General features: G+C 31.1%; 6 protein-coding genes across 6 annotated transcripts in view; 4 read left to right on the forward strand and 2 right to left on the reverse strand.

Moving 5' to 3' along the window:
• The first annotated feature begins 4,889 nt into the window (after nt 1-4,889).
• LOC114190980 (transmembrane protein, putative (DUF288)) lies at nt 4,890-8,628 on the forward strand. The gene is made up of 3 exons (XM_028080086.2): nt 4,890-6,877; nt 7,251-7,377; nt 7,843-8,628. Exons 1-3 carry the CDS (start codon nt 5,193-5,195, stop codon nt 8,311-8,313), a joined length of 2,283 nt encoding a protein of 760 aa, XP_027935887.2. The 5' UTR covers nt 4,890-5,192; the 3' UTR covers nt 8,314-8,628.
• A 12,769-nt stretch (nt 8,629-21,397) lies between these two features.
• Nucleotides 21,398-26,639, reverse strand: LOC114192511 (amino-terminal glutamine amidohydrolase). The gene is made up of 6 exons (XM_028082257.2): nt 26,427-26,639; nt 26,013-26,118; nt 25,400-25,477; nt 25,136-25,263; nt 22,304-22,428; nt 21,398-21,789 (listed from the first exon to the last, which is right to left on the reverse strand). The coding sequence occupies exons 1-6, from the start codon at nt 26,477-26,479 to the stop codon at nt 21,620-21,622; spliced, it is 660 nt and encodes a 219-aa protein (XP_027938058.1). The 5' UTR covers nt 26,480-26,639; the 3' UTR covers nt 21,398-21,619.
• A 4,113-nt stretch (nt 26,640-30,752) lies between these two features.
• LOC114192510 (LEAF RUST 10 DISEASE-RESISTANCE LOCUS RECEPTOR-LIKE PROTEIN KINASE-like 2.1) lies at nt 30,753-33,891 on the forward strand. Its single transcript, XM_028082256.2, has 3 exons — nt 30,753-31,665; nt 31,969-32,004; nt 32,322-33,891. The coding sequence occupies exons 1-3, from the start codon at nt 30,927-30,929 to the stop codon at nt 33,407-33,409; spliced, it is 1,863 nt and encodes a 620-aa protein (XP_027938057.2). The 5' UTR covers nt 30,753-30,926; the 3' UTR covers nt 33,410-33,891.
• An 8,119-nt stretch (nt 33,892-42,010) lies between these two features.
• Nucleotides 42,011-55,439, forward strand: LOC114189847 (villin-2-like). Its single transcript, XM_028078563.2, has 24 exons — nt 42,011-42,315; nt 44,852-44,958; nt 45,482-45,581; nt 45,893-45,961; nt 46,291-46,527; nt 46,599-46,776; nt 46,873-47,005; nt 48,516-48,675; nt 48,760-48,910; nt 49,001-49,101; nt 49,185-49,343; nt 50,049-50,117; nt 50,191-50,259; nt 50,352-50,489; nt 50,590-50,718; nt 51,719-51,866; nt 51,980-51,990; nt 52,111-52,251; nt 52,338-52,463; nt 52,770-52,832; nt 53,170-53,274; nt 53,599-53,860; nt 54,405-54,628; nt 54,832-55,439. The coding sequence occupies exons 2-24, from the start codon at nt 44,903-44,905 to the stop codon at nt 54,943-54,945; spliced, it is 2,943 nt and encodes a 980-aa protein (XP_027934364.1). The 5' UTR covers nt 42,011-42,315; nt 44,852-44,902; the 3' UTR covers nt 54,946-55,439.
• A 2,987-nt stretch (nt 55,440-58,426) lies between these two features.
• On the reverse strand, nt 58,427-60,192 carry LOC114190109 (uncharacterized). The gene has a single exon (XM_028078878.2). It carries the CDS (start codon nt 60,009-60,011, stop codon nt 58,650-58,652), a length of 1,362 nt encoding a protein of 453 aa, XP_027934679.2. The 5' UTR covers nt 60,012-60,192; the 3' UTR covers nt 58,427-58,649.
• Nucleotides 60,193-69,162: 8,970 nt separating this feature from the next.
• LOC114190649 (ARM repeat superfamily protein) overlaps nt 69,163-72,089 on the forward strand; it is a 13,059-nt gene continuing 10,132 nt past the window's right edge. Inside the window, exons 1-3 of the mRNA XM_028079610.2 lie at nt 69,163-69,788; nt 70,207-70,753; nt 71,386-71,637. Of these exons, the coding sequence (XP_027935411.2) occupies nt 69,303-69,788; nt 70,207-70,753; nt 71,386-71,637 (1,285 nt within the window). The 5' untranslated portion in view covers nt 69,163-69,302. The remainder of the gene's footprint in view (nt 69,789-70,206; nt 70,754-71,385; nt 71,638-72,089) is intronic.

Here is a 72,089-nt window from a genome sequence, read left to right on the forward strand (position 1 = left end):
CGGTAAGGTGTGCTCCGCCAGGCGGTGACTGTAAAATAGTGGGCCTGGGAGAGCGCTGGCGCCTGGCAGCGAGGAGGTTCCGCCAGGCGGTCTGGACTGGTTTCGCCTGGCAGCGCTTGGGGCTGCGCCATGCGATAATCCTGCAAACTGTGACTTGTGTGTTTGTTGCGTTTAAGCAATGATGTTATACTTGGATCAGGAGATGTTGTGCCATGAGCGGGTAGGTTAATGGATGGTGGTTAACATGTGATGATATGAGCGGGGAGGTTCATATCCATTTACTCTCGTGTGGGGATACGAGCGAGGTAGGTTCATATGTTCCGTGCTCACGCTTGAGAGATGTTGCGTGCGGGGAGGTACGTGGCTGGTGGATCACATGTGTTGAACTACGGACGGGTAGGTCCGTAGAGCAGGACTACCAGCGGGGAGGTTCGTAGAGCAGGACTACAAGCGGGAAGGTTCGTAGAGATAGGACAATGAGCGGGTAGGTTCGTGTGAGCATCATATTCCCGAGTCCAAGACTAACCATTTGTGTGATTTGAAGGCTGAAAAGCCTTGGGGTTAAGGTCTTGGCCAAGAACTAAGTAGATTGAATAAGATGGGTGTATGACTTATCTTGTGTTATTATATATATGTTTTTTTTTTCAGCTCACCCTTTCTGTTTGTGTTTGGCGATGATCGTGTGATTCGTTACACGGGAGCAGCTGTTGATACAGGTGATGCTGAGGATGCTCAGGCGATGGAGTGAGGGCTAGCGGGGAATTTGAACTAGGGATTTACTATGTTTTCATGGTTTATTTGGAACATTGGAATTTGTAATAACTTTTGGTTTAATTCCATTTGAATATTGTCGCATTGAATATTAAATTTTAATTTTTCCCGCGTTTGGGATTAATAATATTGTGACGTTTGAACTTCTTTTTATATATTTAATTATTTAATTAAGTAATATTCATTAGGGATGTTACAGTGTTTTTCTTGGTGATTCACTTATATCATGAAAAAGTAAGAAACGATATGTTACATCTCGATCGTCCACAAAAACTGAGTATCGCGCCATGACTTTGACTACCTGTAGGGTTATTTGGTTATGTTGGTTACTTACAAATATGAGTGTCTATTTGAAAGATCTTACACATCTTCATTGTGACAATAAAAATGCTATTTATATTGTTCGCAACTCTGTTTTTCATGATTGAACTAAATATATTGAAACAACTTGTCATTTTACTCGTCACCATCTTCAACTTGACACTATATTTTTACCATTTGTTCCTTCGGCTCTACAAATTATGAATATATTTACTAAGTCGCACTTTGTTTCACGCTTTCGATTTTTATTGGATAAACTTTCAATGTATTTAGTCGTAGTATTGTGAGTTTGACTCTTAGAATTAGCTTTGTGTGTATATATAACATATCTCTCATAATATTTTATAAACACTCAATAATATACAATTCCCTTCTTATATAAACACTCAATAATATACAATTCCCTTCTTGTATTTCTTTGTTTTCTATAAAAATATATTCTTAATACAACATATACTCCAATTTTTTTAGTAACAGTACAAAATATAAATGATATTCATAAATAACTATACTTTTATTTGAATTTTAATTGCATTTATTAATTATGCCATTAAATATTAATGTTAACATGATCTAAAGAAAAATATTAATGGCATATTAATTTATTGTATATTTTTATACAAAAGAAACTAGATCTTCATGTTAGTACAATTTAAAAAAAAAAAAACAGTTTAGTCTTAGTATAATAAATATAACTTCATTTGAGTTTTAATGGTATTTTTTAGTTTGACAGTTAGATGTTTACTACATGGTTAGTGTCCTGTTACTTAGTTACTTGTATATTTAGTTGGATGATTGGATATATAGTATTTTTAAGGGTAACGACTTTTAAAATACCAAATTATTATTATTATATTCAATTAATTTCCAAAAAATTCTTCTTTCAGAACTTAAAACTGTCAAATCTTCCTTTGTTATACCATGTTTCAATTATCTTAGTAAAATGAAGTTGAAGAGAGAAACAACATTGGAAGATAATGTCAACTCAAAATCCTTTTTTTCTTTTTCTAAAATTCTTTTCAATCAGGAAAAAAATTGTATTTAATTCTCATTTTTATTAAAAATTGAAATTAATCTGTTAATATTAAAATAAAAATATGTTAAATTATATAAAAAAATTGTGTTAAATTATATAAACAACTTAAATATTATTATGAATTTTGTTTAAAATATCAAATATACTTAATTAAATTTGATTAAAAATGATTAAATTCATATATTTTTAAAATTAACGATTAAATTTGACCAATATTTTAAATTTAATTTTTATTATAAAAAGTTAAAAAACAAAAACATTTTTAATCCATTTATTTAATCCATTTGTATTTAATCAAACATTTATTTGACTTTTATTGGTTGAATTCTTTAAAGTAATTCTATAAATATTTTTATATTTCTCTTTTATTTTTAATTTCTTTTATCATACTAATTTATATACTTTCTAACATAAAAATGTATCATATTAATATTATTATAGGTAATATAATGAGAAAGATCACATATAAAATATATAAAAAAATAGGAACTAAAAATTAAAAAAAATTAATAACCAAATATAAAATTTGTAAACGTTTTAGGAATAAAACCATTTTTTTGTTTTTTTTCATTAAGGTAACATTTTTAGCTTAAGTAACTCCCTTTCGGTCAGTCAATAAATATATTTAACCAACGTATTTTGAGTGGACATTTGAATCAGTGCTATTAAAATTGATCTTGAATGGAATTCATTATGGGAAATAATGTTAATTATTATTTTAACATATTATAAAGAGTTGAATGGTGAAACTAAATAATACATGTGCATGTATGTTCGTAATAACAAAAAAATAATACATTTTAATTTAATTATAAAGTAAATTTAGATTATTTTTACAATATTATATGTAATTTTTATTTATTTTATGAATAACTTGTTTTTTTATAGATAATTATTTTAGTTAAAAAATATGAAATTTAAAGAAACAATTAAATTAAAAAATAAAATTAATAAAATAATTATTTTAGTTTAAAAAAGTTACTTATTATAGTATAAAATTAAAAGTAAATATAAATGACGAATTCTCTTTACTATAGAATAACATAATTTTTAAGTTAAAAATTATATATATATATATATATAATTTATTTAAATAAAAACAATTAAATTTCATCTACTCATTATTTTATTTTTTTTCGGTTTACATTTCACTTTTATTCTTTCCAAACAAATAGAAGCTTACCTACCGAGTTTCTTAGAATGAGGCCGACTCACTTGCACCGCAAGCATCTAGGCCCAATCATCCAACTCTGTAACAGGCTTTATCCAAAATTAGTCCGTCCAATAGTAAAATTAATACGATCCACTTTTCATACTATTCAAAAAAGTTATTTACACACTTCTTGACTATTTCGTCACCCTCTTATCATTAAATAATAATTATTCAATAAAAAGATGTAAAAAATATATGTGCTGTTATCTTAAATAACTTATTCACAACTTACTGGTAAAGTTTTCTAAGAATCCACATTTTCATAACTTTTTATTTACATCTATTTCAAGGATCCCATCAAATCACTCTTGTCTCAATAAAATCATTTGGTAAGATCTAACTTTTCTTAGCATTCACAAAATAATAACTCATTTTTAAATATCACTTATCACTTCTTCTCATCAATACACATGACTCACACAACAAAAAATAAAAAATATAAAGGGTTAAATGTGTTTTTTATCCCTTAACTTTTAGTGAATTTTGGAATTAGTTCATTTTGAAATTTTGGACCAATTTAGTCATTCATCTTTGGAAATATGTGGGTTTAATCCTTTTAATCAAATTTTGTTAGATTTATTTGATCTTTCATACGTATTTCAGGTTTGTATTTAAATTTTTTACACTATTTGACACATATTTATTTTATTGTTAAGTCAAATATTATTATGAAATGTGTTTAAAATATTTTTAACCCAAAATAATAAGGGAAAAAAATATATTTAATTCAAAAATAAATTAAAAGCATATGTTTAATGGAGTGTGTTGATAGCATTTTAGTCCTCTCCAAACTAAACATCTAAGATCAAAGGTTTTTGGTTTTGTCATAGACATATACCACTTGTTTGGAAACTTGTTAGTGCACATTGCAAAGCATTGATTGGTTAGAAATAGACTTGCTAACTAGGTTGCGCACCACACCCACTTTAACTCTCTTCCCAACTCACCTACACTTTGAAAACAAACTAGTGTCGATTTAATAACACAAGTCAAACACAGAACCAAGCAAACCCACAAAACAAAACTCCTCACTCATGTTCCTTTTGTCTCCGATAAATCAAGATAATTGCTAACAACACATTTTTCATTTTTGGGTGAACACAAACTAGTTTTTCAAGCCAATAAAAATCTATGAATCATATCATATTACAACTGTGGTTGATAATCTATGTCCATCCCTATTAAAAGTAATAGTTTGATGAGAAATCTAAACATGTGCTAAATTGGTATAAGAAAAAGAACCCATTATCTAATCTAAGGTAATATATCTTTTGAAATATATTATTTATTATTAACTAAAACTTTACTAAAAGTCATGATAGTACGTGAGTATGGTTCCAATTTGTTGGGTTTTGGTTATGATAAATGTTAAAATGTGAACTAATAATATAAAAATTTTAACTGAGTGAAAATTTTGAAAGATATATCTGGAAAAGGTATTGACATGGCAGCTCATAAATCAAAAGCATTATAATAGCAAGTTCCAAATCCAATTAATACCCTAACGTGAAGTATTACCTAATGAGTCCATTTTCCAACAACAAACCACAAAAAAAATGGATTAAAAATAATAAAATAAAAAGAAGATGTTACAACTGAACCAGAAGAAGATTCCACTCTACCAAACTACCTGCACTTGCATTGAAGCTTAAGGAACCGACACACACACACACACATACCTGTCGGCAACCACAACCTTAACCAAAACTTCAACTCCCAAACCCCTGAAGAAACTACTTACCGGCTATGTTTCAATTGGGAGGAAAAAGAAAGAGTTGAAAGGTGTTCAGCTCAAGTCAATCGGAAGGCACATTTGGGGGAAGATTCAATTGAATTCAACACCCAAACTCAATGATGGTCCAAGAGCAGCATTCACTTCCAAAATCAGTGAATCAGAAGCCCAAAACGCGGACGGCGGCGCTGGCAGCCACCAAGAGCCTCGATTTCTCCGCGTGGGTCTCTGACAACCTCATCAGGATCGTGGCCGTGGTGCTCCTCGTCGTGACCGTCGCCGCCGTGTTTTTTCTCCGGAACGCCGGCGACACCGCGGCGCTGCTCTGCTTCGAGAAGCAGGCGCAGGAGCTCGAGCGGATCGCGTACCCGCGCGTGGAGTGGGGCGCGATCGCGCCGATTGCGGACAAGACCTCGAAGTTCGCGAACTTCCGGACGGAGAAGTGGATCGTGGTGTCGGTGTTGGGGTACCCGAGCGACACGCTTAGGCGGCTTGTGAAGATAAAGGGGTGGCAGGTGGTGGCGGTAGGTGGGTCGAAAACGCCGTCGGATTGGAGTCTGAAAGGTGCGATCTTTTTGTCCCTGGAGGAGCAGGCCAATTTGGGGTTTAGGGTTGTGGATTACCTTCCTTACGATTCGTATGTTAGAAAGAGTGTGGGTTATTTGTTTGCGATTCAGCACGGTGCCAAGAAGATTTTTGACGCTGATGATAGAGGGGAAGTGATAGACGATGATTTGGGCAAGCATTTTGATGTGGAGTTAGTAGGGGAAGGTGCGAGGCAAGAGGTTTTGTTGCAGTATAGTCACGATAACCCGAATCGAACCGTTGTGAACCCTTATGTGCATTTTGGGCAGCGTTCGGTTTGGCCCAGAGGGTTGCCTCTGGAGAAGGTAGGGGAAATTGGGCATGAAGAGTTTTACACTCAGGTTTTCGGAGGAAAGCAGTTTATTCAGCAGGGGATTTCCAATGGCCTGCCGGATGTAGATTCAGTGTTTTACTTCACCCGGAAATCCACTCTGGAGGCGTTTGATGTGAGGTTCGACGAGCATGCGCCGAAGGTGGCGCTGCCGCAGGGTGTGATGGTGCCGGTGAATTCCTTTAACACGATGTACCATTCGCCGGCGTTCTGGGCCTTGATGCTGCCGGTGTCGGTGAGCACGATGGCGTCTGATGTGTTGAGGGGTTACTGGGGGCAGAGGCTGCTTTGGGAGGTTGGTGGGTATGTTGCGGTTTATCCACCTACGGTCCATAGGTATGACAGGATTGAGGCGTACCCCTTTTCAGAAGAGAAGGATCTTCATGTGAATGTTGGAAGGTTGATTGATTATTTGGTTTTGTGGCGGTCTGATAAACATAGGTTGTTTGAGAAGGTTCTGGATTTGAGCTTTGCAATGGCAGAGGAGGGGTTTTGGACTGAGACGGATGTGAAGCTTACTGCTGCATGGCTGCAGGATTTGTTGGCTGTTGGCTATCAGCAGCCGAGGTTGATGTCGTTGGAGTTGGGAAGGCCAAGGCCAAATATTGGTCATGGTGATCGAAAAGAGTTTGTACCACAAAAGTTGCCATCGGTGCATCTTGGCGTTGAAGAAACAGGAACGGTGAATTATGAGATTGCTAATTTGATCCGGTGGAGGAAAACTTTCGGGAATGTTGTGCTTATAATGCACTGCAATGGGCCGGTGGAACGAACCGCTCTTGAATGGAGGTTGCTTTATGGAAGGATATTCAGATCTGTAGCTATTTTGTCAGAAAAGAAGGATGTAGATCTTGTTGTAGAGGAGGGTCATTTGGACTATGCATACAGGTAAGTCTGGTTGTGTTTTACATTTCTTTCTATTGCTAAATTATAATTGTTATCTTGTAAATTTTGCTATTGTTTCTGAATCTGAATACTGGCCTTTCTTAGATGGTTCTGTTTTATCAGTAAGAGTAAAGATTGCTTTGCATTATTGGCTGTTTGGTGAAGTAAAATACAATTAAATTGCTTATGTCGCAGCAGAAACAGAACTTTCCTTCACTTTAAGCATGTTAGTATTAGTGTGAGAGATGTTTTGTAGCCTGTGTAGGCAATGGAAGCTTTTGGAAGTGGAAAGTTAGAAATATCTCTTATTGAAGAGGTTTTGTAGCCTGTTTTGTTCTTCGTGTGATTCTAATTTTATCCATCGCCTGATTTTCAGGTACCTGCCCAAAATTTTTGATCAATTTAGCAGTGCAGAAGGATTTTTGTTCGTACAGGATAATACCATTCTTAATTACTGGAACTTACTGCAAGCAGATAAAACTAAACTGTGGATCACTAATAAGGTATTGTTGTTTTGTTCCTCTCACCCAAAGTGTGAACTCTTACTTCTGCATGATTGAATTGAAACTCCTACCAAATTGATATTTTAAGGGCTTATTGGCCCCTGTTACGAATGCATCCACTAATATTGTAAGAAAACAGTTTTCATCTAGAGTAGCAAACCTCATTCCAATCTGTGAAACAGTAGTAAGCATTGGTCTGATTCGATGAACTTTTTCAATGAACACTTGTAGGATAAGAAAAGGGAAAGAAAAAACAAAATAAAATTGTCCATAACCTAATGTATTAGCTAATCCGTAGAAACTTTTTCATTACCTTCTTGGAAGTTAGATTTGTCCATAACAAATCTTTTTGTTTATGCTGTTTATCCTACTCTTAGTCAATTTACTTTGAAACATAGCTTTAACTCATAAAAAATGGTGTAAGCCCTTTTCTCTCTGACCATTAACAAAGTTACTGGGATTCAGGTGTCGGAATCTTGGTCTTCTGTAATAACCAATGGTGACAGCTCGGACTGGTTATCACAACAAGCAAGCATGGTACAAAAGGTTGTGAGCACGATGCCAGCACACTTTCAAGTGAGCTACAAAGAAACAAGTGACAATGACAAGAACCTCTTACTATGCAGTTCTGAGGTGTTTTATGTTCCTCAGCGATTGGTCAGTGATTTTGTTGAGCTTGTTAGCCTTGTGGGCAATCTAGAGATACATCAGAAGGTTGCAATTCCTATGTTGTTTGTGTCCCTGGATTCTCCTCAAAATTTTGACCCTGTTCTTGATTCAATGATCTACAAGCAAAATCCTCCTGCTAATTCCACCACTCTTTATTCGGCCAAAGTTCCTGCTGTTCATCCATGGAGCGTATCGAGTGAGCAAGACTTCATAAAGCTTATCAGAATAATGGCAGAAGGGGATCCACTTCTGATGGAGTTAGTTTGAAAGTAGAAAACTCTTTCTTCTTCATACCACATGATCAGAGAGCACGCAAGAAACATGTAACACTTAAAATAGCACTCCTACACGGTCTCTTTTTAATTGAAAACAGTGTTACACAGTAATTTTGTTTCTAGGGTGGGTTTTCTTTAACCCTTCTCTTTTCCCCCCTCCCCTTTATTGTGTAGATTTCTTCCACAGAAAAATGTATCATTCCTTATTTTTTCTTCCTTCTTTTTTTGTGAAAAATGAAATGAAAATGTACTTGTATTCAATATTGCAATGCAATCTCTCCATTAAGAGATTCTTTTTTTATACCGACTTGAAGCGTGTCTGATATGCAGTGCTTTCTGGGAATTTGCATGTCTATGCAAAAAGAACGATTAATACTACATTCAGATAATAACTCTGCAAGAAGATGGCTTAGCATGCATATGCAATTTCGTGAATCTGTTCTTCTGTCAATGTTTGTTGTCCTGTAAGATACATATATCATTGAAACATGTTTGAAAATGGAAATTTTTAATGTCACGAGATTTACAGAATTCAAATTGTTTCTGTCTATACTTTGAATCCATATATAACATTGTTTCTTTCATGTAAGCAACAGATTATACGAAGATTGTTTCATTTCGTGCTTAAAGATGATACAAATTTAACAGCTTTTGCAAAAGTGACGATATTTTGGTGTATCAGTCAACAATACCCTTCAATCAAATTTTAATGTTTATGGAACTGTTCGAAAGAAACGAAGCATGTAGATTTTAAGGATGTTCAAAAAAAAAAAGAATTGTTATTTTTGTAAGATCCTAAAAAATAACGTTTTAAAAAATAACGTTTTAGAAGTGATAATGAGTTCAAATAAGTGATATTTGATTATTTTAATATTAAAATATTTTAGTATAAATAAAATTGTTATAAAATTGTTATTATTTTAAAAAACATCATTTATCTAGAAATTACTCTTCTAGAGTTCTTTTATCGTTTTCTAAGGGTTATTTTTTCTCTATTCGTCTGATTGAATATTTGAGGTTATATGAGTGATTCTCACGGAGAGCTTTTCAAATTGAACCGATCAGTTTTCCCGTTTGCATATAGATAGAGCATCCTGTGGGGTTAGAGGTGTTAAGTTGTCTTATGGTTGTTTATACAGTTTGGTCAAGTAAGGAAAGTTAGTTTTCTATTGAATTGATCATCTTGATAGTTAATTATGATGTGGTTTGTTGAATTGATGAGTTGTATGTTGAATTGGTTGATGTGGTTTGTTGAATTGATGAGTTGTATGTTGAACTGTTTGATGTGGTTTGTTGAATTGATGAGTTGCATGTTGAGTCGTTTGATTTGGATCTATGTTTAGTCTTGATTTGGAGAAATATTTGAATTTGTGTTTTGAGTGATTTGGTATCAGTTTTTCACTCTCAAAAACAATTTGGAATCAAAAACACTAATGGTGTGTTTGGATGAGGTAATTTAAAAAAGTAATTAATTTATTTGGAAAATTTGAATTTCTTAAAGTAAAATGACTTGTTTGGATGGACAAATTAAAGAGAAATTAAAATTGAGAAATTTTAAGAAGGTATTTCAAATAATAAGGAAATTGAAATTTCACAATTTATAGAATTCTTCATTGGTTAGGATAAAACGGGGTTAGGGACGACTCGACCAGGACTGACTCGACCGAATTTTGTCAAATTTCAATCGATGTTGACTTAGCTGAAATTTAGTTTGGACTAACTTGGCTGGAATCAACCAAATTTCAGTTGGGGCCGACATGAAATAGTTTGACCAAGTATTTTGCTAGGACCAACTCGACCAAATTTGATCGGATATGTCTAAAATTTGGCCAAGTTAACCTTAGCTGAATTGTGGTCGAATTTGATAAAGTCAACCATGGCCGAATTCGATCGACTCAGCCTCGATCAAAATTTATGCCAAATTTAACCTATTCGGCCTTAAGAGAAATTCTTACAAATTCTACTGAATTGACCCCAGCCGAAATTTGGCAAAATTTAGTCGAGTCAATCCCAATTGAAATTTGGTCGAGGAGACCCAAGCTGAAATTAGGCCAAATTTTATTGAATAATTCTTAGCCAAAATTAGCTGAATGCGGCAGGGTTGGCCCTAACCAAAATTTGGTGAAATTCAATCAAGTCGGATTTTTTAGAATTTCGGCCAATTTTGGTCGAGTCGGTCTCGGCCAAATTTGGTCGAGTCCAGCCTGACCTAAATTTGGCCAAATTGGAATGAGTTTATGCCAGATGAAATTTGGCTGAATTCGTTCGAGTCAATCCGATTGAAATTTGATTGAATTTAAATATTTTAAGTTAACTAATATATTTTTTAAATTTAATTTCAAATATTTATATATGAAAATAAATATAGTTAAAATGAAAGTTTATCTTATAAGAGAAATTAAATTATTTTATCCAAACAAAAAATTGAAATGTAAGATATTTTAATTACTCTATCCAAACAGATTATTTAGAAAATGAGGAGCATTCAATTGCAAGGCATTCAAATGGAATGCATTTCAATTTCTTAGAATTGTTGAAATATTTCATCCAAACACAAGGTAATGGTGTTTTTGGATGAGTCAACTCAAGAGAATAATTCATTTATTTGGAGAATTTGAAATTCTTTCAAGGAAAATGACATGTTTGGATGAGAAAATTAAAAGAAAATTGAAATTGAGAAATTTTAAGAAGGTATTTCAAATAACTAAAATAGTAGAATTTGAAATTTACTCACAAAAGAAGGAAATTGAAATTCTCCAAGTTGAGGAATTGCTCATTATTAGTTAGGACAAAAAAATCTACAGGTCCAAAAGGTCGAGTCAAGCTCGATAGAAGGTCGAGTCAAGCTCAACAGAAGGTCGAAACGAGTCGGTTTAGGTCAAAGGTCATACCAGATCGAGTCAGACTAAAGATTGAGTTGATATTAAAGAACAAAGATATTAAAAAACGCATTCTTACATTATCTCTTAGAGAGATTGAATAACACATTCTCACATGATCTCTCCCAAATTAAGTTTTTCCCAAATTAGTATGAATCTCGATTACAATTATAGGAATTCTTTTATGAAATTGATATAAACCCTAATTATATTTTTCTCCAAAGTAGTATAATCCTAAATTTTGAAATTTTGAAATTTGTGTTTATTTTATGGTTATAATAGTGAATGATAGTCATTTTTTATTCTATTATCATGTGTGATTGTTTTAACTGGAGAGAATGAAGAGTTTTTTTAAAATTAAAAAAGAATAATTTATGTATAAAAATTTGAATTTGTCACCCCTGAACTTTTTGCCCAAGTTCCACCACTGGATATAGGAGAATTTGGAAGAAGGTATCTTGACTTTAATAATCATTCAAACTCACATAAGGAAGAATGAGTTATGTGATGAGAGTGGTAGGAGGTGCTAGCCTTTGGACTTATTGTTCAGTCATAGGCTAGGATTAACCTTGTGTGTTTGGGTGATGACCCCTTGTGACTTGTATTCTACGGAGACTAGAAACCATCACAAGTGCAGATGTAAGGCCCATTAAAAATGTTCCATTTCTTCTGGCCCAAAAATGTAAGGGGCTGCCCTTGCGAGTGGACCTAAGGGTTGGCCCAGTAGATTAAACCACCCTTTGTTGCCCTAAGTCTCACTTTTCCCTGTTTTCAGAAAACCTAAGACCTGCAGCTGCCAACCCCTCTGCTAGGGTTTCTGCCTCCGCTGTTACATTGAGCCAGGAAGTTCTGTTACTTTATGTAAGTGACCTTCGAGTTCATGCTAGTTCCCTTTTTATAACCTTTTCGTAATCTACCGTAAGAGCCTTGGTTAACCCCATTTGTCTGGTTCTGTTCCACTCTCATCTCAGCCCTGTAGTTCATCCTTAGAGTTGTCGTGGTCGTACAGTCGGGGTCTTCGCTAAACTTTTTCCAGGTACGGGGAAGTTAGAGTCTGAGTCCTGATTATTTTATGGCTGGGTTAGAGTTTGTTAGACGTTGAATGTGTGAACTGCCATGTACTGTCTTTTGGGTGCGAACAGGTGACTGTTACAGGAGAACAGTGGCGAGACCTGTTAATCTCGCCCAAGCGAGCCAGTCTCGCCTAGGCGAGACGAACATAGAGCTTGCCAAGGACTTTTGCGCGAAAGGTCGCCTAGGCGATCAACTCGACTTTTTGAGCAAGCTAGCATCTCGCCCAGGCGAGAGGGGTCTCGCCTAAGCGAGATCTCGTGTGTGCTCCTGCTTCTTTTTTCGAGCCCTCGCCTAGGAGAAGGGGGCTCGACTGGGCGAGAACGTCTCGATTGAGCGAGACCCTTCAGCCTGAGCGAGGTGCTGGGCGAGGCAGTGCGAGGTGTGTTTGTTTTCTGGGCTTTGTATGGATAATGCTTGCTTGATTTTAAGTATTGTGCTGAAAGTTTGAGATGAATGAGTATGAATGAGTGGTGCAAGTCATAAATTGTGAATGTTGGGTTGTTATGAGTTTAGCATGCGATTTTAATGACATGGTTGGTATCAAAGAGGCATGATAATGAGATGAGATGGAAATCCTTTATGCATGGATGGTTTATGATGAGTTGAAATGGGTTGGGCCTGAGACATGGAAAGGGCATTGGCTTTAAAGGTTGGTACGATTAATGTATATCTATGCATGGTGAATATTCTTTGGCTGTGTGAATATGGTTGATCTGTGTCAGTGCATAATTCCTTGGAGTCTCTAGGTGAGACTTTCAGGGTTGCGCTTCAGTGGTCGGGACGTAATTCCATGGCCCCTGTTAGTGGGTGTCCATGGTGGTGCCCCATTTGTATAACTAGGTAAGGATTCAAGGTAAGGTTGCATCCTGACGCTCTAAGGAGTCAGTTAGTCTCACCTAGAGCGGACTGACTCCTGTGGTGAGAGTAACAGGAGGCCTGAAATTCATTAAGGGCTAACCTTGTGGTGAGGGAAATTGATTCATTGTAACACTTGTGACACATAGCTCGGGGGTGAGCAGAGGTATCCATCACAAGTGCGAACATCCGCTGAATCTGACCAAGTTATACGTATCTGGATGAGTCGAGTCGAGTCGTAGTGTATTGATTGAAAGTCATAACATCCTTGGTTGTTGTATGGATATTGAATGGTGAAAATATATTTGACTGTATGATGAGAATATTGTTGGCTCTAGCTTACCCTGTTTGTTGTATGGTTGTCTTGTATGTGGTTATTCTTTCTTGCGATGATCATCAATTTAATTGATGAGAGCAGATGGGCGAGGTTCCCGCGGTCAGCAAGGAAATGGCGATTCCGCTACTTAGCCATCTGGGTTGGACTTCATATTTCTTTTCTTCATGGTTTTCGTTAGGGCTATGGCCCATGTATTGTTTTACGCTTTGCTACTCTTTTCTCTTTTGCTAGACTTGTATTTTGGGTTCCGTTGGCATCGTGGTGTGCCCAGGTTGTAGGGGTTGTGTTAAGGACCCCAGGACTACGCTACAGTACTATTTTGTGTGACGTTTCCTTTAATTTTGCATAATAATTAAATGGGACATTACAGCAGACATTCAATGGTACTTTATATTTATAGCATGTATCTGGATAATTGAGTTTAGTGTCAACTGCTTGTGTGATTATAGATATAGATACCTATATACCATGCTTGTAGGTTTTTGGCATGATATAAATATATGTGTGAATATTTCTTTTCTACACTAGCTTATCCTGTTGTGTGTTTTGTGTTTTCTTGTATTGTTCATCTCTTCTATTGCAATGATCACCTATTTAGCGGAAACAGATGAAGTTGCAGGTATAGAGGCACTTCTGTGGATAAAGAGCTATCAGTTAGAGTAGTGAAAGGTCTTGAAGAGTTTTAGTAAGTGAATAGTTTTATATAGACTTGTTAGTTTAATTAAATGTATAGATGATACACTTGTAAGATTGTATTAATATACTTTATACATAATTACTTGTTTTGAACATTATAACGAGACATCTGATCTTATTAGTTTCATGCGGCTAAATTTAGGATGTTGGAACTTTTGTCATTAAAAATTGTGACAATATTTATCCTTAATTATTCCAAAGTTTAGTAAAACATTAATTTTAAATTAACATAAAGAATAAATTGAACTAAATTCAATACATAAAGAATACCAAACTTGATTTATAATTTAAAATTAAGGAGACGTATAATATAAATTTTATTACCTCAAAAGTAATCAGTTTGAAGAGTAACTCTAAACATTTTATCATTGGACCAATCCCAGGATTGGATTAGTAGTAATTTAATAAATACTATTTTTTCTACAAACATAATTTAATTCTTTTTATTTCATAAACAAAATAAAAACATTATTAAATATTTTGAAAGTTGTTGATTAATAATTTATAAATAAACAAAGTATAATTTTCAATGCTTTCAAAGATTTTTAATGAAAAAATTTCAATATATTAGTAATTGTCCTTGTAATGTATCTATATATTTATGCAAACTAAAGTTGAACTTAAGGAATATATAGAAAAAGAAACAAACACTTATTGACCTTAAGAATTTAATTAATTAATTACTCACCACAATTACCTAAATTACCTAGTTAATAATTGTACTTAATTTTAATACATAATATAATAATAGTAATAATAATAGTAATAATAATATTATTAAAATAAATTTATTTAACATCTGTAGATAAATTATATTAGTATAATATTTTTTGTCGCATAAATTATATTTTAAAAATATTAATACATGTCAGAAATATAAAATATTTATAGAGTGTGCAATAAATGTGTATCTTGTATTAAAAAAACTACTAAAGTTAATACAAATATATTTAAAAAATAATAATATATTTTAGAGTTACATATTATATAAGTAAATATTTATTAACTTTGTTGTGTAAATAACAGAAAACATTTTAAATACAATTTCTTTTTTTTTTTTTGTTAACAAAATTTGAATATGAAATGTTCTGGCTGGTATTGGTCCCAATTCACTGTTTAGAAAATAATAAAAATAATTTTAGATTTTTAGTTGAAGGACAAGTAAATTTATTTTCTACATTCCAACAAAACATAGGTTTAAATTATATCATATAGAAATTATATGAAAAGAAGGAAATACACACACGTTGGTAAAAATTGTTTGGGAGATTCACCGTCTATAAAATATGAGTTGTCTGTAAAATAGAGTATAAGTTACTCAATTATTATTATTATTATCATTCTGAACTTTCTTAATTATTTCTATTCAACTTGATATTTTTATTTACCAAACTCTTGTTTGGTCTTACAATAATAGATATCTCTATCTTCCTCTCAATCATTCGTTAAGACAAAAGATATAATATCATTATTGAAATTTTTTTATTAGACATAAGTTATTTGTATAAAAGATCATAATGCATATAATATATATTTTTACATACAACTTTTATGAAAAGTATATGTCTTTATTTACATGCAACTATATAACTTCTAAAGTCTCAAATCAAATAATATCAATAATTTTTTACATATAATCATATATAATCATAAAGAGTTGAAATTATTATTTTATTTTATGTTATTTAAATTAAAATATAATATATAATTTCAAAATATTATTATAATTAAGGACTACTAGTTTTTACTGGTGTATTATATTTACAAATATAAAGAGTTGAAATTAAATAAGTTTTAATTTCAATTTACAATGACATGAAATGTTAATATGTAATGGGTACACGATAATGAATTTGAAGTGTTTATATTTTAATAAGATAAGAAATTAAAATAAAAACGTAAATATTATAAGGGAAACAAAATTAAAGTAAACATATTAATAAAAAGTAAATGTACAAGCCTTAAAATAAAATGATATTTTGTAAAAATGATAATTATACTGCTTTATCGTAAGATAAAAACAAAAAAATTAAATTATAAATATTAAATTGATATTTAAAATATTTAAATAAATTAATTTGTAAAATAATGTAGATGAACTTTTGTGTTGTTTTATCAAAATATGATAAAACAATCATGATGGGTTTAGAAGATGTAATTAGGTTTAATTACTTACATGATATCCACTTTCGTTAGTAGAGATGTGTCAATCTGATATCCATTTTTAAAAAAGTGTCAATTGTATCTCAATTTCTAAAAAAGTATTTCGATTAGATCCCTTTCATATTATTTTTATAAAAATTAAGTATTTGATATTTATATTAAAATTTAATGATAGTTAACTCCGTTTACAAAGGATGGAAACATTCTTTTAAAAAGTGGGATACAATTGACATTTTTTTTAAAAAAACAGATATCAAATTGACACATCTCAAGGTGGGTACCATCCGAATAATTAAACCATATAATTAAGTTTGGTCCTTTTTAACTCAATTTTTTCTCACCTAATATATATTGTGATGTATACCTTATACATATATATTTATGCGTGTTCTATAAAACAAGAACAATAGAATAAAAATTTTAACGCATCTATTTAAGATTGCTAAAGGTATGTTATTCGTTTAATGTACTAAGATATGTCACTTTATAAAAAATTGTTTGATTTTAGTCAATAAAGTTTTATGATAAACATCTCATATATATGACAACAGAGGAATTGATTAAAATCAAGATATATATATATATATATATATATATATATATATATATATATATATATATATATGGATTGAGGTCAAATAATTGCTGTCATGTGTCGTAATCAGAAAATATTTTTAGGAAGAAAAAAGAAGATAAAATGAATTTAAAAACCAAAAAAGATAAAAGAAAAAACAGAAGAACAGAAGAACAGAGTGAACCCAATAAGAGTGCAGCAAAAACCAGAAAATGAAAAATGAAAGAAAATGGTTTAAGAAATGAGCAAAGCCGTGAAGCATCTTTGCTGCTGAAGCATTGCAGAGAACACAGAAGCATTTTGTTTTGTATAGCATTGGAAACATAGATTAAGGTATATTTTTGGTGTTATCGAGGTTAGGGTCTGGTTGCATAGGTTAGCACTTCAAGGTTTTTTGTACTTTGGAATTTGCAAATTTCAGTATGGGGTTTTGTTTCATTATATAATTGAATCGGTTTTGTCTGTACCAGTGTTGTGTTCCTTAGAGGTGTGTCACTTTGATTCAGCACATTACACAATGTCTGAAATGACAATGAAATTTCATCTTTTGTATTTCCGTGGACGGAAAAAACAAAAATATACCAGGCCTCCGATAATTTCAATGTATAGAAAGTCCAATTTTTTTATGAATTTTGTTATAAGCGGCACCAGGTTTAGGTTTTCAATCCATGTGTCCATGTATTTATTTGTGGTCATTTTGAAATATAAACCAGAAAACTAAATTAATGTAATTAATTTATTTTGGTTAGTTATTTGTGTGTGTTGAATATTATTTTCTTAGTTAATTTTGGCGAAATGAGGTGTAATGAAACTAATAGTTTCATCATATCTGTTAAGTTGAAATTAATATGTGTCTGTATAGGATACGTGTCAAGTCGTGAAATTTTTTAATTTTTTTTAATTTTTTTTGTAAAAATTTATAAACTGCCACGTGTCAGTTTACTGTCGTGCCATGTGACAGCTTACAATCATGACACGTGACAGTGGTAATAATTATTTTCAATTTAGTCCTTTATTTAAATTTTTTGTTCAATTTAGTATCCCAATTCTTTAAAACGATCCAATTTTGTCCTTTTCAATTTGAGACTAAATTAGTAACTAAGTTTAATTATAACGTATATATACATGTTAAAATAATTTTTTTGAACTTATACATCAAATCACTACACCTAAATATTCAAATTATTTTATTTTTTACAAGTGTAAAAAATTTCAGGTGTAAAAAATTACAAAAGTAAAAAATAAAATAATTTAAGTATTTATGTGAAATGATTTGATGTATATATTAGAAAAAGTTATTTTAACATGTATATATAAGTTGTAATTAAGCTTATTTACTAATTTGGTCTCAATTTGGGAAAGGACGAAATTAGATCATTTTAAAAAATTTGGATACTAAATTGAACCAAAAATTTAAATAGAAGACTAAATTGAAAACAATTATTACCACTGCCACGTGTCATGATTGTAAGATGTCACATGACACGATAATAAACTGACATGTGGTAGTTTATAAATTTTTACAAAAGAAATTAAAAAAATTAAAAAATTTCACGGCTTGACACATCCACGATGTTAATTTCAACTTAACAAATATGACCAAATTGAATCTTTTTAGATAATTGAGGTACTAAATTAAACAAACTAAAAGTATGAGGACCAAATTGAACTTAACCAAAAAAATTGGAATACCAAATCATTAATTATACCTTGAAAATATGATGGAAGTATCGGTTTGATTGACTATTGTGTAATTAGGGGTTACTTAGGGTTATGTGGTTGTGTAAGTAAGATATATGATTTTTATACTTATTGACTTATTCTTTTATATTTTTATTATTATGTAGTTTTTTGTTTGTTATGTTAAATTGAAGTTAAACTATATGAGTTTGGGTGAAATACATTGTGTGTAATTGTATAAATTTTGCAGCATCTTATTAACTAAACATTAAAATATATATATATATATATAGCCTACAAAACATTATATAGATATTATATATTCTTTAAAAACCTGTAGTTTACATCAGTAACTTGTCACATTGTTACCAGTTCTTTGATATCTAAAACACAGACATAAAATATTAACAGACAAATTTTTCCTTGTGAAACTGATTTATCTGCATTGTAAACAAACATACGTGATTATATATATGCAACTAATGGCTTTCCCCTTGTGAACAATTAAACAAACATAGCTTCATTGGTGTATTATTGACCATGCCAGGTCACCAACTTTGCAACAATCTGTAACAGGTTTTTTGGTGTCAACATAGCAGTTGGGAGAGAATTATGAAAGACAAAGAGGGTTGGGTCTCATGGCAACTCGCAAGCCTACCAAAACGGGACGGGTTGGGTAAATATTTTAAATCCATTAGTCAGTTTTGACTCGGTTCACCTAACATGTAGAACTAACGGGCCAGTGTGCCTTTAATCCGTTGACCTTTTTTGTTTTTATTTTTTTTTATTTTTAAATTAAAATAATTAAAAATATATTTTTTTTATATTATATTGTTATAAAGATATAAATATACAATATTATTATAATTTAAATCATTAACACTTACATACTAGTTCCAATTATTAGTTATAATAGAGTAATTTAATATGTAAATATAATAATTATTTTAATTTATCCAATTAAAAATATTAATTAAAAGCTTACAAAATATTTATATGATTAAATATGTTTTAAATATTCATTTACAAATACATATACAAAAGAATTTTATAAATAAAAATTAAATAAAAAAAGAAAAAAAAAGGTGAAGGACCGGCCCATCCTTTGATGAGGTAGGTTGCAATTCCTAGCTCGTTTTACAGTGATAGACTAGTTCGACCTGATTCATTTTTGACAGACTAAAGACAGAATGGGCCAAAACAGTCCATCTTGTAATGAGATGGGTTGCAATTTCTAGCTCGTTTTACACTGATGGGCTAGTCCAACCTGATTTATTTTTGACAGACTAAAGACAATGGGCCAAAACAGTCCATCTTTTGATGAGATGGGTTGCAATTCCTAGCTCGTTTTACACTGATGGGCTAGTCCGACCTGATTCGTTTTTGACAGACTAAAGACAGAATGGGCCAAAACAGTCCATCTTTTGATGAGATGGGTTATAATTCCTAACTCGTTTTACACTGATGGACTAGTCCGACCTGATTCGTTTTTGACAGACTAAAGACAGAATGAGTCAAAATGGTCCATCTTTTGATGAGATGGGTTGCAATTCCTAACTTGTTTTACGGTGATGGACTAGTCCGACCTGATTCATTTTTTGACAAACTAAAAACAGAATGGGCCAAAAGAGGCTTGTGATCCATTTTGCTACCTAGAGAGAATATACGCATGTGCAAATAGATACTTCTAATTGTTAAAAATGAAAAAAATAAAAAATAGAAGAGTATGAGTTTATATATGTGTTTGTGTTGAAAGTCTCTAACCAAATTATATAAGTACATGCAAATTTTATTTTACAACAAGTTTTTTTCAGGATTAAGTTATATTTCAAATTTATTTTTTTAAGATGGTGTGACAGTTCTAAAAAGATATCTTAAAAAATTAAAAGCATTTCTGAAGTGAACTAACCAATTATATTAAGTAATAATTTATTGTTTTTGTTTTTGGAAACGTAGCTAAAACAATATAATCAATTATATAGGATTTGAAAATATTTGAACTAGTAAGTACATGATCAATTATCAATAAAAGCAATGTTTTGAAACTTTTTGTGCTAATCAAGACTTAATCAGTTATCTAACTTAAAATAATTATTTATTACAAGAAATTATTGATTAAAATGCTCAGTAAGTCTTTTAAAATATTCTTGATACATTTACAAACTTTTTGAAGGCAGTGATTATCCATGTTACTTAATTTAAATGAAAACTTTCTCGATATGCATGATTTACACATTCAAGCAAGTCATAAAACATAATACAATTTTAGTTTCTTCGTGAAACATTTTAAAGGGAAAACTTTTCAATAATCTTAACCTTCTTCGTCATCAAAACATCTTCAAGATAAAACTCTTCAATAATCTTGGTCTTGATCAATAGGATGAAGTAACATATTGAAGATATAATAAAAGATAGTCGAATAACTACATCTTATATTTAAACAATTATCAAATATTTTATTGATAATAATTGATTCATAAGATATCCAAATTATATTAAAACAATATTGGACAAAGGTAGGTGCATGTAGCAAGAAAAAAGAAAGTGATAAAAGAAGTGTAGGATCCAAATTTAGGCAGATTTAAAACTAATAAATATTTTATATTTACATGTAGACTTCATAGAATATAATAGCTTATTACTTATATCACCACTAGCCAAACTATTTGTTTATGTTAAAAAGTTCATATAAAATATTGAGATTATTTTCTTAGTAAAATTCAATAAGTTCGGTAGTCTTTTACACAACTGAAAGTTCTCAGTAACAGTTCAGATTACAAAACATTCTTCATATCAGTTCTAAAATAACATCGCCATATAGTAATAAAAACCACGGGTATTAATGAAGAATTACAGTAAAAAATTTGTTCATCCCCTGAAAAACAAAATGTAGCTTAAACTTGCATTTCTTGCACAGCACTCTCAAAAAGACACCTTCAAAAGAAGCATTTTTACAACACCCATTAAAAGGGAGACAACATTTGACAGTATCTTGGATAGCAGCTGAACATATACAAACCAGGGAGCCATATGAATGGGGCTATTCTAAAGAAGATAACTGACAAATGAATTCCTCAAGCTGATTATCCTTTATCACCACACCATTTTTCTGGGTAAAAATTACATCTTTCACTGAACTGATAGAAACATCGGTAATAGCATCAGCAACAGATATGTTAATGTATTCATTCAGGTTGTGCACTGTTCCATCTGCATGGATGAAGATAGTGTAAAAATAAGCAACTGAGAAATAGATTCATTATATCAAGTGTATAACTGTGACTCGTGCTATTATTGACAGTATTCTTTAACAAAAATAACTACAGAATAGCTGTGTGTGATCCAATATGGAAAGTTCTTCCCCAGCTTGCACTGCTAGACTCTTCTTGTTAATAGAAAAATCTTGTCCATGCATGTTAATCACTTAATTCAACAACTGAAGTGACTTCGCGAAATTCACATTAACATTACCCAGCTAAGATATGTTTGGTTTGATAAAATATTTCCAACTTCTTCTTTTTTTTGCTTTCACTATTAATTACAAAATGTGGCATACTGCTCTTTTTTTCACTTATTTTCACAGTAAGCTTTGAAAGGTGCTTTCTGCATTTCATATATTTCTCTTTATTATGTGATATATAACATATGTGATATATAACATAATGATCAGTCAATGTAAAAGCCAAACAAGTCCAATTTCCTATAGAAACCTCCCAGTCATTACCTTCTGCAATTATAGGCTCATGTGGAGGAGGTTCTTCAATCCACTTTCCACCAGAATCTTTCATATGTCTTCTATCAGATGCAAAACTACGAAGAAATAGTGGAGCGTGCACAACTCTGAATAATCTGAGATATCATAAGAAACAATTTCATATACTTCACTTTGATTAGCAACTGTACATCAATACCGTCGATCAATACATTATTTCATTGATAAAATTGAAGAACACACCTAAAGAAAGCAAAGCTTATACATAAAGTTACTTACAGGCGACATATTGCGATATTATGATTCATGGACAAACAAATTTTGACATGATGTGAAATGTTTTTGACATCCTTAGAAAATGTTTTTAAACAAGATGTGTTAGAATAGTCTATAATATATTCTGAGAAAAAGTTCTTTTTTGTTGTATCAATCTGTAACCTAGAACCCAAGGGAAATTTCTCTCCTTCCTTAAGCTTTGGTTGTAAGCCATTGATCTCTCCCAGAGCAGGTTGGTCCACTCTACCTATATGTTGGACCTGCCTACTTGCTTTATGGGTCTCACAATAATTACTTTGGAAAAACTTAATGGTAAAAATTAATTATATGCTTCTGTCGAACTTTGGTTTTTTGGCCTAGGTTTTCATGATTACTTGGAAATAGATGGTAGTGAAATATCATCAAGTGTTGAACAATAGAAGATGCAGGAATTCCAATTTTGTCCTATGTTGTGTCAATTTGTGGAACCTTGTATATTGGAGATCCTCCGAATATTCAAAACAGGTAAATTCTTTTGGAAGAAGGCTCAGAGCATCTTTGCAAATGACAATCGGAGACTTAATGCTTCTACCCATAAATTGGTATCTCTTAAACGAATAGATCATATGAAATTTTTCATTTTTGAAGGTCAATCTGTTATTGAGGAGTTAAAGATGTTATTAGAAACGAACTCACGGGAAGAAATCAAGGAAAACATAGACAAGTTATATATGGTCATGATTCTTTGTGCCATGAATCCAAATTTTGATCATATTTGGGATCAAATGTTAACTGGCCAAGAAGCACCATCAATGGAAAGCCTAACAACACAACTCTATGTTCCAACTCTTAAAGGTAGAAATCTTCAGGAATCTACTAAAGCTTCTGCCACGGTATCTACTTGTGGAAGGATAGGTCAAAGCAATAGAGGAGGATGTGGTGGTTGAAGTCGTCCAGAATGCTTTTATTGTAAGAGAATGCATCATACTCAATAAAATTCTTAATCTTTGCATGACTTTCCTGATAAGATAACAAATATCTCTAAAACAGTGTTTTGGACAATTGAGCAGAGAGGATTAACGTATTTTGGGCATGGCTATACAAAAGATGGGGTATCTGCTAACAGTCAGAAGTAATGGCAACTAGGTTAACATCTATTGTCTATTGATCCCAAGTGATCTTGGGGATTCCTAGGTCTAACTAGTTATTACAGGAGCTTTGCTCGAGACTATGGAAAAATTGCCAAACCTACAACTCTGCTCTTGGAAAAGACAGCTTTAACTGGGGCTTGGAAATGCCGACAGTGTTCAGAGCACTTAAAAATGCTTGACAATCCAGCCATCAATCAAGGTAACTGATTTCTATAAGACTTTAATCATAGAAACAGATGCACCCAGCAGAGGTTTAGAAGTTGCACTAAAACAAGAACAGAAACCAGTGGCTAAGCTTCATTATAAGGGGCCAGCCAATTCAATCCAGTGTCAGGGCTACAGGAAAAAAGGGAGCTAGTTAATATAGTTAAGATATTTATTAGATAGGTAGGGAGTTAACGAGTTAAACAAATAGGAGAATGTAAAGGAAAAAGGGGGAGTTAAATCTATATTCATTTGTAGATTGAGCATTAGCTCTTTGCGAAAGAAGAAATCTTTTGCGAAGGAGAAGCACTTGGAGGAGAGATTTCTCTCCTATTTATTGTTCTTTTCATCCTATTCAATAAAAATCTTTCTTTTCTTTCTCATTTATATTCCTTGTTCTCATTAGTATATGAATGAAACTCAATGGCTATGGTGGTAGCTGTGAACAAATGGTATCATAACTTGTTTGATTTCAACCAATTTGGATGGTTAAGACTTGGATCTTGACAAAGCCCATTAAGAAATCCAAAGCTCCTTTGGTACATAACATCATTTATACAAATGTGTTGCCGCAGATTCCGATAACTTAGCTCACTCATTTCAAATACAAATGTGTACTATTTGCATGTCTAGCTCCGAAAAAATTAGCCACTAATTCCGTTATTCTTACATTGTAAGGCATCTTGTTTCTTTTGGTAGTTTCCATGGGTCTAATATAAAGGAATCAGTAGAAGCAAGAAGACTAAGGTTATGTCCAGAGTATAGTTTATGCAGTCCTTAATGAGAGTAGAAGAGAACTTCGTGTACCGGACCTTCTACAAATTTTTTATTTGGGAAAACAGTAACTTTTTTATTGTCTGTGGTGTCCTACTCATGGAAGCTTCAATATTGTTGTAATCCTAGATTCGTAGGGTAATTGAGAAGCCTTGTTGCATTCAGGGAAAAGAAATAACAGGAGGACAAGTATGTAGTATTGTAGGACATAATTGTGTCTTCCCCATGTTAAATCTACATAATGATAAACCAAGTAGGCCCTATCACAACCCCAGCATATATAAATTTTAATTTCTTAAAAGAAACAATGTGGCTAGTAGCCACTATCATGTGACCCATATAAGCCTGGACTTGCATTTCTATCAACTGCAAGTTAGAAACATCAACAAAAAGACTATAAAGCACCAAAATACCCATCAGAGCAGAAAAAAATGGCAAAATAAAACAGAAAGTGCCTTGCCTGTTATAATCAGAAAAAAGTTGAAAAGACGGTCGTATAGTTTCAGACACGTATAAGGGTAGAGGTGAAGGAAAAGGAAGGGTTGAATCTAAGTCCCATACTAGTGGAGGGACATTTCCTTGTTTTATCTGTAATGCAATCACAACAAAAGTATGACAAATGATCCCTATAATAAGAAATTTAGATATCAAAATAAACTGCTTTCACAAACCTAGCAAACTAGCCCCCACAACAAAAGGAAAGGAAATACATATTAGGACATACCTGAATGCAAATTACATGATAATCCCATAGAATCACCCCATCAGCTCTTTTGCTAGCCTTTTGATTCCATAGTGGGATCTACAAAAGTTAAGACAAACACTTCAGAAATTGACTAAAAGAGGATTTTAAATTTGCAGAAAGTTATACAAGTGTAGCTGGAAAACTCTTCAATCAGATATGTAGTGGCAGTGGTAAGAAAAAACATGGATAAATACTTGAACATGCAGTTAGTACTCTGTTTGCTTGTCAGCATTACATAATTAGGAAGAAAGCAAAATAGATGAGAGATAAATACTGGCAATATTATCAAAAACTTTGACATGTTTTTCCATCACATTCAACTTGCACAGTGCAAGAGCCATAGAATTATTTCCCATCCCACTATTACTCTGTCCAGTCACTATTTAGCAACAGTAAGCAAGGTATTAATTATATCTTAGAACAGAAAAAAAAAAAGCAATTGACGAAAAAAAAAAGCAATAAAACATCAAACAAAAGAAACTCAAATACAAAGAGTGTCAATTACTATTCACAATAACAACTCTATTCCATGAATCACCTTGAACTAGAAAGTGAACATACAACACCAACCAGAGGAAGAAATAGAGCATGCCTGTTTCTTTTCATTGGAAATGAAGACAACAAAAAGATCAGATCCCTCAGCTTTTGCTACTCCATCACTGCACAGCTTCTTGCAAAGCAAGTATACATTCTCCTCACTACAAATAAATATCCAGAAAATAATCATGAAAATTCTACAGAACATTACCATACAGAAGGAAATCATCCAAACTAGTTAAGAGGATGAAACTAAATAAATTGACAAAAAAATGAATTGTCCCCAAATGTTGATGGACACCAACTCCAAAATTAAAACCCTACACATCATTAAAAAGGAATGATACGGAAAAATTGGTTTCTGTAAAATCTAACAATAGACCAGTTCATCCTATCACCAAAATGTACTATAGAATCATGAGGCATACACGATGAGAACAAAAACAAAAAGCGATTATGAGGTGTTCACCAGTAAAAAGGGGTGTGCTGGAAATGAAGAACATCCATAGTTGACGTTGCCATCGTTCTCTTGAATACTCACTGGTTACCAACAACCCTTGCGTAGGCTCAAACCTGATGGGATCCAAGATACTGGTTTGCTTCCAACAAAACCAAAAACCCAAAACCCAAACCAGTACATACGTTACATGAAACGGGTTTCGAGTAAGAAAAGAATAATTATATGTTTTCTTATAAATCTTTTACTAATACACTTACTCTTTTATTCTTTATTCAAATAAATTTTAAAGGCATGGTAAATTTAAATATTTCCAATTCAACTTCTTAAAAAGCCTATTCTATCTATTAAAAAAATTATAATCAAATTTTTTTTTCTTCATCCACGTATTTGTACTGGTAGGGAAATACTGTGATATTACTTTTGTTTTTTTTCCTTTTTTAACTCATTAATTAATTTGTTCTTTATTTATTTAATCTCGTGTAACTCATTAGTTAATTACTTTTACTCATTTCTTATAAATGAGTTAACACAAGTTGTACAGAATTTGAGAAAGAAGGCACAAATTTATCAACAAATTTAAAATAGGAAAACAGAAATGATGACTATGTCATTTCCATCAAATACTAAATACCAGCATACTTAAAAAAATTATTTCAAATACTTAATAAAATCAATTTTTTAATAAATATTAACTAAATATCCTCAAAATTATAAATTATTTAACTTAATTATTTCTTTATGTTTTTATTAAGTATTTATCTAAGCGTGATAAAGTGGCATGTGAAATGAAAAAGAAATGTGTGAAAAATTGCTAGAAAGAAGATGATTTGTTTGAGGTGAGGTGAGATTGAAAAGTATATATAATAATTTTATCTATATTATAATTAGTTTTTCGTAGTATATTGAATATTCAAAAGTTTATATATAATGATTGAAAAGTATATATATATATATATATATATATATATATATATATATATTATAATTAGTTTTTCGTAGTATATTGAATATTCAAAAGTTTATATTTTTCAATATTTGTTGTCTAATTTTATGTTAATTAGATCATTGGATTATGTAATTCTTATTATTAAGTGATAAACTTGATAAATGCTTTGTATTTAAGTTTATTAACCTCTCTTATTTATCTTTATTTTATGTTTTTGAGTTTATTTCTTAGGAAGTTTATTAATGTTTTATGTTTTGCTTAGTTAGGAGTATTTTTCTTTTATTGGGTCATTGTTTAGGAAATTATATAGGAAAATGGAAGTCTACAAAGCTGTTTGTCAGAACCATCTCGCCCAACCAGAGCTCCACCACTCGCTTAGTGAGAAGTCTGTCTCGTCCAATGAGACATAGTAGTTGTATTGCAGTTAAATGATCTCTCGCCCAGCGAGAGATAAGGCTCGCCCTAGCAAGCAGACAGTTTTTGGTTGGTTAAGTGTCGAGAATCAAACAAAAGGAGTTAGTTCTTTGGTGTGGAAACGCAAGGAAACTCGAAACTTCGATCTAGGGCACATTTGGGGGACAAATCTACAGCAAATTCTTCCATCTACTTGTGCAAATTCATCAAATATGTATGTTCTAAATGATTAGGAGTAGTTAATCTCCATTTTTATTAGGATTGAATGTAATGTATTCATACTCTATGTAATTTTGCCTATATAATATAATCTCTTTCGTATTCAATTATTCTATCTTGATTATTGATGTGTATGATAGGAATATCATGTTATTTGTTGTTACCGAATCATTGGAAAATGAATTGGAACTAGACATGGAGAGAACGCCCAAGAGTTATGTTATAGGGATAGACATCATCTCTTGGTCATTCTAGAAATGTAAGCTTAATACAAATTATATGCTAAAATGGCTAAGGAATTATAGTTTTAACATATGATTTAGAACTTGCTTCTAAGAAATTAGAGTAAGTATGCTTTTAACTTGAATGTGAGTCCCTATAGATATATATTATGTGGTGTTACATTAATTTGATTCATAAAATCCAATCCTAATGAAGCTTTTTACCGAATCACATATTTATTTTTATAAATTTTGCATGCTTTATTTTACTTTGAATCAAAAATGTTTTTCACAATTGCTAAAATCAATAAATAATCACAAGTAGATTAACAAACACAAATCCCTTTGGGAAACGACATTTGGACTACCATTTTACTACTTGGAACGAATTGGTACACTTGTCAATAAGTTAACATTAAGTAATGAAGTTTAATAACAATTTGTGTTTGATTTATTTGTACTAGCAAAAACATATTGGTGTATATGTATTGTTCTGACTTTAAGTTCATTGAAATATATTCTTATTGTCAATCACTTGATTCTAATTATTGTTCAAGAGAGTTTGAAACTCTCTCATAATTTGTCCTTATATGACATCTTATAAGGTATAAGAAGAAATAGGTATTTAAATCGTCTTTGGTCTTAGACTCTTAAGTGAAAGGTGGGAGGTATACTAGAACCAGCTTTTAGTTGATATCTAAGGGAGATGAGAGTTCATTCCCCAATGGAAGGCTAAGGGAACAAGGATTCATCTTTACAACCTCATTTTCATGCCTACTAATGGTGCCAATGTTCTTTGTCACCGTGATCGGCAATGACAATGTTGCAAAACTTGTGAATATGAAATGATTAAATTACTCTTGTGAAAAAAAAAATTATTATTATCATTATTTATATATTATCATCATTATTATTATTATACTTATAGTTATTTTATTATTATTAATTTTATTATTTATATTAAAAATTAACTTTCTTCACCCCTCTTTCTATGTGAGCACATAAAGTCGATATTTGTCACTCATTTATGTCTTTGTTGAGTTTTTATCATTAGAAACAAAACAGTGTAAGGATTTGAGAGAGAGTGAGTGAATGAATTCAGAAGATTTGAAGGTAAAGTTTGTGTTATTTCTTTTAAGGAATTTAGAGATGAAAGTGAAGAGATTTAAAGATAAAGTTTGTCAAAGTTTGTGAATGATTTAATGGATATGAATATGAGAGAAAAAAAAGGTTTTAATATATTAAAATGTAATATTACACTTTTACCCTTATGATTAAAATTAATAGAAAATAAAATCCATTTAGTTAAAATTAATTTAAACACTTTTTTCGTACCAGGCATGCACCTTCAAAATCGATTTCATCCCCATTCATGAATCTAGAATCGATTTCATCCCTACACATAACCTAGAATCGATTCCCCCTACATCTTCAACTTCCTTAACCAGCATGAAAAACCATGTTCATGCATGGACTCTTTGCATGGGACGAAAAAATGAATGGTCATTTTGGTAAATGGACAATCCATCTGCACAAAACTCTTCACTTCAGCGATGGAACGCACCTTCTCTCCCTCGAATATGGCCCTACAAATCTACGCAAATCATTTAGTACTAACATAAATGTCATTCACTGATTCATCCTCACCAACAATAAATCACTCCAAACAAACACACACCAAGTGAGGGTGAAAAATGTCTTATTATTTAAATTTTTTAAAAGTATATCATCTAGTCAATGTGAAACTATATGAATACTAAAAAATATAAAAAATATACAACAAATAGGTTCTTTAGAAAAGAAAAGGAAACAATTCCCTAAAGAAAAAACACATTTTAACTAGAAATGAGATTCAAAACAAAATGTAAAAGGGGAAATGATAAGAAAGAGGATAACTACAAATTGTTAGAGCTTAACCATAAAATTTGAGTTGTTTTAGGAACTCAAAATGAGTTTTAAGTCCAATATTAGTTAAAAATGAATAAAATCAACAATGTATAAATAAAAAAAATATATAAACCTAATATCTTAAAGTTTTGAATTGAAATTGTTATTCTAATATCTTATGAATAATAGTTCACAACTCACTGAAACATACCTTAATTAGTAATATTCTTCTTATAGCATGACTATAGGAAAATATATTTATGTTCGTATAAAAAAAACCTTGATACTTTGACCTTGTATTGTTATTATAAGCTTAATTACTCTTTTTGATATAGTTTTGGTTGAAAAATTGGAAGTGAACTTCACTTTTATCTTTGTTTTGATCAAATTCCAATTTTTAAAAAGTTGACTAAATTAAGCCTTTATTATATTTGGCACTCATGAATATTATTATTATTTCAAAAAAAATTATTTTTATTTATTAAATATAATGTTTTACTAATAAAAAGAAGAGTCAAAGCTGATAAAAGAAAAAAAAAAGTAAGAGTCAAATGGAAGTAAGAGAAAAGTCGTGTTATTGCCTAAGATCTTCCAAAGCATGTGGTGGTGAAGTCTTCACTGACTTGTTCAAAGTCGTCACGGATGGCATCATTCAAAGACCATCATCTCTTATAAATCACACACAATTCTGGTTCTTTTTCTGTTCCATCGGTTTCCCTCAGCACAATTAATGCATTAAACTCCACTCTCATGTCTCTCAATCGCTACTGTTGTAATATTCTGGTAAAGTCACAAACTGCAAAGTAACAACAGAAAGAAGGCATGAAGAATCAAGAACCTTTTCAAACCCTCTTCTTCTTCTTCTCCACCCTATTGCTGCTTTCTTTCTCCTCTGCACAGGGAAAATGCCCACCATCATTTCTTTGTGGGAACCTGGGCACCATGTATTTCCCTTACACTGACACGAAACATCCTCATTGTGGGTTGTTGGTGATGCATGGCTGCGATGACCGTGACCCAGATGCGGTTAAAACGATTAAGAACAATGGAGAATGGTTTTTCATCACACGTGATCCAAACACAAACGCCCTTGTGTTCAGAGATGATGAACTTCGCACCTACTTGCTGACACGAAGCTGTGGGGTGTTCGAGAAAAACTACACCAGTTTGGACACCCCTTCTCCTTTCCTTTCACTTCACTTTACCACTGCTACTCTATTCATATGCAACCGCACCCTCAACATCAATCCTCCTTCTTCAGCATTTTATAAATCTACAATATGCCCGAAGGAGGACATCTTCTATGGCACATCTAATGTTGATGAGTCCTTCAGTTACTATTCCGAAGAGCTTCATGGTTCTTATTTTGAACAGTGTTCAATGGTTAGACTTCCAATAAGAGATGCAGAGCTTGTACCTAACTCGAATGGAAGCCTCTTTGACTATGTATCAGCTGATATTCCGGTTAAAATAGAAGTGTCTGATGAGTGTTCTTCTTGTTACCGTCTTAGACGAGGCCAGTGTCAACTTGACAGCCAAGGGAAGTTCTTATGTATACAAGGTACCTTGTTTATTGATGGAAATAATTTGTTTCAACTAGCTCCTTAGGCTGATGATTTATCTCTTGTAATTCTGATGTGGGTTGAAGAAACCTGATCTAAGTATATCTAACTGGTTAAGTTATGAAACAAGCACTTAAGGATCCAATATCAGTTCTCACTTTCTCATGAATATAGGTCAAATCAAAGAGAAGTTTAGTTATAAGAAATGGTTATTTAACCGATCCAAGTTACCACTGATTTCTACTTAAGGTTTTATTGTTATTTGTTTTTGTTTAATTCCTGTTTTTTTTTATGTTTTGCAGAGAAAACTAGTAGAAAGGTGAAGATAGTGGTAGTAGGTACAACTTTTTCAACCCCTGATTATCTCTGCAGTGATTTATTTAACTTCGAACACAAAAGTACAACATTTTGTAAATTATTTGTCAATCTTGTATCATAGCAGGTTAAATATCTTCACTGGTTGATGGAGTTTTCCCATATAAGTTCATCTTATGAATAATGATGAGTGATTAAATACAGAAAAAAAAGATGTAGATGTATGGTGACTTCCTATAACAAAAGTAAATAAATAAACAATCTCATATGAAAATAAACAAATCATCATGGAGGGTATGTTTTTTTCTTATTTTAACTTCTTAATGTAATAAACCTACAGCTACATCAGCTGCTCGAGCATTGGGAATTTTGATGGTGTTGGCTTGCATCTTACGAAGATACTATTTCCACAAGAAGAACCCCACTTACATAATGATTGAGAACTTTCTGAAGCAACATGGACACCTTTCAGCCAAAAGGTACAGTTATTTGGAGGTAAAGAAAATGACCAACTCCTTCAGAAGCAAATTAGGCCAAGGAGGGTTTGGCAGTGTATACAAAGGGAGATTACAAAATGGAAGTCTTGTGGCAGTGAAGGTTTTAAGTAAGTCAAAAGGTGATGGAGAAGAATTCATCAATGAAGTTGCCAGTATTAGCATGACTTCTCATGTTAACATTGTCAGTTTACTGGGGTTTTGCTTGGAAGGCTCCAAAAGATTTCTCATATACGAGTACATGCCCAATGGATCCCTTGAAAAATTCATATATGAAGAGAAAGATCCTTTAAGGTTTAAACTCACAATGAATTGCATAACAATGTACAATATTGCCATTGGTGTTGCTCGAGGACTGGAGTATTTGCACAAGGGTTGTAACACCAAAATCTTGCATTTTGACATAAAACCTCACAATATACTACTAGATGAGTTTTTTTGCCCCAAAATATCAGATTTTGGACTTGCTAAAATATGTCCTAGAGAAAAAAGTATTGTATCAATGATAGTTGCCAGAGGAACCATAGGATATATTGCTCCTGAATTGTTCTGCAGAAATTTTGGTGGAGTGTCACATAAATCAGATGTATACAGTTATGGAATGATGGTTTTGGAAATGCTTGGTGCTAGAGAGAATAATAATCGCGGAGTTGATCTTTCAAGTGAAAATTACTTTCCACATTGGATTTACAACCATCTTGAATCAGATCAAGATCTTCAATTTCGAAGCACCAAAAATCGAAATGATGAAGAAATGGTGAGAAAAATGACTATTGTAAGTTTGTGGTGCATACAAACCGACCCTTCAAATCGACCTGCAATGAGCAAAGTGGTGGAAATGATGGAAGGAAGCATTAGCTCTGTGCAAATTCCACCCAAATCTTTCCTTTATTCATCATGGGTTCCCCAATCCCAATCAAGTGATTCTTCATAGTTATTGACCTCAGACCCAGCAAGATGCAATCAGTTTCAATAAACTACAACTGCAGCTTGCAGCTGCTATGAGTTTCTGGTTTGCATTGATTGTGGTGCACTCCTAATTTTTAAGTTTTGCTTTATCTATCTTATTACATTGACTCTATTGATATGTAATGAATGTATGAGGAGGGATCTTACCAATGTGAAGATTAGAGGGTTGGGAGGATCTCGATCAAGAAGGTGTTTTAAGAAAAAGAACCATGGGAGAAAATAACATCAATGGCAGAAGCAAAAGAAACATATAATTAGGTTTGAAACATTCAACCAATTGTAATGGAAAAACAAGAACAAGGAATGAAAGTAAGAATGGATTGAGATTAGAAAAGGGAGAAGAATCTGCCACCTTTAATCCAAGAATCAAAAGCTAAGCGCATGAAGATTTAACACTTAATAAAGTTTCTCAATATAAGAACCAAATCAGAAGAAAAAAATTCTCTAATTCTCGAAATTTCTCAAAGGACAACTTAGTTCAATATTCAACTAGTTACAATGGAGAGAGTCACCTATTTATAATATTTATAATGGAGGAGCTCGACGTAGGAGAGAAGAAGCGACACATATTTGAAGTTAACTTTGTTAATCAGAAGTTAATTCCACTAAACATGATTAACACAACTAAAACCCTTGCAATTAGGGAATGCACATGGGATAAGTTCCTAAAAATTAAAAAGATGTAATGATTATGACAATTAAAAAATAAAATAATTTAATAGGAGATTTGGAGTTGTCATAGAGATAAAGCATGCTCAACGAAACCAAATTTTAGATTAAGATATCTGAATTTTGGATCTAGAAATAGGTCAAGGTAGGAAAACTATTAACATTCTACATCGTCCAAGGTACTTTATTGTTTTTCAATACATTTTCTTTTGTATTTTTTTAATTATTTAAAATAAGTATTATATGACGTAAATAACCGAATTCACTCCATAAGAAAAAAAATTATTATTAAATTTTTAAAACTTTTATATTCCTAATACTTTTATTATTCTTAGACAAAAAGAAAGTATGTGTGAAAAAAGTAAGAATACAAGGTTAATCACACACGTGGTGCTTTGAGTGATTAGTGTATGATAAACGTAAGATTGCAATGTGTAATAAAGCTCAATCAAAAAATAAACACACAGGGTGTAGGATTAATAACAGAGATGTTTTGATAATTTAACTTTTTATTTATTAATTTTTTTAATATGACACATTAATCAATTCAGTCACAAAATTTCATAAATTTCATTCTTTAATCATCCTAAAATCACCTTTCAATCTCTTAAAAAAAATAACATCAACTTCACCTTCTAATTCTTTCCATCTTCTTTCTTTCTTAAATCATTTCTTCCAATAAAACACAATTTAAGGTATGATTGATAAAAGAATTTGAAAATTAAGTTTGTGGATAATGTTATGGGTGTAATTGATTAAAAACAAATTTAATTGATAAAAATATATGATTGTCAATTTAGATACCGAAATGTGATATAAATTTAAATTTAGATAGTGAAAATTATATTAAAATGAATTTAAATTTCTTAATTATAATTTGATAAATTTGTTGTTGTTAATATTAACTGTAATTTTAATTATTAATATTTTTAATGTTGGTTTTATTATTATATTGTATATGATAAAAAAATAAAAACTATATATTTATATATATATATATATATATATATATATATAAATTAATTCTCATAAAAAAATAAAGGATAATTTCGTCTTTTCATGTGCAGTCTCATAAATCTTCGCTAATTTTTACACCCATGTGAGGATGAAATTTGGTTCACACTTGCAAATTGGCTCTCTCAGATACTTTCAAATTTATTGAAACAAACAATTTATGCATTTTCACATCCATGCTTGCACATCAACATTAATGGTGTATTTGGTTGTGTGGATGGAAAGTTTTAAAGCGTAGAAATGCAGTGAAAATTAGATATTTGAGGTAAAATTTTATGAAAATCAAGAGAAATTTTCTCATTCAACTTTCTTTGCTCGTATACAAAGATTTGAGAGGAAAATGTATTTTTTTAACTTTAATATTAAAAAATAATTTTATTATTATTAGATAAATAATTTTATTTTGTTAAAATCAAATAGAATATAATAAATCGAATAATAATAATAATAATATTAATGAAATAAAATAATAATAAAATAATAAAAAAGTGATTATAACAACAATAATAAATATAATAATAATATATAATAATAATAATAATAATATTTTATTTTTATTAATTAAAATACTTTTTTAATTTATTAAATCTATCACATCATTCAATACATTTTATAAACTTTTTTCTCAAATCTCTTAATCCAAACATCTTCATCCTCACATCATTTTCCTCTTAAATCTATTTATTTTCACACTCTCAAATCTACTCTTTCATCTGAACATAGCCTAAGAGTATCATCTATACAAACACAGCCTAAATCAAGGAGACAAATGACTTCTTTTTTTTCAAAGACATAACTTAAATTCATTTGTATATATTAAATGGAAACTAGTTTAAAATTGAGCAAAGGAAACTCAAGAAGTTAGGTTACTTTCTTTTGGAATAAAGTCACTAAATTTGCTTAGTAAATGAGGAGGGTTTGAAGGTGTGTGAGAAGAAAAAGTGAAATATAAAAATTGGGTCTAGATCAAAACAAAATATAAATAGAAAAACAGGGTGTGAAATATAAGAAAAGAGGATCTAATAAATATAAAATCAAAATGTAAAAACTATTTTTTATTATTGTTTTTTAAAAATTGTGCCAAAACAAATAGTCTATTTTTAATTTTATTATTTTTTATGTTTTAATTAATTTTTAAACCTAAAATTAAATTCTCAAAAATCTCTCAAGTAAATTTATTTTACTTTTTTATTTATTATTTTTTAAATTAATTAAATACGTAAATTTTGTTTTTCAAAAATAAGTTTTATTGACCTAAACAGAATTGAGTGATGACAAAGTCCAATTTGTATTTCTTAATTATTGACTCAACAAGCGTAAAATCAAAGTAAAGTAAAAAGAATATAAGGAAGAAGGTAATTGTGAAGAAGCATGGAAAGTCCAAGGACACATGCTCAATAATTTTAGAATAAAATAAAGATTTACCATATTTTTTTATAAAAAAATTAATTTCAAAATTTCCTTTCTTAGACTAGGGTTTAGGAGCTTCAATTTTCTATTACATATATGTCATTTAAGATATATATTTACAATTCATTTCAGGACACATGTTATATGTCCTTTAGTTTAGAATTTTGGTACAAGTTAAATAACCATTTACTTTCGTTATAAAACAACTTTTGAATATATTGTTAAATGAAAGATTTATTTATAGAGATTTCCTAAAGTACTTTGAAAGGGTGTGATTTCTTTTTATATAAGTCTTATCTTGAATCAAGTGATTAAAATAAAATTTTATCGATATTTATTCTGAGCTTCTTCAAGTGATGTGATATTTTTTTATCATTCCATAAGTTTCTCTCTCCTATTTTTTTTTTCTTTGTCAAATTGATTTTATTTTATTATTTTTTTAATTTTGTTTTAATTTTTTACTATGTGCATTTTTATCTTTTATTTTTAGAAACAAACTTTCACACCGAAAAAGAAATCCAATTTATTAGTACAAATGGTTAAGTGATATGCTTAACATAAACTATTTAAAGGGACATAGAGGGAAAATAATGTCAAACTCTGTAAAAAAAAATTGCATGTAAAGGTGATATAGTATTTGTTATGTTAGAATCGCACAGTGGAATCTTTGTGTGTGGAAAAAAAATCAATAGGAGGTAAATTATTTTAATTAATAAAAAATAATACTTTAAAAATTTTATCAAAATTTTACGCTTAATTAAAAAACTTTCTTTTTATGTAACCGTAGATAATAAAATATAGTAAAGAAAGAGAAGATTGACACAATGTATTTATACTAGTTAAGATCAAAATATTCTCCTTCTAGTTGTTAATTTTTCAACTATTAGTATACGCATGTGTTGTCCAACTATCGTAAATCATGTTACATATTTGAGCATCGTCTACCGTAACATTCAAAAGTCCTTTGTCCATGTCCTCAATCCATCTCGTAAACTCCCAAATCCTAGTAGAGGAATCTAATGCAAGGTTCTTTTCTCCATTCATTATGTATCTATTCAAAAGAAAAGTCATCCAATCATAGTAACACATTACACATATTGGGATGCTTATACCCAAACCATAACACAAAAAATGAACCACCCCATTGTTACGTCACCGCAACAAACATCGACAAGAACCTACCTCAATGGCTCAACATAAACCACCTCCACTGAAACCAGTACCCGCAACACAAAACACAAAAAGGCTTTCAAATTAATGGATTTGGATGTATGAGAATCAGTTCCTTGATAAGAATAATCCCCCCAACAATGTTAAACATGAAGTGATTCCCTCATCAAGACTAAGTTAGTTTCACCACCATAAACATTTTCCTTTACCACACTAATTGTTTTAGACAACCATCCAGGATTTGCCTAGGTCAAGCGAAAACCACCCACCATACCAACATATATAAGTTCCAACATGCAACGACCAAACACAATTGGTTCCATCCCATGGTATTGATTCTTTCATACCACTCATGCACCCTTAACCTTATCTTTCATCCCACTACCATTTTGACCTCCCATGCACTTGCTCATAACCACTCATCATGCGCCTTTCACACAAAAACTCATTCATTCCCCACTAAAGAATTGGTTCCACGTGCATCAAAATTGGTTCCCTCACATGAGAACTGATTCCTCCTACCATTCATGCAATCCTTCTACCTCTATATCTTATAACACTTCCATTCTCACCTCAAACAAGGGTATACCACAAATAAAGCACTTCAACAAGTTGGGTACAATTCGCTAGATAACCACAACTCACACCAACACAGCTATGTAACATCGTTCACAAATAAACGTTGCATCAAACCCACATTTAAATAAATTAGTCGATCATAATTATCTATGTTCAGTCAATATTCGTCAAGAATCTCTTTGTTCATGCATGAATTCTAGCCCTCACTGCTTTTGATGCCATGCAGAGTCATGGGCACAATGAAGAGTAAAAAACAAAAGGAAGAGTGGTATATGAAGTTATGATTACTGATGTAGGATTATTTCGTAAAAACATACAATATCTACTATGTTTATCCACACATTTCCTTCATTATGTGAGGATTCTTAAGATTGTATATCACTTAAATGATCGCTTGCACTCATACAGAAATCACTTAAAAGAAACACGCGAAACACTTACAGATGATACTTACTTAAATGTGAACTCAATATAAAAGACAAATTAATGATTATTCATAAAAATAAACAAAAATAAAAGCTTAATCTCATTAAAATTATTATAAAGCTTAATTTTTTTTTGTACTTTATTAGACCTATTGCAATAGGTTGACATAATGTGAAAATAATCCTCTCCATACTTATTTAATTTTTTTTTTTGTATTTTAAGTTGAAAGCTTATGGACCTACTTACTTGGGAAATAATCGAATTAAAATTAATCTAACTATTATGGATATCAAAATTGAAAAATGTTACTAGTTACTCATTGATTCAAAAGTCGAGTATTGGATTAAAGATAGAAAGTCAATATTCAAGTGCTTAATCATAATCAAATATAGTTCACATTACTCGTTCTTATTATTTAAGATCCAAAAACCCGTATATACATAGTTGCTCAATATTAAGTCATTCCTTATATTATTTTACTACATTTCTTAACTTGAACAATGAATAAATCTTTTGAACAAAGACCTCTTTTTTGTATTCAATCCTCGAAATATGCACAAAGTTGAAAACACCAAATTGACTTCTTCACATTTTAAAAAAGTAAAACAATACTCTATCTTCTTGTAAAATTATAAATATTATATGCAATAATAAGTCTAAATTAAAAAATATAAAAGTTTTAGTTGTTGATTTTTTTTAAAAAAAAAACGTATTAGTTAAACCAAATATAACTTGCTTAATGATAATATAACACATAAAAGTTACCAATTATATTTTTCAATATATAAAATAATGAGTTGCTTACTAGGGTTTTCTTAATTTTAAACTTTTTGAGGCCATGGACCATTTATGCTACTCTTTCAATATGATGATTCATTGAACACATTTGACAGGATGTGGTTTGGTTCAGTGCTATTAAAGAATGTTCTGAATTTAATACATTGACCATATAATTAAGCAGTCTTTAGTCAATCAAATACGCATTAATTGACATTTAAATTTGATTATTCACGTTCACCTGTTATCTTCAAAAAATAGGCACACTCTCTTTGCAACCTTAATTCATTTTTTATTTTTCGTGGTGCCCACTCCTACCTTTTTTTCTTCATTGTTATTTTCATCCACCCCTTTTCTTGAATAAAAAAAATTATGGTCAAGTCCTAAATACCATTAAGCTTATATTTAGAGACACACCTCATAGTTTCTTTCAAAACTTACGTGTCTTGTTTATTAACCAAATATTCAAGCTATGGTTTTCTATCGCTATCGGTTAACATCTATACAAATAGGAGTCAAAAGCATATTTGGCAACACGGAGAATGATAACTTTCATTTTTTTAAACCCATCTTTATTACCGAGGTATATTGATATTGTGCGTAGGACAAAAAATTAGTAGATGGTTCATTAGCGGTTATCTCTAGTTGATGTGAGACTTTTAACACACTCTTTTACACCGAGGTACTATGTTAGAAGTGGGAGGATTGCACCCACTTATATAATGTGGATTGACCTTATCTTTAGTCGATATGAGACTTCCAACATATATATTAATCAATGATCCACACTAATCCACGTCAAGGAGTAGAAGATGAAAGTTAATGAATGGAAGTCTAAGGTATAATTTTTCATAAATTAATTTCTATGAAATGTTTTTGTTAACATTTGAGAAAGATAATTTTTATTAATACAAACTTTAAGTTTACGATTCGTTTCTAAATACGAATGATATTTGATTTAGATATATTTGACATTTAAATGAAATGTGCGGTTTTTGAAAAGATTGATGACAAAATTATTATTACAAAAATTATTATATTATGATCGTAAATGTTATATTCTTTTAATTGCTTATTAATCCATAGAAGTTAAGAACAACAACTTGCAATTGATACGTGTCTTGATTGTTGTTAAAATGACTATTATTCTTTTGTTATGTTTATCCATAAGATGAGGTTTTTTCGCATAAAGTGGATAAAAAATGTGTCAATGTCACTTAAAAAAAAAATCCTAATAGACTTTGAAAAAACATAAACCAGAATAAAAAAACCCACTAATATTAATATTTTTAAATTATTAATAATTATTTAATATTTGAATAATTTTTCATATTTGATGATAATTAAAATATTTTATCTAAGTAAAAAAAATTAAAATTTAATAAATTGGAATTACTTTATCTAAATAAAATATTAAAAATACCTAATTTTAAAATAAAATCAATTAAAATATATTTGAATATATTAAAATGGTAAAATCTCTTATTTAATCACAATGTCAGAATTAGCATAATACAATTTTTATATTACAAAAATAAAAAAGATGGAAAATCCTTTTAGAATATATATATATATATATATATATATATATATATATATATTAAAAAATTTGAACATAATAAACATATTAAAGTCATTTAGTTTTATTAATGTCCGAACAATAAAACACTCTTATGAGGAAAGCTAATAAAGTGATACATGTCTAAGTTCGAAAACCCTGAAAAATGAATAAGATTAACTTAAAAAATTGTAGTTTATATTAAATTGAATTTTTTTTAGACAAGTTTAGTTAATGTAATCTACGTTTTTAATAAATATAATTCGATTATCCATATCCTTATACACTTATACACAATCTATTATATAAAATAATAATTATATTAAAAAAGTTAAACATTATACACAAGAGTCCCAATCGCATAAGGTTGGACCATTTCGCCTTTCAGAACTCCCATGTCTTATTGCGAATTGGATATGCTTTTAATTCACAAACATACTAAACTTTTGATGTAACTTCTCACTGCAAAAACATTCAGAGGAATTTCTTATCTATTTAATTAATTTAGATTACCATATATTCTACTTAATTATATATACTTATCTAAATTAAATCATTTATTATTTATTCAAATTGATTACAAATGATGAATTTTTGATGCAAGAAAAAAAAAACACATCAGAATTAATAAATTTTGTAATCAATTTCATCTTACCTGTATCAACTGGTTTCTGTTGTTTCACTTTTTTTTTCCTTTATTTATCTTCCTAACACTAAATTTAGAGTGCACGTTTTGATTTATCCATTACAACAAATTAAGGCGCAATGGAATGAGCGAATCTTGGTTGTAACGGAAATGATAGAAAACACACAAAAATTAATTAACTAATTTCTTACAGAAAAGCAAAGAGAAAAAGGAAAGAAACATGGACGGTGGCACTGTACACGTACCATGGCCTTAATTTTTGTCTTAACAAATAACAACAAAGATAACAATAACCCTTCTCCTTCTCTTTCTCTTCCTCTTTCGTTTTCTCTCTCTTATTGTTTTATTTATTTATTTATTTTTTTCTTCCCTTCCCATTCTGTTCATCTCACCGCCCTTTTTTCCATCATCATCGTTGTCATAATTCATCCACACACGACGCACTTTTTTTTTCTTTTCTTCTTTCCCTGCAACTCCTTCTCTTTCTCTCTGAATTGCAAATCTCAAAAGCCTCAAAAGTTAGAGAGAGAAAGACCGCGCTCAGAAACAGCAATAATTCACTTTCTTTTCAAACTATATTACTCTGTCTCTCTCCACCTCATCATCGCCGTTGAGATCTCAGGTATATACGTCAGTTGAATTTCGCGTCGGTTAATTCAAATTTTCCATGTTCTCTTACACCACTTGCAACCGCTGATCTTACTATTTCTTCGTCGCCGTTGTTGTGTTATCCTAATCCTTCTTTGCTCTCTTTTGTTTTCGAATTTTATCGAGTTTCGTGTGCGGTGATCTGTGTGTATTTCTCTTCGTTGTGTTGTGCTTCTTCTTTTGGTTTTGGATCGGTATTTGAATTTTCGTCGTTATTTTGCTTTCTCTTTTAGGCGATTCGCTTTTTTCTGTTGTGGTTTTCGATTTTGGTTGTGTTTCGAAGCTTTGGAAAATTCGCGTGTTTTTTTTTTTTTTTTTCTGTTTGCTTTTAATTTGAGAGGAGAAATGAAAAAATGAAATGAATATTAGATGACCGGTGCTGGTGGATCTTAGTATTCAAGTCTAACGTAATTGGCGTTTCTAAGTTTAAAATCCTTCGTTTTTTTCTTTTTAAATTGGTGTTTGATGCTTCAAGGCCTATCAACTCAGTGCTCAAACTTCCACGGTTTTACAATTACATAGCCGTGAGTGTAATCTTATATAGGTTCTCTGGTTTTGGCAAACAATGGAATGCTTTCCCGAGTTGGCTATTATTGATTTGATTTTATTTGAGAGAAGTTTTATGGAGGAGAAAGCTGTAGAAGATAAATTATTCGGAGAAATCTTTGCGGTTTGCAGCGATAGCACTCTAAGGTGGTATTATTGCTCTTGGTTTACAGTATCAGCCTAATTTGAGAACTGGGAAGCCTGGGACATGAATGTCATAGATGGTTGTTCTGGTAACGAGGAATTTGTTGCTTCATTGGTCAAAGAAGTAATCTGTGGTGAAAATAGTGCAATTATGGGACAGTGTTCCTTTGCATATTAATATTAATTTGCAAATGCTAATTGGTTTACGATTGCATAAAGAAGATAAAAATAAGAGAAAACAATACCGTTCCTTTATTGGTAATTGATGATATCATTTGTTGAATTGTGATTTGTGATGGTGGAGAAATGCTGAAGCTGATGAAATATGTTGCTGGTAACTGCTTAATCATGGATGCTTAAATCAGATACCAATGAGATTTTTCTAAGATAAAGATGACTTCAATTTTTTTTTTCCATCTCAAACATTGCTTGAGAATATTGACAAGACATATGATGTTGTTGAATAGAATGATTGGCCAAACCTTGTTATGGAAGATAATTTGGACTTGTGATAGCCTGAAAAATTTAAAATGATGACATATTTAGGTCACTGTAATTGCAAACTGTGATCTTCGCTGAAAAGCAGTTAAAAATCTGTGCGGCCTGAGTAATGCATTCTCATTGCTTGAAAATTGTTTACATTTTAGAGTTATCCTTCTTGCCTTACATGTTATTATTTTGCTTTCTTTTGTTATAGAACCCCGGGCACAGTGAATTCAGTTTTTTGTCAACTAAAAAACTAGGTTGACTCCAATCCAAATAGAATGTATATAAGTTTGGTTATCTTATGTTTCTGGGTGTGTTTATGTGTTGTATGCAAGTATGTATGTATGTATGTATGCATTCATATAACAAGGACAAGTTGTTTCTTTAGAAAATTTGAAATATTTCTTGTAGAGGAGTTTTAGTTAGACAACTTCTGAAATTACCATCTACTACATTTTAACAAACATGCTTTACCACAACCTTATGTGAAGCATACTTTTTTTCCTATATTATCGATAACATTTTTTTTTCTGACTTAATAATAAACCAAATTTGAGTTCTTTTGGGTCTCAATGTGTTCAAATTTAGGTCCTGTTCTATATATTTTTAATTCAAGCATCTCTCTGCTTACTTTTGTTTGAATATATGTCTGTAGTTCAGTTGGTTGGACTACTTAGTTTTAGAATCCCAAAGTTTGGTTTGAACCTCAATGTAGATCTGTTGATCTCAACATATCTCCTTGTAGAAGCAGGATGGATTTGTGTGTGCTTCCACCTATTGAACCGATATCCATCTAATTCCTCCTTAGGTTCCAATCTCTAGCGTAAATTTATGATTGTCAATGCCTGACATGAAACTTCCATAATGCCTATGGATATTGGTGAATATGAAAGGTGGCCACATTTTGTGGATGTTTGGATTTTTTGTTCCATCTATATTTTTGTTTCATCATGTCTTCTAGAATAATTTAAATGTATAATTTGTGACTTGAGACCCAAAAGTTGACTCTTTTTCCTTGATTTAGTCATTTTCCAATTAACATACAATATTTTTGCTATTTGTGCATAATGTGGTAGAGAAGACATAGTAGCACAATTTATCCTAAAAGTAGAGTTGGAATTTGGGGAAAAATCTTTCTATGATTTATTCTTCCAGAACGAACGGGAAAATCTTTCAGCCCGTGCTATGGTTGATAGTTGAAAGATACAGAAAACTATTTTATGTTTAAGAAAGTGAGGGTTTTTGATGCCTGATGTTCTCTACATGTTTATGTGCATAGTGACGAATGGTTTTCTTGTTCTTATTTTTTTGTTAACATCGGTTTCTTCATGCAGTGGATTACCTTCACATTGTAGAGAGAGGATACTTTAGAAGGAACTTGAGCCATGTCTAGCTCAGCAAAAGTTTTGGATCCTGCATTTCAGGGAGTTGGTCAAAGAGTGTATCCTTTTAGTAAAGGGTTTGATTTATAAAAAAATAAGGAATATATATATATATATATATATATATATATATATATATATATATGTATATGTATATATATATATGTGTATATATATATGTGTATATATATATGTGTATATATATATATATATGTGTGTGTGTGTGTGTGTATATATATATATATATATATATATATCTTTTTCTTTATCACTAAAGTAAAGTTGAGGAGTAAAATATAAGAAAGAATAATTGAACCATTCAGCTATAAACACTACTTGATTCACTATCATAAACCTAACCTTGGTCTATGTTGAAATTAACTTTTATCAATAAGAATCATGGACAGCAAAGATTAGACTTTGGACCAGAAGGTTATAGAGTCTCTGGTTCCATGTCATGAACTTTTTACCCTGAATACTGTTGGATTTAGACATTAATAATTTTATGTCTAGCATTCATCCTATTTTTTACATATTGAATGTACTATATGCTTTGAGAGTTTGAAACTTGACATTCTGTAGAGGAACTGAAATATGGAGGATTGAGAATTTTCAGCCAGTTCCTTTGCCCAAATCTGAGCATGGAAAATTCTACATGGGAGATTCTTATATCATCTTGCAGGTATGTACTATATCCGATATTACCTTGGAACATTGATATGTTTGCAAGTGTATGTGGTGTTGCAGTTTGGTGATAAGGCTGGATATTTTGGAGATAGTTGATCTTTTTTAACCCTTTGTGCAATGCTGTAAATGACTCACTTCATTCTGTGAATATTAAAGTAGATGATAATCCACAGTGTTAGATTAGATACAATATACAAGATGTATAAGGAAACCGCACAATCACATAATTTCTTTACGTGTGAAATATAGGTTGTTATCTTTTTCTTTCATTTATATTTTGAGCAATCGTTCTATGTGCCTATGCAGACAACTCAAGGCAAAAGTGGCAGTTATTTTTATGATTTACATTTCTGGATTGGAAAAGATACAAGTCAGGTAAGTTTGAACTTTCGCCCTCTTCCATCTCCATCCTGAATCATGCCAAATTTATCTTAAATTACTTTTTGTCCCTCCTTAAATGAAGAGGTGGGTAAAATGCTGAAGCTTGTAGAGTTGTGCCTTTTTAAAATTTAACTATTTTGAGTTTTTTTTCTTTTTTTTTTCTGAATATTAACTATTCCAAGGTGTTTTAACCGTCTTGTTTTTAAAATATTTTGATGTTTGAGATATTTTGAACATGGTTTACATCTGTTTGGAAATACATAAACCAATAAATATCTTTTTGACAGAATAATAGTCTTGATTGACACTGATTTCACTTCTAGGATGAGGCTGGAACTGCAGCCATTAAAACCGTTGAACTAGATGCTGCTCTTGGAGGCCGTGCAGTGCAGCACAGGGAAATCCAAGGTCATGAATCTGACAAGTTTTTGTCATACTTTAAACCATGTATAATACCATTAGCGGGTGGTGTGGCATCTGGGTTTACAAAACCTGAAGAAGAGGAGTTTGAAACACGTTTGTATGTATGCAAAGGGAAAAGAGTTGTTAGATTAAGACAGGTATAGTTTTCTATTTTCATTAAATTCATTAATTTGGAGAACATGCAGTTAAACATTTTTCTTTTTGATAGATCCCTTTTGCAAGGTCTTCATTGAATCATGATGATGTATTCATAGTCGACACTGAGAATAAGATATACCAGTTCAATGGTGCAAATTCCAATATTCAGGAAAGAGCCAAATCTTTGGAAGTTATACAATTCCTTAAAGAAAAATATCATAAAGGGAAATGTGATGTTGCAATTGTTGGTAAGGGAAATTTTCCTATTACATAATTCAGTACTTCTGTTCATCAGATGCACTTCATTTAGTTTTTTGCTTAATAAAAACTACTCCACTTTTCAGATGATGGTAAGTTAGACACAGAGTCTGACTCAGGTGAGTTTTGGGTCCTCTTTGGTGGTTTTGCTCCCATTGGGAAGAAGGTAGTCAGTGAGGATGATGTTATTCCAGAGTCAATTCCTGCTCAGCTTTATAGGTATGTTGGTTTTATGCTCCTCAAGCTCTATTGCCCTTCCTCCACTCCATGCATCTGTTTTGAGAATGTTATACAACTACAGATGTATTTGGTAATTTTTTAAACTAAGACAAAATAATACCATCAAAACAAATGAATTTTCAGCTACTATATTTTATTTTTAAATCGGTAAATCATCTGATGTGCAAGTATCAAAGACAATTAGAAAAGTTATTTATAATTAATTGGTGGTTTTATGCTCCTCAAGCCCTATTGCCCTTCCTCCACTCCATGCATCTGTTTTGAGAAGGTTATACAACTACAGATGTATTTGGTCATTTTTTAACGAAGACAAAATAATACCATCAAAACAAATGAATTTTCAGCTACTATATTTTATTTTTAAATCAGTAAATCATCTGATGTGCAAGTATCAAAGACAATTAGAAAAGTTATTTATAATTAATTGGTATACTACCTTATTTTTGTAAAAAATATTATTAAGATACCGTATGCTCTTGTTTTCATCTATGTTAGGAGAATACTGATAGAAACCTAACGCTGAAGATGAATATAGGGGAAGACACTCCTATTAAGAAGGGGATTAGAAAATCAGATAAAAGTTTTAGAGATGTTGGCAAAAGGATCTTGTTGTAGATATATTTATTGACAATTGGCTCATAGAGCCCAATTCCATTTTTTGGTCAATGCATAGGTTTTACACCCAATTTCTGTGTATTTGTGTCAAATGAGATTTTGTTTGAAATCATGGACGTTTTTTAATTCTTCTAATTCTACCTGATGCATGAATATGCCTTTCTGTTGCTGCTTATTAAATTTTAATGAGGACAGCAATTTTTTTTCCGTTAAATAGCACTATCATCATACTCATTAAAATTTTTAATGATGGGGACATGGGTATTTTAGGATGTAGAAATCCCACATTAAGTGGTATGAGAGACTAAATACAGTATTTAAGTGTTAGTGCTCACCTTAATATTATCATCGTATTAGTTAAAATATTTAATGAAAGTGACTTGGGTATTATGGGGGTCTAGATCGCACTTTAAGTAGTATTAGAGATTCAATAGAGTATTAAGTCCTTTACTGCGCTCATTTATCAATATTAGAGCTGGTTGTTAGGGTCTCAAAGGGATATTTTGAAGGTTTCTCACGCACAAGGATGTTGAATGAAGTATGACATAATGAAGTACTGTAGAGTGACCCAGAGATATGTTGGGTTTTAGGGATGGTGTTATGATAGGATTTAGTATTACGGAGAGCCCCAGTGCTACATTGAGTAGATTGAGGTGTTTGGTGGAGTATTGAGCAGTATGAGATAGTAATTTTATCAATATAAATTCGTATGAAGTTTATGCTTCATCTGCTCTATATGTGTGCATTAATTTTAGTTTTTTGACCTGGAAGAAATGTTGGCATCATCATGTGTTGATTAGCATTATGATTGTTGACAATGCTTCATTCTGATAACTAAAATGAGGACTTAACTCCCTATGCACTCTCCTTCCAGTATTGCTAATGGTGAGGTTACGCCCGTGGAAGGTGAACTGTCTAAATCATTGTTGGAAAACAACAAATGCTATTTATTGGACTGTGGTGCTGAGGTATTTGTCTGGGTTGGTCGGGTAACTCAAGTAGAAGAACGAAAAGCAGCCTGCCAAGCTGTTGAGGTAATGCCATTCTAGAATCTATTTCTTACAGAATCCATCTCTTTGTTAGTTAAAAGTGGACCATTAATTTATGAATATCTGCAGGAGTTTGTTACAAGCCAAAATAGGCCAAAATCTACTAGGATAACCAGGATTATTCAAGGTTACGAGACACATTCATTTAAGTCCAACTTTGATTCTTGGCCATCTGGATCTGCTAATACCAATGCAGAGGAAGGAAGAGGAAAAGTTGCAGGTGAATATCATATCTTCTCTCATGTATTTTGACTTGCCATTTTGTGTAGATAAGCCATGCTGACAAGTGTGCTGTTTGATGCACTGTTAGCATTGCTTAAGCAACAAGGTATGGGTGTCAAAGGAATGGCCAAAAATACCCCTGTAAATGAGGCAATTCCACCTTTGCTTGAAGGAGGTGGGAAGATAGAGGTGGGGTTATAATTTCCTTTATAAACTTTCCCTGGCTTGATTAATTTACACCTCTGAACATGTAATATTATTTAAATTTTTAGGTATGGCGAATTAATGGAGATGCCAAGACTGCATTGCCAAAGGAGGAGATTGGTAAATTTTATAGTGGAGATTGTTATATTGTACTGTACACATATCATACCGGTGAGAGGAAAGAAGACTTCTTCTTGTGCTGTTGGTTTGGTAAAGACAGCATTGAGGTAATTTATGTCCTTCAGTTTGAGATCTAGATTCATTGTGATTGTGAGGATTGTAAAGTTTCAATTTGATACTATCTTCAGTGCCAAACACTATTAGGACTTAACTAGAATTTGGATGTATAGGAAAACATGTTTTTGTTATTTAACTCGGTTTAAATTTTTTGGCTGTGATTGACGTTGTGAATATCAAAGCCTTAGCTTTATTTATTGGTGTCTTGGCAGGATATATTTGGATTCATGTGATCAAACTATACTCTGTTAGTTACCATAATCTATATCTGTAAAGTTATTCCATATCAAACAATCTATACCTGGATAAATTATATTCAACTATATATATATTTACATATACATACATGTGTTCACGCAGTAGTGCATGCTAGGCACACACACACACCTTATATATATGGTAACTATTATTTAATTCTCCTTCTTTAGGAAAGGAATAGTGCTGGAACACTGGGTAATTGACCGGTTTACTGATTAACTTTACTGATTAACATTGTTCAAAAAGTGGTTAATGAGTAATCACCTATTAGTCAACTACTTGAGATTTATTTCGTCTTGAAGGTATAACTTGTCATAAATCATTATGTGCAATTAAAATAATTATTGCTTTTCAGTACCTATTATTTGTTTCATAATTATTTATCCCTACTTAATTCAATTTGAATGCTTCGACCTTTGGTTAAATTTACTATTCAGGAGGACCAGACAACTGCTACTCGGTTGGCCAATACAATGTTTTCCTCATTAAAGGGTAGACCTGTACAGGTATCGTAAACACTAGTGTCAATTTGAGTATGTTGCATGGAAAACGTGTATAATTCACATTAGTTTCTTTCAGGGTCGCATATTTGAAGGCAAAGAGCCACCACAATTTGTTGCTATTTTCCAACCAATGGTGATACTTAAGGTATCATGACCAGAACTATATGTTGCTTTAAGTAATATACAGTATGTCTTAGAAAAAAAAACTAATTATGTTATGACATACACGTATTTTAGGGAGGATTGAGCTCCGGGTACAAGAATTTATTAGCAGACAAAGATGCATCAGATGAGACATACACATCAGAGAGTATTGCACTTATTCGAATGGGTGGAACTTCTATTCATAACAATAAATCTGTACAAGTTGATGCGGTATGTACCCATCAAAATATTTACTTTTTTCCTCTCCATTATGTATATTTGTAGAACATATTTTTTCCCAGTCCTTCATAATTATGTCATTCTTATACAGGTGCCGTCATCATTGAATTCTTTTGAGAGTTTTGTCCTGCAGTCTGGCTCTACAGTTTTTATCTGGCATGGGAATCAGTGTTCTTTTGAGCAGCAACAGCTAGCAGCAAAGGTTGCTGAATTTTTAAGGGTAAGGTCTTGGGATCTAGGTTTTTGGTCTTATTTAAAATTATTGAAGCACTTCCACAAAATTTTACAGCTTAAACAATTCCCAATTCTCAATTTTGTACAATTTAAACTTGTTTGAGTCTATAGTAATTGCTAAAGATCCGTCTTTCCTCATTATCTTGGAACCGGAAGACTCTCATTTCTTTATATAGAGTGGTATGGACACACAATATGCCCCTAGGGATGTATCATGAGTTGAGAGAGCTTCATTTTGAAGTTCAGATCACTATTTTGATTGATGTATCAAAATTGTGGCTGTGTGGCATAGAATTGAGGCTGGATACGTGTTTGTTTTCTTTTTCTTTTACAAAGTAGCTGTACAATAAAATCTTTTAGAGGATAAAAATGTCGTTGGGTGTAAGTTCTAGGCCCAATTATGTCTTTTCCGTCCTTGATAAATTGTGGTCTTTTTGTTTTTGTTTTTTTTTATTTTATTTTACTTTAGCATTAGCACATTTTTTAGGTAGTACCTGCCGTAATTCTAGATGTCAAAATTAACGTTGATGATGTCATATCATCCCATATAAGCAAAATTTGCACGTCAGTAATGATGATGTCACCAAAAGTGCCACATCAGTGTATGATGTCATCAAGGACCGAAACAAAAGAATAACATATTTAAGGATTAAAGACAAAAAATGATATATTTGTAAGGGACCAAAGTTAAAAATGGCATATTTGTAGGAATTAAAATTAAAAAAAAAGATATTGAACATATTGGAAAGACTAAGAAAATCCTATAAATGTAAGGGGGAGCAAAAAAGGTTAGTTCGCAGGTCAGAACGTTCTGTTGGTCCCTTTGGTACCTATTTTGAATTTGAATATAAGCAGGCTAAACCGACATGCTTTTCTATTATTTCTTACCTCCATCCAAACTAAGTTGTTTGCTTAACATGACGATAGAGTTAATAGTAGGTTTGCTATATACATTATTTTCTCACGAGAAAACTGTCGGTATTCAGCCTGGAGTTACTCTAAAGCATGCTAAAGAAGGAACAGAAAGCTCAGCTTTCTGGTCTGCACTAGGAGGAAAACAAGCTTACACCAGCAAGAAAGTTGTTAACGAAGTTGTCAGAGATCCACATTTGTTCGGCATATCATTTAATAAAGGTAACATTTTCTTGTCATGTTACTTATTATATAATTATATAATATTATTATGCAGTTGCATATTGTTGATTGATACACTGACCATTTCTGTTTTTCCATTGTGGGTCCACCAGGAAAGTTCAAGGTGAGCTTTGTTACTGCACCTTCATTAATTTTTTTTCCATATTTATATGAAATTTGTATACAGTGAGGACAGGAGATTCTGAATGTATTCTAATTAGTTTTCTTAAATTTTACCCTGCAGGTAGAGGAAGTTTACAATTTCTCACAAGATGACCTGCTTCCAGAGGATATCCTTGTACTTGACACACACGCAGAAGTGTTTATTTGGGTCGGTTATTCTGTGGACCCAAAAGAAAAGCAAAATGCTTTTGAAATTGGTCAGGTAACATGCTAAAAAGCATATGGCTTTTATTTTGTATATTTTCTTCTGCTTGAAATTGTTGATGCATACTCGAATGCTTCCTTCAGAAATACATAGATATTGCTGCATCTCTGGAGGGACTATCTCCACATGTACCAGTGTTTAAAGTAACAGAGGGGAATGAACCTTGCTTTTTCACAACATACTTTTCTTGGGATCATGCAAAAGCTGTGGTATGTACTTTAACACAAAATTATCCCTTTTTCAGTTTGAGGTGTTATGTATTTTCTTTGAAAAATTAATCATTTTCACTCGTTTAATTTAGCTTCATTTTGTATGTCTTTGCTGGTTGAGAAGAGGACAGTTTTATTGGTTTACTAGCAAGTTTAGTGATATTCCGTGTGATTGTTGTTATTGTTGATAGGGTTCTTAAAGTTCTGAATATAACATAGTACAGCTCCCATGTATGAAGAAGTTTAGTTAGTGCTGTCTATGTGTGTTGCGGTTGAGAGACTTACCAAAATAAATTTACTGTGCAGGTTCAGGGGAACTCATTTCAGAAAAAGGTGGCGCTACTCTTTGGGATTGGCCATGCTGTCGAGGTATGGCTCAATTTCTCATTTTTATGTGGTAAAATTTGGACCATGCAAATTAATCCACTTTAGAGACTATTGTGTCATATTTATCAAAACAACTTAAAAAGAACTTGAGTATAAGCAATGTTTTTTACATGCAAAGATTCAACTACTAATATTTAACCCACCCATGCTGCTTTTGTATAAATAAATATTTCTTTTTCCAAGTTATGGGTTGTATAGGTTTGTGCAGATGCAATTTTTTCAGTGCAATAAATATCATGCCTGATTTGGATGTTGGCATTAATTAGTATGCTGTATGTTCCTCTACTGTCTAATGAGACTTTGTTGATTCTGGTGATAGGATAAGTCAAATGGGTCAAGTCTGGGGGGACCAAGACAAAGAGCTGAAGCTTTGGCTGCTTTGAACAATGCATTTAGTTCATCATCTGAGAAAGCACCCAGTATGGTATGGTTACTTCTATAGATGATCGAGTACCTTTATAGTCAATGATCTTTAAACCAAAAGTAGATTAGTTGATAATTCAGTATAACAAATAGAGAATATTAAATAGCATTCTCTTTATTTTGTTATTGGAAGTTAAACAGGTGAAGTTTTAGAATTCGTTTTGCTCTGAATGGATAAGTGAGAATAAATTAAGAGTGGATTTACTTCAATAAAATTACCCCGAGTGGGGATCACATGTACTCTTTGTGGTTTCTGTTCGTTTTGGTAATCTGGTTTCTGGTCAATTATCATCAGGGAACTAATTAATCTTGTGTGTTCTTTCAGACACAAGATAGATTGAATGGGTTAAGCCAAGGAGGACCAAGACAAAGGGCAGAAGCTTTAGCTGCTTTGAACTCTGCATTTAATTCATCATCTGGGACAAAGCCTGTAACTCCTCCAAAGGCATCCGGAAAAGGTCAAGGATCACAAAGAGCTGCAGCAGTGGCTGCTCTTTCACAAGTTCTTACTGCTGAAAAGAAGATAATAACACCCGATGGTTCTCCTGTGGCCAGCAGTAGTCCTCTCACTGAAAATAGCCCCACTGGTAAGAAAAGTAGGTTTTTTTTTTATCTAATTGTGATGTTGAATTCAATGGGTTTGCCAAGTTAAACATTTCACAACCCCTACTATGATATTTGTGTTTTTTCTTTTGAACAATGAATGTAAATCCTTTTGTTCAATTCTAATAATGTTCTTGTTTGATGATTTAATCATAGTAGTATATTCTGCAATTGTCTTTACCTCGTGCTAGTAAACTACAAGTAGTGGAAACGTTGTTGTGCAGTACACATGTTTGGATGAACTTTTGTACAAGGCACTTCTAGGGGAGAAAATAATAAGTAAAAATTAAGTTATGCATGATCTAATTTTCTTCTACTAAAAGTATGTATTGAAAAGTTTGTCAACCATACCCATTGTACTACATTCTTGAAATACCTTAAACTTTTTTCAGACGTAAGAGTAGAAACAGCACATGCCAATTTAATAAATTTTTAAGTTTTTTCTTTCCCTTATTTGAAACCGGACTATTAAGTGCCTGCTTTGGATTAAAAAAAAATTGACGATCGTTTGCACACTATTTGTTCAAGTTCTTGCTGCAGAAGCTAAGAGTGAATCCTCTGAAGTCGAAGAAGTTGCAGAGGCCAAGGAAACAACAGAGGAACTTGCCCCTGAAACTGCTAGCAATGAGGATATGGAACCAAAACAAGAAATCGTGGAGGAGTCGGATGGTAGTCAAAGGACGTTTACTTATGAGCAATTGAAGACTAGATCTGTTAATGATTTGCCTGGAGTTGATCTTAACCGGAGGGAGGTTAGTTGCTTTCTATTGTTTTTTTTTATTAGATTAAAATTAATTTGAAATATAAGCCCCCTACCTGAAATTTGTATTGATATAATATATCAAAACTCCTGAAAGGGCATCTTTAATTGCATTCCTCTTTGGTGATATATTATTCTGTTAATTTTATGCGTAGATTGAAATAACATTTTTCTTTGTTAATTTTTACTGGTCAGGCCTATCTGTCGGAGGAGGACTTCAACGCTATATTTGGAATGGAAAAAGAGGCATTTTATAAGTTGCCAAGATGGAAGCAAGACATTCTGAAAAAGAAATATGAATTGTTCTAGACTTGCAATCTGCTTCTTTTGTTACTATAGCTTTCCTCAGTTATCTTAAAATGCTCTTATCTGTTGGATAGGGTTTTATTGGGTATATACCATAGTTTGGGTTCATATGATAGCGTTTTGCTTTCGGCCTATATGATGGACGTAGCTGTGGTTAGTGTCCAAGTTTGAATGTGACGCTGCATGGAGAGTGATTTTTAGTTTTCTCCTTTTAGATTGCCGCTGCTGCCTCTTGCAATGTTTGCATATTGTAGCAATGAAGACACTAGACAGTGGTGAGGTCCAATTCTTTTATTTTCTCAAGTTTGTATTTTATATATCTTGTGCTATTTGCTTTATAATTTGTCATTGGTTAGAAAGGCGGGTGTATATGTATTGTTTTTTTTTCTTTTACACTTATAACACAATATAATGGAACATAAAAAAGTTTGTTATTTTTAGTTAATTTGTATTATGTAAATGATGTTATCTTTATTATCATTATTATTATTATTTAATTGCTGGAGCTTTTGAATTTTGGATAACATTGTACATTCGTTTAGTTAAAATGGAATTTGTTTACTAGGATTGGTTAATTTAAATAAAATTTTATTGTATAAGTTTGAAAAATATTACTTTAGAAAACGTATTTAAATATGCGTAATTGATTTTGAATTTTACTTATGTGGGCATTCTTTTAAATGTTACTAGAACTACTCTAAAGGAGGTATATTAAAAAAATATTTAAATTACCTTCATTAAATTACTAAGCTGTTGAATATGATATAACTAATTTATTAATGGGAGAATCGTCAATGTCAAACTAACATCACACTTGATACATATCTATTTGTCTACGAATACGAAAATAAATGGTGACCAAACTGGTTTAAAATTTTCAATTAACTAGATTTTAGAAGAAAGTCATATATATTATTATGGTTTGGCTTAATTATTCATAGAAATTGAAAAAATTACATTATTCCTTTTGGCGGGTTTGGGCGGCTAGAAGACAGGAGTGTGTCCTGGATTGGAAATTTCAGAAAGGGGAAAACAAAACTAAAAGCATTTCGGAATGCTCATTGTGCAATATATTTTTTAAATATCCATTTCGAAACATATGTTACAGAATAATCATTTTGGAAATATATTTCCGAATTATGTTTTGGAGTACTCTTCTTGGACCAGATTGGTTTATAGGATTTTATAATTTCTTATTAGATGTTTAATAGTTTGTATTCATAATTTTTTTTTTCATGAGAGTCTGTTGGTACTCCTAGTTATATCGGCAAAAATGACCATGGAAATATTAAATATGTTTATTAGCTTAATTATAAAAAACATGGAACAATATATACATATTTAAGAAATCAATTTTTGTATACGTGTGTTTTGATATACTAATTTAGTAAAAATTGAAGTTAAGAATAGTTATAAGGTGTTCATTCTCGTTAGAAAAAGTTAATCTTAGTGTATATTTAGCTTTAATTTCACTTAAGGAATTAGAATTGTTAATTAAGGGTAAAGGTTTAAATAATTTAAATAATTCAAAAATTCCCATTGACAAAATAAAAGCTAAATTTAATTAAAACCTATATTAGAAAAATAAGATAACTAAATTAGAACCCATAACAACACACTAATCTTGATATGTTTTTCTAATTTTATCATTTAAAAAATATGTATCACTTCCAATGACACTTATATGTTTACGTATATTTATTAAGATTTTGAGAATTTCTGTCTCCACAGATAATTATTTATCTTTTCATCTATGATATAATTGATAGACTTATTTTGACTTTAAATTCGTTGAGATACTATTTACTATCATTAAAGTTAATTATCTTATTTGAGATATCGTTTATTTTAGAAGTTAAAACTCATGCCACGATACAATTGATATTAATTCTTAAATAATATGAAATTATTAAATTTATCATAAGTCAACTTAAAATAATGGAGAATCCCAGCAAAGTTCTCAACCTAAATTCTAGAAGTTGAACAATCTTTTTGAAGCAAGAGAAAGAGCTATCTATGATAAATAATAGAGAAATAATTCTTATCAAAAGACTGCATTAAGTGTTTCCACTCTTCAACAATAGTGTCATCTAGGGGTGTCTAGTCCAATAAAAGGGTCTTTTGGTTCCCTCGCATTTATTACAAAAAGTATATATTTAAGATTTCACCTAAAAAACTTCTCTAACTTTTTCTATTGGGTTTATTATTTTTTTCTTTTACCATTTTTATTTTTTACTCTTGGTTTTAGTCCGTAATCAAAACCCAACATGTCTTAGACTCAAATCTCTCTCTTCAATTCAGTATAAATCATCTAGAAGTTTGACAAGGCAATCACTTGTATTATATTTTTGTAATATGTGTTTTTAGTCACTCAATAAATAATATGGCGATATCAGGTCATACATACTAAAAAAATTATAAACCAAAAATATAAATATATATCTTCTTAATCGGTTCTTAATAGTTAAGAATATGCATTACCCCATAACCTTTTTTCATTAAACTAAACCCAAAACTATCGCTTTTACACCGCTCCAAGCAGTGGACCTTGTTTGGGCATAAAAGCCAGACCAAGCAGTTTAGGAGGAGAATGCGTCTAAAAGCGCGTTTCGGCGGCTTCTGTGCTTTATAAAGCTCGAATTCCAAAAATTCACAACCAAACAATACCTATTAATTATTAATCACCAGGGTGGGCATAAAGATTAGTACCACATGCCACAATCAACGCGCTTTACAGCTACTACTCTTCCACTCGCTCACATTCACTCCATTTTTTCTTCTCTTTCTTTTGGACTTTAACCCCCAAAAGGAGCACGCGTCACACGCCCCCATTCACATTTCTCACACATAAATAAGTGCTTTGACTTTTTCCTGCTGTTAAGTTATCAATAACAGCATTAATAATTATGTTCCAGAAAGTAGTTAAAGAATTCACAGTAGACAAAACTGAACAAAAAAATGTTAATTTTACCTATGATTAACTTTTTTTTTTCCTTTTTCCGTTTTGGTAATTTATAATTTTGATTCCATTATCATGTTATATACACAATTATATTTTATTTTTATATTTTAATTGAGATTTAATTAGTCAGATGATATTTACTTTTTTTTATATTTGTTAGTTTGATATCTGTTTTTAAAAAAATATCAATTGAGTCTCAATTTCTAAAAATCATTTTCAACAAAAAAATTATTAACATTATTAATGGTATTAATTTTTAAAATGACTTACAAAATTAAGTATTGATATTTATATTAAAATTTAGTAGTAAAAGTTATAAATTAAGTTAACGGTTTTATTAGTTTTTGTCTGAAACTTAATTTAAACATTTTATTCAAAAATTTGAACTAAAATAACACACTTTTAAAAACGACTACCAAAATAACACATCTAAATAAAAAATAAAAAATAAATAGCATCAAACTAATTAAACCTTTTAAACAATCCATTGATAGACTAATAAAAAAGTTTAAAAGCCAGATGTAACATTGACACGAGTGAAGTTACAGGGTTGTTTATTGTAAGGTCAGATTCAGCACTGGTCCACAAGGAAACTTGAACAAATAAATATACAGTTATACAACAACCAACAAAACTGTTATAACAGAGGAGAGATGGTCAGAAAATTTATGTCGTAAAACTACTATACTTTTTTGAAAGCAAATTCAATGTAAGAATTTTTTAATTTTTTTTTTCTATTTTGTCTTTATTTTTCTAGTTTTTCCAATTGTTGACAATCCCTATAAACAAAAGAATCGATCACAGAAGAACAAATTTGGCTATTAACAATGGAATTTAGATCAGAGTTACCCACACCCCGTTCAATTATCAGATGATCCGAAAACGACGTCGCGTCAAATGCGAGCGGACTCGGTTCCGGTAACGGCTCGCTCGCCACGATCAAATCAACGTTCTTCAACACGAACTCCTTGCTAGCGAGTTGACTCAGAATGGCCGAGTCCGACACCGAGTTCTTCCTCTTCACCTGCACCGCGGCTCGCACAATTTCCACCAGCATCGCCTGCGACACGCGCCGGATCCCTCGAGCACCGCCCATCAAAACCGCCGAGTTGACAACGCGACGAGACTGAGTTCGCTCCGAGTTCCTACCGCGTTTAGGGAAAACGAAAACCGAGTCGGGACTCCGATTCCTGAATCGCCCGAGTGGGTCGTTAAAAATCAACACGCTGTCAACGTCCACGAGCATGACATGTTTGAAATTCCTCCTGACTCGCCCGAGCAGCATGGGGTAACACGCCCAGCGTCGTAAGCTGAGTGGAACACGGTCGAGGAAGCCAGCGAGAGAGTTCTCGGGGTCGAGTTCGTCGGCGTCGAAACTCAACACCGAGCCGTAACTCGGCCGAGTGAACTCACTCTCGGAGCTATTGCAAAAGCTTCGAATTTTCCTCCCCCAGATGGAGTCCCCTCTTCCGGGGGACCTGTGGAAGCGAGAGACGTCGAAGGTGGAGTCGGAGGGTGGGCTCCGGCGGGTGGAGTTGAGCTGGGCATGAAGAGCGACGAGGGAGAGGAAGGAGTTGTTCTCTTCGTGGAGAAGGGAGGCGAAGGAGGGTGAGGAAGTGGGGAAGATGAAAACGACGTCGGATTTGGAGGTGAGGCCGGAGCGGTGGAGGAGTCGTAGGAAGAGGCGGAGATGGTGGAGAGGGGTGTCTTGGGAGACGTGGCAGAGGAGAAGGTGGTTCATGGCGCGGGTGCCACGGCGGTAGAGGGTGCCCAAGCGTTGGAGTGCGGGGGAAACGGCGTCGTTTGAAGGGTTGTGGGGAGTGGAAGGTTTGTGGGGGGTGGAGGGTTGGAATGTAGAGAGGGTGAAGAGGAGGAGGGTGGTGAAGAGGAGAAGGAGGCATATGGAGAGTGTGGATTGAGCTTTGGAGAGAATGGTGTTTGAGGTGCTTCTCTTCAGAGATGAAGAAGAAGAAGAAGAAGAAGAAGAGAGAAGGTTCGTTTTGGCAGCAATGGTGTCTTCTGGGAAGAAAACTAAGAGGAAACCCATGATTCTTTCTGGGTGTGGCTGAGGTTGGTGTCGGTGTTTGTGTAGGGTTTTGGTTTTCATCCCATTTCGCTTTCAACCAATGATTCTGTGATTGTGTGTGTGTGTGAGGATTTTTACTTCCTACTAAGACTCTGCTACAGTGCTACTTTTTTGTTACTACTTTTGTTAGCCACTTAGAATGTTTTGTCATTGAACCTCCCACGCATGCACCCAAAAGTGACTCAGTGTTGGGGGATTATTGAGTGAGGGAGAGGGACTCATTAAAAAAAAAAAAAAGTAGAAACAAAATTGTTAAGACTGATACTTTCTTCTTTCTCTTTTTTTTTTTTTTCATTACCAGCAAATGTATCTACACCAAACACCGGAATTAATTTTTCTGGAGTTTGTGAGATCAGCACTACGTGAAAATTCCTCAATTTGAGTTTTGTAGAGAGATTAATTTTTTAGCTATAACATTGTGTTTTTTTTTTTAAACATGTTTTACATTTCCTTTTATATGTCTCATTTATTAGTTATTATTTGGTTTACAATCTACTTTTTTATTTTTAATAAAATATAAATATAATTTGTTAACACTCTCATTTTAGAAACTCTCAAATCTAATTCACAAAAAATATTTGGAATATGAGATTTACATCAATTTATATATTATAAATTAATTTTGAAAAAGGGTGGCAAAACAAGTTAAATTCGCAAAGCAAGTCTCTCAACTTATAAAAAAAAAAGTGGGTTGGATCAAGATTTTTAACTTGTTAGTATGTATGAATCCAATTTGTTTGGCTCATTAACCCATTGGGTTGGAGGATGTGTTGGTAGCCGACTAGACTAGACTGTAGTTCCTCAACCTCAAGTAAAACAGGTTGGCTTGTGTCCTGTATCAATATTTTTTGTTTTTTGTTTTTTTTTCTTTTTCAACATTATTAATAGTTAACACGAATAATGAAACTAAAGTTCTTAAAAGTTGATTCTCATCAATAAATATGTGATTTTCATCTTTATATATTACTGCAGTGTATCCCTCTTTATCTTTTCTATTATAATCAATAATTTATTGGGGAATAATAAAGTTAAAAAAAGAACAAAAAAAGGATGGGCTGACTCGTTAGTCCGTCATGAGACGGATTGTGTTTTCTGATTTGTGTTGTATAAACGGGCTGACCCATCCTGACTTATTTTCAACGGAACCAAAACGGATTGGACTGACTTATTTTGCCACTCCTAAGTTTGAGCAACATAAAGAGAAAATTGTTAGGGACGTGATGACAAAGGCGATGTTTCAGACCATGTCAAGGACAAATTCTGTAGGACTACCTCAAGTTATCGCAACTTATGGTGTGATTATGATGACTCCATTATGTACATGAACAAATATAAATACAAGTGCATGAACATCTTAATGATAATACAATTTTTTAATTTAATTTAAAGGAAATTGATTGAGATATTCAATAACAATATAAAATTTGAAACAAACTCGTATAAAAGTAATATTATATTTGATTGAAAATTTTAAAACAATAAATTTGTAACTTTTTTAAAAATTTATATGTAATAAAACTTAAATTCACACTTTTATTTCTAAAATAAAAAAAAAACTTATTATTGTAAATTTATAAACAAAATTTATAAAACGATGTGTAAAGTAAATAAAGAGTGGTGATCTTATCGGAATATATTAAGAAATAGGAATATGAAGAAGGTACTACGTTTGTTCTGAAAAGGAAGGAAGGAAAAAGAAAGATGCATATGTATACAAAAGTGGCAGAGGCAGGAATAAGAAAAAGGCGAAAAAGAGCAAAGGAATTTTTCTTCTCAAAACAAGAAAACGAAATGGCTTTAGATTTTGGTTGAAATGATTATGCGTCGACTTAACAAATAACCACTTCCTCCATTTATGGCAAAAATAACCGGCTTAAACAAGATGAGTCCTTCAATTTCGAGTTATGTTTAGTATCAGAAATGGTTGTCTTCTTTTTGTTTCTCCTCTATCTCAGCTACTCACTCACCACCCCCGTATAGTGAAGAGGTTAAAAAGTACTAAATTACTTTACCTTTATAAAAAGTTATAATCTTTTTAATTGTATATATTTTTCTACATTGCTTCCACAAATTTATTTCACCTAAAAAAATATAGTAAAACCAATCATATTTATCGGGTTGGTAAAAATAATACATTTTACAAAGTTTTACATCACTTAGGACAAACAATTGAATGACTGATAATAGCTATATCGTGGACTTAAAGTTAAACATATATTTAATTTTTTTTATATTCTTGTAGTATAGTGTTGTGAAGTTTTATTTAAAATCTTGTTTTAAAAAGTGTATGTATTTAAGATTAAATGATATGAGAGAAGTTTATGTATCGTAAAAAATTTCACATTCTGTTGTTCATTATTGATATTAGCAGAAAATTATAGTTTTTTCTCTATTTTTAAGTTTTACGTTATATTTTTCTATTGATTATTTTTATATAATTTTTCTATTAGTTAGGTAATTTTTTAGAATAAAGACATTAATTTTCTTCATGACATTTTTTTTTTCATTAGAGTGGTATTAAATTTTATGGTTCAATATATTTTGTGGTTGTAGTTTAACATGTTCTTATTATTTTATTTTGTAAAATTTCATTTTTATTCTTATGCAATATTTAATAGTATGCAATTTTTGTTTAATTCTTATTTCTCTTAGATAACAGATATATTTATACTTGTTCATACATATTTATTTATTAATTAAATAATTTTAAAATAATAATAATAATAACTAAGTAAATATGATATCATTAATTCAATATCAAAATGATCCACATTTTTTTACTCGATATGAATTACAATTGCAAATAAAATGTTAAATAATAATTGGATAAACATCAATATAATTATAAAAAATAAAAAATAATCATGTGTTTATTTTATTTTTTACCAATTCACATGTAAATATTCACAACAAATACTAAGTGTAGCACAAATGTGAAAGAAAAAAAAAAACCTCTCTTCCACTCATGCATACATATAAGATCATTTACAAGATCACCCTTTTTACTGTGACTTAAGGCATGGTCCATTTGGTAAGCAACAAATAGCTTCCGAACCTTAATTTCCCTAGATAGATTTGATGAAATTTAGGATTTTTCTTTTTTTTTAATTGCAATTCGATATTTAAATAAAATCATGAAAAGGAAAAAAAAAGTATAATCAAAATTTAATGAGATAAAAATTATTTTGAAAATTCGAGTAAATTTAATAAATATCAAACAAATAATTAAACCATTGAAAGAGAATGATTTTTCTTATCAACCAAAAAGAATTTTAAATAAAATGAAATTAAAGATAAAAAAAATTGAGTTCTTTTACTTATATATAATAAACTACGATTTTTTCATACTTGAACAGTTAAAATTAAAAGTCAAATATTATTTTCATATAAAGAAACAAATAATAAATAAAAAATATTCAAAATAAATAAAAACATTTAAATATATATATATATATATATATATATATATATATATATATTCTAGAAACTGCATTTAATAAAATTGAGATTTATATTTCTGCAATACGATAGATACATAATTTGAGAAAAGTTTATGAATTTTGAATAAATTAAACTATTAATAAAGAACAAAAAGAATATGTAGAGAAAATACAGAACTTAAATATTTTAGATTATTTATAAACTATGAATATTTTAATAATTTAAAATATAAAAGTAAGATGTTACTCATATTAATTAATTATTTAATATGAACATTTTATGTTATAATAATAGAATATATGTATCCCTATTTGTGACTAGTGATTTTCTTCATGGAAAAAAAAAAACCTTTAATATTTCAAGAGAAAACATAAAAAGAACAAGGAAAAAAATCAATCAACAAGAAAACAACGGTAAATTCCACTTTTTTTTATCTTTTTATATAAATATAAAAAGGTTACGATAAAATCTTATATAATGATTATGTTTCTTATTATGTAGTTAAATATTTTATTAATATTTATTTACATAATTATAGTATAGACATAATAACAACGGATTATGTTGTTAATATCTTTTTTCTATTATAATAGATAAATAACTAAAATAATAAAAGTAACAGAGTAATTAAAATAAAAATAGTAATAATAAACAAATATATTTCACTTTTCATTTATTTATATTATTTCTACCTTATTTTAAATATTTTTTCTTTCAATTATTTCTTTTTCTTTTTCTTCTCTTTCACTTCTTCAATTTTTATCCTTCGATCTAAATAAATCATCATTCTTAATTATGTTTGAAATTTAAGACTATTTTTAATTTAAAAAATATTTTTACTCTTAGACACTAATTTGAGAAACTTTTTTTTTTAAATACTTTAACCCCCTCAAATTTGGTAATTAAGAATTACCAACATCAAAGTGATTTCTTTAAAGTTCAGTAAAATACCAATCTTAACCTTTTAAAATTAAAAGAAAAAGTTATTGTAATCCTTAGACACTAAATTTAAGAAGTGAAAATGAGATTTAAAAACACTTGTTAATAATCTCCTAAACTTAGTGTTTAGAAACTAAAACTATATTTTATTAAATCTGAGTGATGAAATGATTTTCTTTATTTTTTAATTCAATGGCCTAACAAACTTTACCTCAGATGTTTAGGATTGAAAATATTAATGAAAACATTTTCTTTATTAAGAATTGGAGAGAAAAAATAGCAATGATCCAAAATGCAGTCTTTATAAAAGAAAATAGTTGGTAGAATTAAAAAGGTTATTGTGTGGTCCTTGAACACTACCCTATTTTGTGATGTGTTGAACAATAGTGTTTAGGACCACTTCTCATATATATCCAACCTTACACTCTTTTAAACCATTCATCCTCTAACACCCTAAGCTTTGAGGGACACTATCCTTCACACAGACACTTCCAACGGTCACTTCATATCCCTTCCATGTTCCATAAGAACCAATATGGCAAAACCACCATCTAAATATAATATAAGAATTTGAGTGTTATCACCATTAAAGTTGCACATTTAGTAATATAAAAATTTTATAAATAGAAAAAATAGGAAATTATTATAAAATTAAATAATTGATTTCTGTTTTTTAACACTAAAATAAGTTTATTTTGAAGTAGTTATGTCTCGAAAATTTAGAGTTTTTATTAAAATAATTTTATATATATGTTGGGTTATATATTATTCATATATGTTGTTTTATAATATAAATAATTCCTCATGTTTTTTATGAATTCAGATTGTATTTTGGAAGATTTAAGTAATTTGGAGGAATATTGTTATATAATCAAAATTTTTGTTGTGTAGTTTCACTTAATATCACAAATGCAATACTTCAAAACAGTAGATAGTTCTATTAATTTGGAATGTTAAAGAGTATTTATTATGGAGTATTTAACTAACCCAAACATGGGTCAAACCATCATTTGGACTTGTACAGTACCGATAATATAAATAATTTGTTCTATAACATATTTGTAAAACCAAAATATGCATTTGTATAGACTTAAAATTTGTAATCGAAATCACCATTACATACTTTATGATATGATTTTAAATGAAATAATCTAAAATGTTAATTTAAATTAGGCTTAAATATATTTTGATGTAATATTAAAATTTGTCTTTGTCTCAAACTTCAATACATTTTAATCCCCAAACTCAAAAAATAAATAAATATAGTTATCCTAACACATTTGTGTTACAATTTGTTAACATGTCAAACACATTTCAGCATGACATTTGAGTTGTTTACGACATGTTCAAATTCAAATGTGAGCTTAAAACATTGTTTAACCAGCTTGAGAAATTCAACATTGTTAAATTAAAATGATTATAAGCCTTAATTTTAAAAATTTAGAGAAAAAAATTTATGAAAATTTGGAATAAAGACAAATTATAATTTTGAATCAAAATATAAAGACTAAAAATATATTTAGCCATTTAAATTATGTAATTCAAAACACATATATACAAGCTAACATATAATTCTATATTATATAATTCAAAACAATGTTTTGAATTGAGAAATTCAAAATAAGAATGTGTAGTTTTATAGGTAATCGAAAATATAGTTTTAAATTACATTTATATTATGTAATTTAAAATATATGTTTGTTAGTTTTGAATTGTATAATATAAATTGTCTTATATAATATGTTCAAATGGATTATAAAATGTTATAGAAAAAACACATTAATCATTTTTATGTTATGGAGGACAGAAAAATCTATAATTGGTTGACTATATTTTCTTTATCTCCAAATATTATATGTGTAGAGCGAGATTTAAGTATTATGTTTCTTAACAAGTGAAATAGTAAAATAAATAAATAAATATATATATAAACAAGAAAAATAAAATTAATAATACAGGAAAAATAGTGTAAAAAAATATTATTGCAAATGAATTGGAAAAATGAGAATCATTGACACGTCACGTGAATAATATAATGTTAAAATAGGATAAATGCAAATTCCACTTTAGGAAGGAGACTTATTATTTGATCATATCTTACAATAATGAAATAGAAACAAGCATTAATAATATATTAGTGTTATTTTACTTATTTAAAGTTTCTACATATTTTATTTTGTAGCTGTCTTACAATGTGAAATATTACAGAAATTACACTAATAATTTTAAAATAAATATCCATCTTTTTAAGTTTTTAATAAATAACAATCACATCACTACAAAAAAAATTAAAATTACCGACGGAATTTTATCGACAGATATATTTCTGTCGGTAAATTTGAATTACCGACGGATTTTACCGACGAATTCTCAAATTTTAATTACCGACGGAAAAATCCGTCGGTAAAAAAAATTTCATTTACCGACAGAAAAATCTGTCGGTAAAATCCGTCGATAATTCAATTTTTTTTACCACAAATTTATCGACGAATTTTTCCGTCGGTAAAAGAAGCGGGAAATTTTCCGTCCAAATTTGAATTACCGACGGATTTATCGACGAAAAAATCCGTCGGTAAAAGAAGCGGGAAATTTGTTGTCCTAATTTGAATTACCGACGGATTTATCCGTCGGTAAAAGAAGCGGGAATTTTCCCGCCAAATCTCACCTTATAAGAAGACGAGGAGAAGAAGAAAAGAAGAAAAAGAAGGAGAAGAAGAAGAAGAAGAGAAGAAGAAGAAGAAAAAGAAGGAGAAAGAGAAGAAGAAGGAGAATAAAAAAAGGAGAAGAAGAAGAGAGGAAGAAGGAGAAGAAAAAGAGGAAGAAGGAGAAGATGAAGGAGAAGAAGGAGAAGAAGAAGAAGAAAGAGGAAGAAGATGACAACGGCGGCGGCGGCGACGGTGGCGGTGACGATGGTGCCAGTGGCGACGGCGATGGCGACGGCGACATTGACGGCGACGACGGCGGCGACATTGACGGCGACCACGAAAAAAAAACGAAAAAAAAATTGAAAGAGGGAGGAGGAAGAAGATGAATGGTGTAATTAATTTACCGACGGATTTTTGGTAATTACCGACGGATATTTAGGTCGGTAATTACCGACGGATATTTTCCGTCGGTAATTACCGACGAATTTTACCGACGGATTTTTCCGTCGGTAATTACCGACGGAACATGATTTCCGTCGGTAAAATTTTACAGACAAGCATTTTACTGACGAATTTTTGACCGTCGATGATCCGTCGGTAATGTTAATTTAACGACGAATTTTGGCCATTACCGACAGATTTTGACCGTCGGTAATAATGATTTTTCTTGTAGTGCATGTTTAATCTTTTTTAATATTTTTATAAAATATTAATCACATGTTATTACTACTTTTAAAAGAGTTCCAATAAAATAGTGTTAATCTTTCTTATGTTTTCAATGAATAACATTTACAATAATTATTCTATTTATAACAACATATCAAAATATATATATATATATATATATATATATATATATATATATATATATATATATATATTATATATTATACAAGATAAAACTATTTTGTTATTATATATTAACTATATGAAAGATTACATTGCAGCCAATAAACTGTCTTATAATATAAAAAAAATTATATCCAAAATATAATAAAATTTATTAACTTACCATTATATATGATTTTAATATATGTGTATACATGTTGTTAAGCAATATAACTATAAATATAAATAAAATAAAGAATATCAGTATTATTTTGTCAATTATATAGAATATCCAAATGTTTATTTTTAAAATAAAAAATATAAATATTATTGCTAAAATCTTAGAAGGGATGAAATTTTTTCATTGTCAAATCATTCAATTTTTATTTATTAACCATTTTTTAATTTGTATACTTTTTTAAAAATTTAATTTTTAACTAAATTTTATTTAATATTTTCATTTTAAATAAAACAGTAGAAAGTAAGTGACACTCTATCAAACATATGAAAGAGACGAGTATTATTTTATCAAAAACATAAAAGCATACGTGTGTCTTTTTAAAATATTAGAAGAATGTAATTGTTATTTTATTAAAATAATAAATAAAATAAATATATATGATATAAAATATTGTTATTATTTTATTAAAAACTTAAGAAAATTTAATATCTATTTTAAAACTAAAAGAATAATTAAGTATATTTTTTCCATATACTAATAATATTACTTCCAAAAGAAGAATTAAACTCAACCAAATTTAAAAAATAAAAATCTAACCAAATTATTTCAAAAGATTATGAATTAAAAGATACAACTCATTTTATATTTATAACAATATACGAAGAAGAGAATTTCTCTTTTTCTGTTTATTTTTTATTTTCTAATTTTATCCTTAATTATTAATTGAAATAAATGGTTTTTGATTTTTTAATGTACTTTTTTTTCGTAATCTTTTATACTTTAACAATCAAAATTATTATTTGTATATAATATATCTCAAGTGTTCATGTGTTGATGAAAAATGGAGATATACTTCTAAAATAAGGCCACACATTAATAGTGTCAACCTTTGAAACTTCTAAAATTTTCAAAATTATCTATTTTAAAATGAGTATGTCAAAACTTTCCAAATGATTGATTTCAAATTTTGAAGTATGAAGATGAAAATAAAAGGCAAAACCCTCGTCTTATAAGAAACTAAAAATATAATTTTTTATTTTATAGAAATGAAAAATATTTCTTTTATGGAACAAAAATAAAACATGAAGCAATAAAAATAGGTTTAAACATTATTGATTTGTTTGTTCTTTTCGACGTTTTTGAAAAACATAAACCCTTCAAACCCTTAAAAACGCATAAACCCTTCGTTTCTGCGCCTTGTTTCCTTCTACACCCACCCACGACGGAACAACATCCTCCGAAGCAAGCTCTGAGCCGAAGTTCGAGCCTTCAAATTCAATGGAAGAAGAACACACGGAGCCATTCAAGGACGGTTCGGACCTCTGCCAGCAGCTCATGGACCGCTACGCCAACTCTGCCGCGCCGCAGCACCGCCACCTCCTTGCCACCGCCGCCGCCCTGCGCTCCAACATCGCTGCTGAGTCTCTTCCCCTCACGCCGCCAGCATACTTCGCCGCCGCCATCTCCGCCCTCGATGCCGCGGAGGCGCTGGACCCTGTCGCTCTCTCCGCCGTGGTGTCATTCATGGCCATCGCCCTCCCCCTGGTGCCGCCTGGCGGCATCGCGGCGTCGAAGTCGCACGAAGCTTCGGAGATCCTCGTCGCGGTTCTGGCCCGGGAGGGTGAGGAGTTGGGCGCTGCGTGCGTGAGGGCCATGGTGAAGTGCTTGGGGGTTTTGATTGGGTTTTGTGATTTGGAGGATTGGGACGGAATGAAATTGGGCTTTGAAGCATTGCTCAAGTTCTCCATTTGCAAGCGCCCCAAGGTTAGAGTCCATTGAGCTATATGCTTTCATGCTTAATATTATATACACACACACAGAAACACACAATTATGGGTAGATTCCTTTGATGATAGTATTTTGAGCTTGTAGTGTGCATTTATTAATTTATGGCCTTCCAACTTTGCAGACATTGGTCCCTGCACTCGTATCATTTCCAAATTTTGTGATTACAGTATTTGTTTTTTTATGGATAATCTATGTTCAATGTTTTAAGTTGCAGTAGATTCATTCGATGGTAGTTTATGCCTTGCATTGTGATGCTTTTACTATGCAATGCAATCAGCACTGGTTATGTCCTTTGATTTCGGGACATTGGTTGATGGCAATTAATCATTTTACCACTCTGAGATTATGGGCATTTTCTGTTTAAATTGTTTTGTCGTTTGTTTGCTTGTTTTAGGTACGCAGATGTGCTCAAGAAGCTATGGAGAAGGTTTTCAAGTCTATCAAATCCTCCACGGTTACCAAGGAAGCTAGCAAGTTGGTTTTGTCAGAGCTGAAAAGTTGCAGTGCTTTGACACTGAAGTTAAATGCTTTGAGGACTTCTGATGAATGTACAGAAGATAAGGTTTTGAAAAATGAACACCTGGAGGTCCTTCATCTTATGAATTTAATTAATCTCATTGCTCCGTATCTATCTACGAAAATCATTCTGAAAGTTCTTTCAGAAGTGCATAAATTATTTAGTTTTATGTCTCCGGAACTTGCAAGGCATGCTCTTAAAACTATTGAAGCTATTTTTGAAGCTGTGAGGATAAAAAATATAGTGCTAGAGACAGAGGACATTGTAGTTTCTCTTACTTCATTTGTATCTTTGAGGGATAAGAACCCTTTGGATACTGTGATTTTGGCATCAAAATTATTAAGAGTTGCAATGGACTTACTTTATAATGGACAAATAAGCTTGTGGATCAAGAATCTCCCTCCAGTTTGTAGATCTGTGATTGGTATGTATGGTTCATCCATGTTAATCAATAGTAGAATATTTGTTATAGTAATTTTCGGATTATTTTGCTTCATCTGGTTACATGCTGAGCACTAGCTTCTGTTTTTTTTTATTGAAAAGTATGCTGTATTAAGTTACAATTGATCTTATCATTACGTAATTAATTAGTGATTTAGAAATCAAAATCTATCAATAATTCCCATATAAAACATTTTTCATGCAGCCACACAGCAATACTATGCTGTTTTTCACCATGAATTTCTGCTAAGGAATTTTTATGGCAAGTTGTTTCTTCAAATTTAAAATTATGCAGTTTGAATCTAATCTATTTCCAAAGATTTTATTACTTATGATGATAAAATGATATAGATTAATTATGTCACTGTGGGAATGTTGTTTTGAAAGCTGTATTTTCCTTAACACCTTAATTTCTCGTTTTTATATCTTCCATGCTGCATTTGAAGGTTATTTGTCATTTCATTAGTGGTTTTATTGAATTAATGGTTTGGGGGATTTGTGTTGCTAAATACTTAATTAATTTTATTGATACTGCTGTTAACTCCTTGTATGTTCCCTTTTCTATGGTATTTTTTTTTTTTCTGAGTGAAGCTACCATACCAATGTTGAACTCAGGTCTTCTAACTTTTGAGGGAAACACTGCATCACAAGCTTCAAGTATTTTGAAGGATGTGCTCAAGCATCATATTAGTCCCATAAGCGTGTTAATGGGTACAGATCAAACATTTCATGATGGTAGTCTGGAATGTGTTAAAGCAGATGCAATAAAATCAACATGTGCGGTTTTTGAGGATGCCCTTTCTTCTGCTGATGGAATTCCAAATGAGCACGTTTTGTCAGCCATATCTGTTTTATTTCTTGAGCTTGGTATGGAATACTCTTTTCATTATATTAGTTTAATGTATATAAGAATTATTCAATTGAATTTCATTTAAGGAGGTCTATAACAACTTCCACATATTGCTCTGCCAACTGAGCTAGAACCCCTCAGTTTGTTTGTATATTGCCACCATTAGTGATTAATGTTTATAAAAAAATGAGGTGTTATATTATATGTATTCCAGTTTTTTGTGTATGCTTACAAGCTGGTTTTGTGAGGTTGAGTTAAATTTAAAGTCCACTTCTAACATGGTATCAGAACCATTGTTTAAAAAGCCTATCATATAATCCTAGCGAGATTTTTTGGTCATTCTGTTCCACCCGTTATTAATTTCTAGTCCCATGCACGAGATGTATATATCTCGGCGGGAGAGGGTGTGTTGGAAGTTCCATATCGACTAGAGATAAGGCAATTTCATAGTATATAAATGAGGTGCAAC

This window comes from Vigna unguiculata, chromosome 7 (assembly GCF_037176805.1).
Source record: "Vigna unguiculata cultivar grain cowpea cultivar isolate G323 ecotype 2 chromosome 7, ASM3717680v1, whole genome shotgun sequence".
In the NCBI taxonomy this organism is placed as follows: domain Eukaryota; kingdom Viridiplantae; phylum Streptophyta; class Magnoliopsida; order Fabales; family Fabaceae; genus Vigna; species Vigna unguiculata.

What these genes read in the sequence shown, in the direction of transcription:
- LOC114190980 (XM_028080086.2), top strand. Translation starts at nt 5,193, where the DNA reads ATGATGGTCCAAGAGCAGCATTCACTTCCAAAATCAGTGAATCAGAAG. An exon ending in CATTTGGACTATGCATACAG is followed by an intron (nt 6,878 to 7,250) that starts GTAAGTCTGGTT and finishes CCTGATTTTCAG; the next exon opens with GTACCTGCCCAAAATTTTTG. An exon ending in AACTGTGGATCACTAATAAG is followed by an intron (nt 7,378 to 7,842) that starts GTATTGTTGTTT and finishes ACTGGGATTCAG; the next exon opens with GTGTCGGAATCTTGGTCTTC.
- LOC114192511 (XM_028082257.2), bottom strand. Translation starts at nt 26,479, where the DNA reads ATGGCAACGTCAACTATGGATGTTCTTCATTTCCAGCACACCCCTTTT. An exon ending in ATCATGTAATTTGCATTCAG is followed by an intron (nt 25,264 to 25,399) that starts GTATGTCCTAAT and finishes ATTGCATTACAG; the next exon opens with ATAAAACAAGGAAATGTCCC. An exon ending in CTTTTTTCTGATTATAACAG is followed by an intron (nt 22,429 to 25,135) that starts GCAAGGCACTTT and finishes ATGATATCTCAG; the next exon opens with ATTATTCAGAGTTGTGCACG.
- LOC114192510 (XM_028082256.2), top strand. Translation starts at nt 30,927, where the DNA reads ATGAAGAATCAAGAACCTTTTCAAACCCTCTTCTTCTTCTTCTCCACC. An exon ending in GAAGTTCTTATGTATACAAG is followed by an intron (nt 31,666 to 31,968) that starts GTACCTTGTTTA and finishes TATGTTTTGCAG; the next exon opens with AGAAAACTAGTAGAAAGGTG. An exon ending in GGTGAAGATAGTGGTAGTAG is followed by an intron (nt 32,005 to 32,321) that starts GTACAACTTTTT and finishes ATAAACCTACAG; the next exon opens with CTACATCAGCTGCTCGAGCA.
- LOC114189847 (XM_028078563.2), top strand. Translation starts at nt 44,903, where the DNA reads ATGTCTAGCTCAGCAAAAGTTTTGGATCCTGCATTTCAGGGAGTTGGT. An exon ending in TTGGAAAAGATACAAGTCAG is followed by an intron (nt 45,962 to 46,290) that starts GTAAGTTTGAAC and finishes TTTCACTTCTAG; the next exon opens with GATGAGGCTGGAACTGCAGC. An exon ending in TTGATCTTAACCGGAGGGAG is followed by an intron (nt 54,629 to 54,831) that starts GTTAGTTGCTTT and finishes TTTACTGGTCAG; the next exon opens with GCCTATCTGTCGGAGGAGGA.
- LOC114190109 (XM_028078878.2), bottom strand. Translation starts at nt 60,011, where the DNA reads ATGAAAACCAAAACCCTACACAAACACCGACACCAACCTCAGCCACAC.